General features: G+C 39.9%; 1 long non-coding RNA gene across 1 annotated transcript; it reads right to left on the bottom strand.

Annotated features, from left to right (window-relative positions):
* Positions 1–19,640: 19,640 nt before the first annotated feature.
* LOC127789226 (uncharacterized) lies at positions 19,641–51,212 on the bottom strand. Its single transcript, XR_008020514.1, has 2 exons — positions 50,991–51,212; positions 19,641–20,263 (listed from the first exon to the last, which is right to left on the bottom strand). It is a non-coding gene; the product is annotated as an uncharacterized LOC127789226 (long non-coding RNA).
* Positions 51,213–72,089: the final 20,877 nt, after the last annotated feature.

Raw genomic sequence — 72,089 nt, 5'->3', positions numbered from 1 at the left:
GCCACGCTCGTAGCCACTATCCTTACCAGGCTTCTGATCGGGGCTGTCGAACACCGATGGATTAGATGAATGATGATTCGGATTTGCAATAGGGGTGCAACCCAAAGTCGTCTCCCAACGAACCTCTAACGGATCTGTCAAAACAAGGCTAAACGGGGGGGGAGTTTTTGATGAAAAACAGAAAACAAGATATGCAAGAACACAATGAATCAAGATGCAATCAGTTGCAAACCAACCTTCTATCCCAGTTTTCATCGCCTTCTCAATAAACAATTTGTTTAGTTTTAATCCTCAAATTGAAAATCAGAAAAATCCTTTAACAACCGCCAAAGATTGGAAAGAAAACCAATAAAAAGATTTCAGAAACCTCTTAGTTCAATCTATCAGTTTTGATTCCCCTTTTTGCACAGATTCGAGACTAATTGAAATACCATCCAAACAGGTTGTTCTTGCTTCTAGTTAAAGCCTCAACCGAGCACAAAAACTTTGGATTCTCAAACAAAGACAATGCATGCATTCATCCAACCGGTATCAACACATACACAGATTTAAGAGAGAACAGAAATAAGAGAACAATAAAGTTAAAACTAAAAAATAGATTTCCATTAAAACCAAAGACTCAAACCGGGAACAAGGATGGTATTGCAACTGATTACAGAATCCTTAGCCCTCCATCTTGACAAGAACAATGGGGAGAAGGAAAGCTGGCTACTGTTCACGCCCTTCAAAAGAATGCTCCTTTTTTTTAATGGCCTCTTAAGGTGCTTAAGTAGAGCTTAAGGAGGAAACCCTAGGTTACTTCCACTTCACAGCCGATTTCGGATAGGTTAACGTGCGTTCTGGGCTTCGGCCTCTTCATAAGAATTGTAGATCAGGAAGATTAGATAAATTTGGGCTTTTAAATCACTTGATTTGGATATCGGACGCTCAAGATATGGCCTTTTAAAGAATCAGCATCTGTGCAGCTTTCCTAATTTGACCCAACTTCCTAGCCCCGACTTTGAAGTGCTGTTTGAAGGCCCAAACGAACTCGGATTTGGACAAACCATACCATTCCAGAAAGCCCAAGAAGTCCTCTACAGTATCTCTGAAGACATCATCTTCATTCTGGAATTTTATCTTGGCCAAAATACTGAAGGAAGTGCAGGAGGTTAAATCTGCTAAAATTGCCCTTACTTCTCTATCTCCAATTTCCAAGATATCTCATTGCCATCAAGATGTCTCATGCCCCATCTCATGCTCCCATAGCCCTAAACCTGGAAAAATAAAGTAAAATAGTGTGAAGCCCAATTCCTATAAAATAAAATGAAATAAAATCAAGATGAATAAAATGACACAACTAATGTACAAAAAGACTAAATATGAGGGCTAAATAATATGAAAATATGTGCTCTATCAGCTTCCTACTCGGCAAAAATCTATCGGATCATTACCGCATTCCGCGATTCTTCCTTAGGACTATTCTAGATGTCCTATCCTTTACAGAAGATTCTCAGTCTAACTTGACCAAATTTCCTAAGGTGCTACTCCAGATCTTCCGCATCTGACCGTCATTTGCAGTTCACTAAATTGCTCAGGCCCATGGGCCACTTACCCTCAACGCGAGCCAACTCATTAGACTTCTACCACACGGTCCATAGCATCAGATCCGTTACACCAAGCCTTGCACCCTTAGCGTCAAAGCTACTTAAAGCCTCCCGAGCTACGATGGTTTCGCCACCATCCTACCAAAACCACCTTACTTGGTTATCCTTGCCTTGATAACCTCAAGCTCATACCATGAGTCCGCTCCTCAGGACTCTACATCTCTTACCGCTTAAGAGACTCTCAAACCACAACAAACATGCTGAGCCTATCTCAAGCTTTGGTACCCATAACCATCGAGCACCTACCATTACCCTCCAGGTAAACAGAGACCTCTCATCTCTCCTTACACACCCACAGTGCATTTAGTCATGATGCCCAGCTTGGCTTTCCAGCAGGCCTCTCTCAGGCTTTCATGACTTGGAATTTAAATTCGGGGCCTCCACATTACTCGCCATACCCCTGCCCACTTGGCATCCGAAGTTGGCATTTCCATTGCGCGCATAGCCTATGGATGTCCTGTTGCCACAAACCCATCGCCCTCGGGCCACACACCGCTCATACCCTTCATTGGGTGACCTCCGCATCTCCCATCCACTTGCCACACACCTATCATTCCCAAGGATAGACCTCGTCTCATCATGAAACCAACTAGGGTCTACTCATACCCTAGGTACATCCCTACTGGGATCATAATAACAATACGATCACATCGCCTGATGTCAACTCTTTTTCCTTGAGCCTCGAGCTAACACCCACTTTAGCTCATTTTATCTCAAGCGCACAAGCCTTACTGCACCACTTTTGAGGGACAACTCTATTCCCTCGAACATGCTCGGCAATCCTGGCATAAGAACGCTCTACTAATCCCCTCCCGAATTAGTCACGCTTCGGCTTCGTGTCCCCACACGAGCCTCAACACTTCAATTTCAAGGAATTCCCATCCTTAATACTCTTCATAACCCCGAAATGCCACATTCGGGTTTTCTTGACACCAACACCCACACTCGAGTTTTCGGTTCCTCATTGCTCAACTCGTATACCTCTCACAGGTATATCTTCTCAATCCAGGGTATTTTCTCATCCCAAGAACAGGAATATCCAAACATGCCGTTGCAGGCCTCAATGACTTGACCCAATCCCTTAGGGTCCTCAGTCCACCTGTCCAACATTCAAGGTTACCGGACCAACCTTACATTGAAATCTCAAAATTTCAAATCAATTGTTCTCGACCCCAACTCAGCAGTTAAGACATTTCGACTTACATTCGAATTCATACTAGACATCATCGACTCACTACTCTGGAAATCGCTCACATCAATCACTTAACCGACCATACTTAATACCCAAGCACGCTAGCCTTCCTTACTCATATAGCTAGCCATGCTCTGATACCAACTGTAACGACCCGCTCCCACTTACGGGCGCCACCGGTAAATAATCGACTGAATTACTCACCTGACAAACCACAACTTAAGGGTTGGACTATGTTTCAACAGGAAACGCCCTAGGTGGAAACTAGGCTTCGTTCTTCCATTCGCTCCACTCAGGAATTGGTCCCAACTCAAATAAGAAAAATCCAACGGACCAAGACCCGAAACTCGAGTGAGCTTCACCTCTCTTCAGCTCACCCCATAGCAAGCCAAAGGTGACCCAGGCACAAAGCTAGCATACAAACACTTCGCTGAGTATTGGGGATTTATGAGAACATACCTTGCTGATCTTGACTCGGTCTGAAACTTGGCTTTACCGACTATGCCACATTCAACAAGCAATCTCACAATCATCGGTCACACTATGATGATTACAACAATTAAATACATTTAAGCTCAATAACACAGACACTTACTCGCAAGGGTATACATACACCACGCCCCCTGACTACATACAAGCAATATTAAAAGTACATAACTCGGGCAACTCAGCTAGTTGCCACAACGGCCTCCCAGCGCCATCCCTGCTTGCATCCGAACTTGCATCATCTACACATGAGGTGAAACCTCATGAGTCATAAAGACTCAGTAAGGGTGCAATGCATGTAAATATGAATATAATCATGTTTATGTATGCCAAATGCATGCAAATGAGGCTAGGTCTGCTCATCCTCACCACCCACTAAGGTTTGAGGCATCAACCTATCAGCCACCACCACACTAGTCCCCCATATGGCCATAGGTCCACTAGGTCTTGCATCACACAAGATATAACCACTACATGCCAATGCAACATAAAAACATTATCATGCATATTTACCGACTTGCAAAGCTACCTCCACATGGGGTCATCCCTCACCTGGCTCGAAGCTTCATCTCTGCCTCGGCACGAATTCCAACCTGAATCTCAAGCTCTTCTAGGATCACCGTCTCCCCGGTCGAACCTAGATGCAACCACGCACAAAATCCCAACTCCATTAACCTCCGGCATTAAACCAATGCCCTCAACTACGCCACACATCACCAAAATCATTCATTAACAAATTTCAAATAACCCTAACATAGGGTTTAATCCAACTAATACTACCTAATTCATTATCTCACATAATGAGAATAATTAAATTAATTTACTTCAATTAATTCAAAAGAATTAATTAATTACCTCATTCAATTGGAAGGAAGAATCGGCCAATCGCCCACGCCGATGTTGCTTCCCGAGCTGCCATCTCTTGCCCGAAATCCCATTCTCGAGCTTCCGGTATGCTCTATGAGCCTCAATATAATTTCCAGGAGTTTTCCCCAATTTTCTGGAATTTTTTCGGGATTTTTCCCAATTTTCCAGATTTTCTTATATTTCCTTTTCTTTTCTTTTTTTTTCCTTTTTCTTCTTTCTTCTTCACTTTTCTTCTCCCGCGCGGCCACTGTTCACCTTCTTCTTCGCTGGCCTGCGCGCACAACTCGCTTACGCGGCTGCCACCGCCGCCCGGCCTCTCCAGCCGCCACCCGTGGCCGACATCGCCTCTTCCCATCTCCCTCGGTCGCCACCAGCTGCCCAGGTCGCTGCTTGCAGCTGCTGTGCACAACCATGGACGCCATTGGTGCTACAACGGAAGCTTAACAGCTGCCATGGTTGCGCCCTCGGCCATCCCCATCGCTTCCAAGCACCTCCTTACGCTCCTGCTGGCCACCTCGCGCTTGCTGCCATCCACCATTGCAGGCGTGAGCCATCGCGAGCCATTGTCAGCACGCACAGCCGCACCAGCGAGCTGCCATGGCCGATCGTCTGCCTCCTTCGTCGCAGCTGCAGCCTTCGGCAACCCCGTCGTCATCACCGCGAGCTACTGCAACTCACACCTGAGCCATCGACGGCCGCCTCAGGGTATCCCCGCGCCAACGCCTCAGCCTCAGCCATGACCGACTGCCATTGCTGCTACCTTCCGCATCCTCCATGGCCGCTCCAGCCCCCTCTCTTTCTCGATCACTCTCGGTCCAAGCTCTCTATCTTTCAGCTTCTATGCTCTCACTCTCTCGCCATGCTCTCCCTCTCAATCTCATCCCTCTCTCGGCTCTGATCTTTTCGGCCATTTCAAATGGCAGAGACAATACAGAGGAAGCTTCCTCTCACGCGAGAAACACACGTGCGTATAAATATATATATATATATATACCATTAACCCTCTAATTTCTCCTAAATTACACTTGAGGGATTTATTAATTGCACTTAGAAATGTAAATAATTGCATTTTGACCCTCCATGCCTTAATTAATTACTCTTAAGCCAATTAAAATCTCTATTTATTCGAAATTAATAACCGATCGCTACTCGGAAATACCGACCTCGTCCCTACTCCTGCACGAGACCTTTATTCGACCCGAAAACACTTAAGGGTTGCCTTATTCATAAAACCGAACCACCCCTAGGGTCCCCTCAGCTTCTAGGAGGTTCCCTCCGACTATTCAGTATTGGCACCCACTCGGCTTATACAGAATTTATTTCAAAAATCATACCCGGTCAGACTGCTTCCAGCGTCACTATCCTCATCTCGAGACGCTCACCAATCCCTTGCCCTCTCCCCTGGACATCCAAGTCCCGAGACACTCCCAGCCGCCAATTTGGGGAGTTTTATTAATTAATTTATCGGGATTGACCCTTGGGCTTTCCAGACCACCCGAGGCCTGACAAAATAAATCCAAAAATTTTTTATTTTCAATACCATGTAATACCGGGTATTACATAAACCGAACACTTTCTTCCTTACTTAGAACTATTGTTAATAAGAATTTGAAAATTTGGGATGAGTGCTTGGCTTTTGTTGAATTTGCATATAATAGAAGTGTGCACAGTGCAACTAAGCATTCTCCATTTGAAGTGGTCTATGGATTTAACCCCATTACGCCACTTGATCTAGCACCACTTCCATTCAAAGAGAGAGCATGTTTGGATGGGGAAAAGAAGGCTGAGTTAATTAAAAAGTTACATAAATATGTGAAACAACAAATAGAGAAGCGAAATGCAGCCTATGGGAGATTGGCAAATAAAGGGAGGAAGCAAGTTCAGTTTAATCCTGGAGATCTTGTATGGATTCATCTTCGAAAGGAGCGATTTCCAAACAAAAGGAAGTCCAAACTTATACCACGAGCAGATGGTCCATTCAAGGTATTGGAAAGGGTGAATGACGATGCATACAAGATTGATTTGCTTGGAGATTACCAAGTGTCAGCTACATTCAATGTAAGGGATTTAACACCTTATTTAGAGGACATCGAAGATCTAGATTTGAGGGCAAATCCCATTCAACCAGGGGATGATGAGGGAGTTAAGGCAAAGGCTGACCAAGGACATGAAATTACAAGTGATGGGCCAATTACACGTTCAAAGGCTAAGCAATTACAAAAGGAATTTGAGTTATTCATTGGAAAGAGTCCAGCCCACTTGGAGGAATTAAAGCCCAAATTAATCACTTTGCTTACTTGCTTGGAAGATCAGCCACGAAATTAATCAGAAATGAATCTTGGAACCTTCATATCTCTTTGATGGCTTGGAGTTAAGAGGCGTGCCATATGTCATTGGAAAACTCACGATCTTAGTAGCAATTTCTTGTATTCATGAACACAATTCCGAAATTCCAGCTATGATTTATGACTGATTTAAGTTTGCTTGGCAGAACATTATGAAGAAGCGGGAATTCAAATTTATGGGGAATCAAAGCGCATTTATGGCTTTGTCTCCCACTTTGGCTTTAATCTCTTCCATTTCCTAAGCTTCAGATTTATGGAGAATTGAAGCATTTAAAGGCTTTGTTTATTATATCTCCCACTTAGTTTTAATGTTTCTGTTTCCCATGCTTGGAGGGATGTTCCAAGAGTTATTTTTTTTATGTTTCCCATGCTTGGAGGGATGTTCCAAGACTAGTATTTATATGGTTCCTCTTATGTACGTTTTTTGTTAATGAACATTTTCATCTAAATGCAGAAAGCATTTTTATAAATTCTTATCTAAGCTTTCTTTTGCTTAGTGGCGAATTTCCTTGGATTCTTATCACTCTTCCTTCTTCTTTCTAAGAGTGTGGCGAATCAACCCTAGTGTTTTCTTGTTGTGGCGAGTTTTCTTATCAATAGGAAGGTGCTGGGTTTTCTTTTTTTCTCTTTGGCATTTTGGGCACATCATCTCATCTTACTATTTTACCTTCTAGGATCCTCAAAACAACCATATAATCTATCATGTCACCAAGGAACCCTAAAGTTAGTACCATAAGGTGTATCTCTTGAATCCCAAAATTTATGTAGAAAATAAAATAATCTTCCAAAGAAACCCCCAAAATCCTCAAATTGACATAGTGTCTTCATGACCTTGACTCCATACACTCCTCAAGTTTCAAGAATTCTCATAAATAATTTGTCTTACAAAATAACCTCTCGAAATCCTTGAGACCTAAGTCCACCAGGTTTTCGCAAAAAAATTTCTCATCTCCCAAAATGATCAAACGATCTCCTTAGCACCCAATAGACCTCAAATAAACTCCCATATAAAGGGTTCTATCTTCCTTCAATAATTTAATTAGTCCTTCCCAAGATTTTCCAAATAACCAAATGCTTACTCGTGTCTTGTCCAATTTACATACTCACCGGATCCTACTGTCCTTAACAGGGATAACCTCAAATAATGAGTAGCTTATCCTGTCATCAAAACTCAAAGATCAGTAACAGGAGAACATCATACAATGCTATTTACATTTACCCGCATTTATACACATATATAGACTCCTCATTTCACTTTTTCTCCATCCAGGTACATCTACATACAATCCTTTATCTCGGAAACCAAAAATTATTATTCCTTGGTTTCGAATTCTATTCCTGCCATAGATCAAAACATCCTCAAAGTTAGTCAACTCAAATCTAAATCAAAATCACAAAGTCACCACAACTTAAATATCCTCAGAATTAATCAATCACACTTAAATAAGAACCATATATTCTAGCTCTGATACCAACTGTAACGCCCTACTTTTCCAAATACATAACATCGTGAAGAGTAAGAAAACATCTCCCACGGGCGTTATGGAAACCCTTACCAACGGAAGCGTTGGATCGAACTTGAAAGCTGAACTAAAGCTAAATAAAAGGGGTTTCCACTAGATTCCTTTATATGAACAGGAAACACATACAACTTTCAATAAACCCAAAACACACAACTCACTACTTGAAGTTATAACTGCAACACATGCCCAAGCTAGCGAATAAACTCATCATGGCAACTTCCCCATACAACATTTGAAATGCGTCATAACCACCACAACAGTACCGCATATCCCGTATACCCACTAATCTATGGTATTACAAAGGTACATCTTACTATACATATACATAAGAGCAACCGTAGGACACCCACACACACCTTTTACGAAATCCCACATGGTTAATTGTATTTTCCACATTTCTCATCATTACACTTCAAATCCTATCTCCAAGTGGCCAATGAATGCTTGCCACATGTCCTTAGGGATAAGGTTTGGAGACTTTTTGCAAACTTGGAAGCTAAGTAAGCTTTTCCTTAGCCAATCACGCAATGCCACCTCAAAGGGTCATTATGAGCCATCATGTGACCTTATCTTATCTTTCAAGTGGCCAATGGTTGATTGCCATGTGTCATTGAAGATAAGGCTTCATCATTTCTCCCATGTGCATCCAACCCAAATGCACCACTCGTCTCTTAATTGAATTTAATAGAGTTTGGAACCCAAAGCTCCATTTGATTTGAATTTGAAATCCATAATACCTTGAAGAGATATTTTTAAGGTTTCAAGAACTACACCCTGGCCCAAACTTTTCGGATAATTTGCACTTAGACCCTTGCAACTTGGTCCCCGAGCCATTTTTAATTGCATTTTTTGGTCCCTAAAAAATGGATAAATTACACTTAGCACCCCAAGATTTTAGGTAAATTACACTTTTACCCGAACTTTAGTATTTACGATTTTGCCGCTGGTTCAGAAACTGAACCTTTGCCTCAAGGCTTCTATAATCCATTGAAACAACCTATTTCCTCAAGTATTAGAACCTAATAACCTCAGGTATTACATCATATTTGAGTTGAAAATCTGGGATGTTACAGAAGATGTCCTTCACGAACTAGCATCTCAATCTGATTTCTTAACTCCCGGCAATGGTCAGTGCAATGACTAAAGGATCATGAACGAGGAAACAAAGCATGCAACGGAAGCGTTTTAAAATCAAAAACGTTCCTCGTATTGATAAGAATCTAGGAGACTTACTTTTGCGGCGGATTACTGGACGGAATGGAGCGATGGGAGCTTCTTCGTGTGGTGGAGACGACGGCTGTCCTGCTAGTCTTCGGCTCCGTCGCATCAGAACTCAAACGCACCCTTTCGATCTTCCGGAGTATGACTCGAACTCGTGGCCTCTCTTCGGTGAAGAAGAATGAAAAACGACTTAGATGAAAAAACAACTAAAGAGAGATATATATAGGGAGAACCCTAGGGTTAAAACCCTAGTGGGCCAAACCCTAATGGGCCAAGATCTTTTAATTAATTTTCTAATTGGGTTAGCCCAATTAATTAATTAAAAACCCTAATGAACTATTATTTTATTCTAGCCCAATGGACCATTCTGAATAAAATAATTCTCTCTCAATGTAATTCATCCAACAAGCCAAATGTATTAAAAAATACATGAGTTACATCGAGCTACCCCGGGGACCAAAAGACAAATTATTCACGGCTACTAAAATGACCAAAATATCCCTGCTACCTAGTAGCTATATTTTGTCATTCTAAGTGTTCCAACTATCACCATATGGTAACACTGACCCCACGAATAATTTTGCATATGCCATGTCTTTGACCTACTAGTGTAATGACGAAAATACCCCTCTGTGTAACACCCATCATTTAGAAAGGAATAATGTACTAACACCTTTCTAAATGATTTCTACCATCCTTAGATCACTAGTCCAATAATCCGTGACTACTCGAATGTACTTGCTTATCACTGGGAGCTACCCAGAAGCACACACTCTTAAGTCACGTTCCCAGGGCCCTGGATTATTCGATTATTCTTGGACAATCACAAGGGGGTAAATCACAGAAACTATCTTGTATTAGTCTGTCTTAGCTAATTAGAAACCATACTCCCAACTCAAAAGGATATTGATCTTTGATAGACCTCACCTACAATGAATCTAAGAATATAGATCTAGGTTCACTAGACCACCAACTAATACTCAAGTATTAGAGTACTCGTCCACGTAGTAGCAGTGATAGACTAGCTCCATGATAATTAGTACTTTGTCATTAGCTTCTATCACAGGTCCACTCTACGCATTCCAAATGCGCTTGTACAATTAGAGTAAACGGACTGTTTACTGGCTAAGGCAAGCCATCCTCCATTAGGATCTATTGCACAATGATCTTATCATGATAGAATGCCCAGTTCTATCAAAAGATCAAGAGTTATATTTTCTTGCTTATTAAGTACCCATGATTCATGTCTAACTGTGAAGAACGACCCATCACATGAATCACTTACTCAATAGCATGGACACCTTTCCAACAATTAAATGCAAACAATATATGTGCCATAAACTGAATAAAAGAAACATCATTACCATAAATTAAACAAAACGTGTCTTTAGGGCATACATTTCCAACAATGACCACGGGTTTTGTGATATCTACAATATTCTTCTCTATTCTTCCCCATGGGGTGGTCAACCTTTTTCGAGAGTCTAATAAGACCTGACCTTTCGATGGCTACAAGTATGGTTGACCGAGGTTGGAGAAGTTTGGTGTAATAGTGGAACTGGGGCTGAGGTATATCTGATCCCCTAACCCGCCTGGAGTCCTCTTCAACATTGCTTTCCTTCCTTTTTCGCTCTCTACCTTCATTCCCACCTACAGTTCTCAAAACTTCTGTATGGAGCACGTATTTATTTGCTCTAGTAAACAAATCTGCTAGGGATGTTGGTGAGTCCAAAGATAATGATTCTTGTAGGGGAGTTAGTCATGTTGGGGAGTTAGTCGTGTTCTGTGTAACATAACAGACACTGCCATTGCAATTGGTAAATCATGAACTTCAAGGGTGGCATTCCGAAATCTATCCACATACTGACGCAGAGTTTCTTTGTTCCCCTGTCGAATACTGAGCAAGTATGTGGCGTCCTTTTTTCTTTGACTATTAATCATAAATGCCTTAACAAATTCCATTCTAAGCTGACTGAATGAAGAGATAAAGGCCTCAGGTAAACTGTTGAACCATGTTCGGGCATGCCTTGACAGAGTTAAGGGGAAAGCTCAGCACATTATGTCATCGTCCCATCCGTGCAATATCATCAATGACTCATAGCTTTGAATGTGATCATAAGGATCATCATTACCGGAATAGGGGGTGATTTGAGGCATCTTGAATTTTCTAGGCAGTGGCTTCTCCAATAAATTTGAAGTAAACGGACATTTTCTGCGTTGTTGCTCCTCCGTGGCTGGGATCAATTTCTTTCATTCAAGTACTTCTTCAACTACCCTTTTCATATCATCTCGTATACTTGCTGCTGTTTGGTTATCATGTCTTGTTGGCGTGCCAGCCCCAGTTTCATGGTATCTCCGCCTTTGGGCACTTCTAGCCCTATTTTCCTTTCGTGTGCTCTCCTTTCTTCGGGGCATGGCGCGAGGATTCTTCCTTGGTGGTGGTGATCTATCCTCCCGACGAGGAGTGGATCGGGAATGAGAATCAGGAGTGGCCTCTTGATAGGAATCAGCTCCTACCTTGGGCTGAGGCTCAAGTGGTGGCATAAACTTTTTCAAGGTATCGGGCAACGTCCCTCTAGGCATCATACCTTGGAGTATACCAACCATGTCTCGAAGTGCCTGCATGCCCTCAACGTGTTGTTGTCTCAATGCTTCATACTCTTCCCACGGGACGGTACGTAGTGGCTGTCGTGAAGTCCCTGCTTGATCAGTAGGAAGTGGCCCTGAGTTGATGTTAAGTGGAGGTGGGACTAATTGGTTCCCCACCTACTGGCTCGGGGAAACGGAGTGATCACCTCCTTGGGGTTGAGCATTATGAGGGGGCAGAGGTGCTCCTTGTGGGTGAGAATCGGGAATAATGGGAGGCACTCCCTGTTGTTGAGAGCTCCGCGGTGGTAGGCGTGTTTCTATGCCTTGAGAAAGAGTTCGTCAGTGTCCACGGGTGTTTGCCATTCTTAAATTGACTTTTTGTCTTGCGGTTCCCACAGACGGTGCCAATTGTTGTTGCCAAAATACAACAATCTATTTTTAATTGCTGACAGACGCAAGAGTCTCGAGAATCGTGCCTTCACTTATAAGAATCTTGACGAGCAACTGGATTTCGTAGAGGTTCAGATCTGGTAATCGAATAGAGCTGATGGTCTGATTGGGCCGATGATCTGGTGGGCTAATGATCTGGTGGCCTAATGATATGGTGGCCCAAGATGACCGAGTGACCTGAGGGCGACGAGTGGCCTTGATGACCGAGTGACCTGAGGGCGAGAAGTGGCCTTGGTGACCGAGTGACCTGAGGATGACGAGTGGCCTTGGTGACGAAGTGACCTGAGGGTGACGCGTGGCCTTGGTGACCGAGTGACCTGAGGGCGACGAGTGGCCTTGGTAACCGAGTGACCTGAGGGCGACAGGTAGCTTACAAAACGAGAGCACCGTTAGGATGCGAGTGGGAGGTCCCCGCGTAAACCCTCTGATGCTTAAGTCAGATCTCGAGAAAATACGAAATGATGCTTTAATCACTCAAAATTGCGTACCTTGTGATGAAGGCATGGTCTCATATTTATAGCGGAGGAGAGAGAGAAGACGTGCGAGAATCGGGGCGAGAATCTCACAGCCAATTTCAATGATTTTGCGGCCCATCCGAGAGGGAAAAGATGAGAGATTGGCCCAAGCCCACTTGACTATGACTAAGTGGGGGGTCACTCGGTCATGACCGAGTGGGGGGCCACCCGATCATGCCTTCTTTTACCCTTTTCCTTTGCTCGATTTTGAGTGGTTCCCGTACCTCAACTTCATGCCCCTTTTTCACATTTATTGAGATCGAATATCTCAAAACTCAAAACATAAAAGTTGTAGATAATTCTCTTATCTTTTCATAGGAATCTGAATTAGCTCAATCAAAGTTCATATGAAAAAGTTATGTCCAAAAAATAAAAGAATTGTCGTACCCACTCAGCATAACCGAGTGGGGTCATGAAAAGTTGTGGAAAATTGGTCTCCCCATGACCGAGTGGGGGGCCACTCGTTCATGCCTTCTTTTTGGCTTTTGTCTCGGTTCAGATCCATCTTCCTTCAATACTTGACTCTGAGCCTTGATAGTGCAGGTGTATCAACTTCATGCCCGATTTACACCTTGATTCAGCTTGAATCTCTTAAGACTCAAAACACGAAAGTTGTAGACAATTCTCTTATCTTTCCATAGGACTTTGAATCATCTCAATCAGAGCTCATATTAGAAAGTTATGCCTAAAAAACCAAAATAGTGTCATACCCACTTAGCATAACCGAGTGGGCCCTCCCCACTTGGTCTCGGCTCGACCTCTTGCTCCTTCGGCTTATTTGCTTGATCTCCTACAACCCGCTGGGCCTTTGGGCTTCATGTCCATGTCTCACGATTTTTTTAGGTCTTGTAATTCTCCAAGTTTGCAGGACATATCAAGACCCACCTGATCACTAGACCCACTCATTCATCAGACTCTCAGCACACAGTGACGAGACTCCCAGTGCATTGGTGACCAAACTCTCAAAACGCTCACGAGGCCTAAGACCGCGATCAACCACACAAAAATTGTATTTTCCCACAAAAAAATATAGATTGTTATATTTGGGAAACAACAATTGGCGCCGTATATGGAAAGAAAGACAAAAAGTCAACTTAAGATATGGCAAATACCCGTGGACATCGGCGAACTCTCTCCCAAGGCGTAAAAACACACCCACCTCCACGAAACTCTCAACAATAGGGAGCGCACCCGCCTTCTCGGGACTCTTACCCACAGGGAGCACATCCACCTCTTCTAGGCTCTTAGCCATAGGGAGGCAATCGCTTTGTTTCCCCGAATCGGTAAGTGGGGTACCAGCTGGCCGCACCTCCACTTAATATCAGCTCACAAACACACCCCACTGATCAAGCTGGGACTTCGTGCCACCCACTACGTATGGTCCTGTGGGATGAATATGAAGCATTAAGACAACAACATATCGAGGGAATGCAGGCACTTTGATACATGGCGGGGATATTCGAAAGCATGATGCCTGGAGGTATACTACCTGATACCTTGAGAAGGTTTACGCTAGAGCTTATACCACCTCATGAACCTCCGCCTGATGTGGGAGCTGATTCCTATCAAAAAGCCACTCTCGATTCTCATTCTCAATCCTCTCATCGCCGGGAGGTGCGCCTAAAAGAAATGGAAACCTACGAATGGAAAATAAGGTTAGGAGCCCATCAAGACGGAGATACCATGAAATTGTGGCCGGTACACCAACAAGATAGGATAACCAAACAACAGCAAGCATACGGGATGACATGAAAAGGGTAGTCGAAGAAGTTCTTGAGAGGAAAAAACTTATCCCCGCCGCAGAGGAACACCAGCGCAGAAAATGTCCATTTACTGCAGATATATTGGAAAAGTTGCTGCCTAGAAAATTCAAAATGCCCCAAATCACCCCTATTCTGGCAAGGATAATTCTTATGATCACATTCAAAACTATGAGTCGTTGATGATATTGCATGGATGGGACGACAACATAATGTGCCGGGCCTTCTCCCTAACTCTATCGGGACATGCCCGAACATGGTTCAACAGTTTACCTGAGCCTTCTATCTCTTCATTTGGGAAGCTTAGAATAGAGTTCATTAAGGCCTTTGTAATTAACAGTCGGAGGAAGAAGGACGCTACATACTTACTCAGTATTCGATAGGGGAACAAAGAAACTCTGCATCATTATGTGGATAGATTTTGGAATGACACTCTTGAAGTTCTCAATTTGCCGACCCAGGTGGCAATGTCTGCCATGCTCCAAGGGACATAACTCATCTCACTTTAGGAGTTACTCTCCCTGGATCCTCCAGCATCCCTAGTAGACTTGTTTGTCAAAGCAAATAGATATATCCTTCACACTGAGATCATGAGAAATGTGGGGGGAAATGAAAACAGGGAGCGAAAGAGAAAGTAATTCAAAGGAGAAGAAAACTCTATCCAATGACAGGAGAGGGCTAGGAGAGTAGATGCATGTAGACCCTAGTTTAATCACTACACCAGGCTTCTATAGCCTTGATCAGCAATACTCGCAGCAATAGAGGGGGTGGGTCTCCTCAAGCTGCCTCGAAGAGTTGATATACCCATGGAAAAAAATCAAGAAGAGTATTTTAGGTACATACTTGCATAACTCACTTGCAAAAAGGAAAACCAAGTTAACGCAAGTACGTTATCCCACTTATAGCCCAACAACGAGGGAAAAACATATTGAGTTCTAACCTAGTCAAGAGGGGGGGTGAATTGACACCTTTTAAAAACTTTAATGCAAAACTTATGCACGTATATATATGAGAAAACAAATTTAATATAAACCAAAATTGTAGTTGAGAGTACGGGAGCACTTAAATACTAGATGGATAATATGATATCCGCCAGCTGTGCTAGTACGTGCTTAGATCCAATATACTCTTCAAATTACAACTTGGTGAAAACATGTGATTTGAATGCACACAATAACAAGACTTTAAATGAACCAAATGGAATATTGAATGAGTACAAAGAATGATCAATTAAAGCAAATCAGAATATAATAGCCAGCAAGAATGTAGGCCTTAGGATTTGGCCACACAAAAACAAAAACAAACAAGTATAATCAAACAAGAATAAGTAAAGAGTGAAGAGAAGAAGGACACAGCGATTTATAGTGGTTCGGCCCTTATGGCTTACATCCACTACCTAAGGATTCCCTTCCTTAGGATTTTCAATCAAATCCACTATATGAAACTTTTCTTACAACCACCAAAGCCTTCACTTGGCTTCATCACCAACAAACTATTTCTGGAGTCTCACACTCACTAGTTTGGATTTTGTACGCTCTTTACAAGATAGTAGAGATTGAGAAATAGGGTTCTCTCAAAAATAATACAATGAAGTGTAGAGAACTCTCTTAGTTTTCTCTCAAGAAGATAGAGGAAAAGAAAGACTTAGAGAGAATGAAAATCTTGGCCAATAATGTAGAGAATAATAGGGCTTCCAAAAGTTGTTCCAAAGCCTTCAAGAGACCCTTTTATATAGTGTTAGAGTAGACTTTCCCTTGATCAATCTCAGCCCTCCATGTGTCAAGTCTTCAAGCCAATCTTAGCCCTTTATTTGAATTCTTGATTTACCTTCCATAATCAGCTAACTTGATTGATCATCAATACCTTTGACTTTTGTTAATCTTCAATCAGCCTTGGATGAGTAAATCAATTCCAATAATGCATGGCTGATTTTAAAGATTAAAATATCATCAAAATCCTTCATAATTCTTGCAAAATCAACCATAAATAAGAAATGATCAATTCTGACTTTCTAGTTGATCTTCAATCACCTTTGATTGTGCAATTGGCCCCTTAGCTTCCATAACAAGCATAGCTAATTTGAAATTTGAATTTAAACCTTCAAATGGTGTAAAATCCTTCCAAATATTCTCAAATAATGAAGCAAATTTGTCCAATAATGAAGATATCAATTATAACTTCAAAAGCCCTTAATTGATCAAGTTCCCATACTAAAAAATGTTGACAACAAGAAGAGAATCAATTTGTGTAGCTGAATATATGCAAGATATCCTTTGAATATTCACCCATAATGAAGATATCAATTAGCTATAACAAGGATATCAATTAGTCATAATGAGTAGGATAATTGATTCCATGATTTGAGTAGAGGATCCTTTTAATGAGATAGAATCAGCAATAAAGGAAAGTAATATCAATCAAGGTTTAACTTTCAAACCTTAATTTCCTCCATTAATGTTGAACAATAATGCTGAATCTTTAACTTCTCCATTTGAATGCCATTCAAAAATTCTTCCATATTTAACTGAGTAAGGAAGCTTCTAAGAACCTTTAAATTTACTCCATGATTCTCTTACCATATTTAGACCAACGAGATGATGTAACCTTGATGAGTGTGCTCCACGTGGCTGCCATGTCAACAAAATGCCACATTAACAATGCCATGTCGCCAAGTTACATATATGGCAACTCCATATAGTGGACTACTCCAATCTCCTCAAAAACTTCCATATATATCTTTTGAACTTCCCATATATGAATAAGGATTCAATATATCTTCTAGACTTTCCATTCTAAGAAGAACTTTCCATTCATAGCTCAAATACTCAAATTTCTAGAAAGCTCTCTAAAAACTTGTTCCCATATATAATGAAATCTCTATATAAGTATAAGAAGTTTCCATATATAACCTGTGTCATGAAATCAATAAGGAATAGCTTTGTAAGCCTTATGAAGGCTTCATGCTTTGTTAGTACATAAAATATAAATTCACATTCACACATGCCAATCATCAATCATCAAAATCTACACTCAACAAAACAAACTTAAGCCCGTTGTCCCGCTTCAAGCCCGACAACAAGGAAAAAATAGATTCAAACCCGTTGCCCCTCTCACGGCCCGGCAACGAGGGAAAAATACAATGGAGCCAGTTGCCACGCTCACGGCTCGGCAACGAGGTAAAAATACATTCAAACTTGTTGCCCCGCTCACAGCCCGGCAACGAGGTAAAAATACATTCAAACCTGTTACCCCGCTCACAGCCCAGTAATGAGGTAAAAATACATTCAAACTCGTTGCCCCGCTCATGGCCCAGCAACGAGGTAAAAATACATTCAAACCCGTTGCCCCGCTCACGATCCAGCAATGAGGTAAAAATACATTCAAACTCTTTGCCCCGCTCATGGCCCGGCAGCGAGGTGAAACTACATTCAAACACGTTGCCCCGCTCACAGCCCGGCAACAAGGTAAAAATAAATTCAAGCCCGTTGCCCCGCTTACAGCCAGGGAAGGAGGGAAAAATCCAACCTAACCCCGTTGTCCTGCTTATGGCCCGACAACAGGGAAAAAAAATAGATTCAAGCCTGTTGCCCAGCTTATAGCCCGGCAACGAGGGAAATATAAACTCAAGCCCGTTGCCTAGCTTATAGCCCGGCAATGAGGGAAAAAAAATTCAACCTCGTTGCCCTGCTCACGACCTGGTAACGAGGTAAAAACACATTCAAACCCGTTGTCTCGCTCACAGCCTGGCAACGAGGTAAAAATACACTCAAGCCCGTTACCCCGCTTATAGCCCGGCAACGAGGGAAAAACAAATTCATGCCCGTTGCCCCGCTCACAGCCCGTCAACGAGGTAAAAATACATTCAAACCCATTGCCTTTCTCACGGCCCGAGAATGAGGTAAAAATAAATTCAAGCTCGTTGCCCTACTTACAGCTCGGCAAGGAGGGAAAAATAAATTCAAATCCGTTGCCTCGTTAACGGCCAGACAATGAGGTAAAAAAACATTCAAACCCATTGGCCCGCTCACGGCTCGGCAACGAGGAAAAAAAAATTCAAGTATGTTGCCCCGCTTATGGCCTGGAATGAGGGAAAACTAAATTCAAACCTATTGCCTCGCTCACAGCCCGGCAACGAAGGAAAAATAAACTCAAGCCCGTTGCCCCGCATACATCCTGGTAATGAAGAAAAAATAAATTCTAACCTATTACCCCGCTCACAGCCCGACAACAAGGGAAAAATGAACTCAAGCCCATTGTCTTGCTCACAGCCTGGCAGCATGGAAAAAGCAAGTGCAAACCTATTGTCTTGCGCATAACGCAATAACTGGGAACAGAATCAAACTCATTGTTCGATGCATAGTTCGACATTTATGAAAAGTGAACTTACCAGTATATCATACTTCTACAAATGAATTGAAAAGCACTAGAGCCCAGAAATTTAAAGGCACGGTGTGCAAACAAACTTGAGAGGATGTGTAGAAAATGAAGCGGCTAAAAGAGATATAATATTCAAAAGTAACCACCATAAACCGAAATGGATATAGTACACTTAAGCTTGGGGATGAATGATGATATTTTCAGGTTAGGTAACTCACATACATGGCATGAGGGTTCTGGATTAGGCATATATCTCAATCCAAACTCAAGTGTTTTTGTAAAAATTTAAAAATTAATTTAAACGCCTCAACTTTTAATGAAGTTCAGCTAACTTGGGAAATTTTGATTTTGAACACTATCCTTGTCTTATCCGAGAATTTATTAGCCACACATCTTCATTTAAAAACTAATTGACAGAATTTAAATAACATAAATGTAAATTATTGAAATTAAATAATAGAAATTAAAGTACTGAAATTAATTTGCAGAAATTAAAAGACAAAATTGAAATTTTGCAGAATTAAAGTAGACATAAATTAAATGGACAGAATAAGCTACTGAGTCTAAATACTAAAAATTAAACACAGAACAAAACATAATAACACGAGATGGCAGAAGAAATTAAACACAGAACAAAACATAATAACAGAAATTAAAGAAGAACAGTGCTAGAAATTTAACAGAAATCACATAGAAGGACAGAAATTAAAAGTGTTGTGCGTGAAATAAAAACAAAGCGTCAACAATAAAGAAAGGACATGAGAGTTCCCCTCACTGTGCTGCTCTCTGCCCCTTATTCTATTACAAAAATGGCGGATGGGGCTCCGTCCAGCGCTCGTCGCTCTCTCTCGTGCACTGCTGTGCGTTTATTCCCCTTATTCTGGTTGCAATTGCGAATGGGGGCTTAGGGTTTCTTCTGCACGTCCTCTTCAATACATATATCACGGAAGATGCTCTCCAGTGCTGCCCGTCTCTTTGGATTAAGTTACATCAAAGGGGCCGTATTCTGCTCTGCGCCTTATGTTCACGCTGACGCTGCTGGGCTTTAATCAATCAGTGGGCTGGGCTTTTAAATGAGGCATGCGACAGGCTTTTTAATTGATCATGCGCTGGGCCTTCAAATTACGGGCTTCCAATTTGGACATGATTTGGGCTTGCGGCTTTCAATTCTGCTTCTCTAATGTGGGCCCACAAATGGTGCATGCAGCTGGGCCTCCAATGGCTGGGCTTTAATTAACATTCGTCAAACTTCAATTGCCCATGATTTGTACTTCATGCATGGCTGCTTCACGCTGCAAGCATGAAATTCAATATATGTAATATTAAATTATATATTATGTATATATTTATATGATATATTATATGGTATATTATATAGATGCTCCACACATGCACTCCATTGAATATATATATTATGTTATAATATATATTATATTTATATGTGTATTATAATATATTATATAATATATATTTATATATATATTACAAATAACTATTCAATTAAATCAATTTAAAATCAAAACAGAGCTTATAATTATAACAAAATTTTGCAAAATTGACCGCTAATCAATGGTTGCTGACCTCCGCTTGCCCATTAGCCTATGGATACGCCACTGAAGCGAATCGTAGTTGAATCGCTAAGTTGTCACAGAATTTTCTGAACGAGTCACAATCAAACTGTTTTCCATGATCCGTGACGATAATTCTCGGGACCCCGAACCGACACACGATGTCTTTCCATATCATTACTTATACTTTTCTTGTCGTAACGGTGGCCAATGCCTCGGCCTCAATCCATTTGGTGAAATACTCAGTGGCTACCAGTAAGAATTGTTAGGTTTATATAGCAATGGTACTAATACCCAAGAGGGGGTGAATTGGGTTGTTTTAAAAAATTGATTGAACTTGAAAATGCTTTTGATGAAAAACGAGATTTTAGTGCAAGTGAGGATTATTGAAATGCTTGGAATAATAAATGAAAGAAGTAGTACAAGCAAAGAAGAGACACAACGATATATAGTGGTTCGAATTAAACCAAACCTAATACACTACCTTAGCTCCTCACTAAAGATTTTTCAATCAATCTACTAAAAATCTCATATATCTCCAGATAGACCCTCTAACAACAAGCTAGAAAGATACAACCTCTTGCTTAACCAAGCAAGCCCTTTAGTACTAAGTTAGGTATTTCAACCCATTGCTTCAATAAGCAAGTCTTCTAGCACAACAAGTTAGGAATTTTACAAAGTAGTACAAGATAAGAGAGGATCTAAGAGTTATCACTCTTAATTACAAATTCCCTCAATAATACAAAAGACTTGAAAATAAATTTACAAAGATAAGCACAAAGCCTTTTTGGAGAGAAATAATGTAACATCCTAAGATTTTGGAGACAAATAATAATTATTAATTCTTGTATTTGAGGTCGTTGTGGAATATTCGGAGATTTAAGGAAAATAATAATTGATGTTATTTTGAGGGAATAGGTAATTAGAATAATTAATTATTTTACTTGGGAGTAATTATGAAATTATCAAGTTGGGCGAAATTGGGATTTTTTAGAATTGTCGGGGTCCAAATGAAATAAGAGGAAATTGGAGTTTCGGGTGTATGTGCTGAATTCCTAAAGTTGTGGGGTGTTACTATGATTCTAGGAAGTGGGTCGCGAGTACCTTATATATATTTAGGTGTTTATATATTGCAGGTGATGGCTGGCGCCAACGGTCGCGGGTTCGATCTCGCGGGAGGCTCACGCATTGTGAAGAAAAATTGGCTGATTTTTAATCAGCCTTAAGGCGCTAAAATGGCATCGTTTTACTAAGGCAGTGGGAGCGACGCGGTAGCCGCAGGCCGCGCCACGTGGCAACTCCTGGGCCACCCATTTTTCCTTGCGTGCAAAGCAGCGTTCTGCTGCATTTTAAAAGGCCAATTTTGACCATTTTTGGGTGAAAATAGAGAGGAAAAAAGAGAGAGAAGGAAAAGAAGAATTGGAGAAGATGGGGCTCGACAGCAGCAGCGGACACAAGAAGAAAAGTGGGAAGAATTGGAAGAAAAATGGAGAAATTAGGTGTTAAAAATATCTAGTAAGTGATTAAAATTAGTATAAATATTATATGTTTAAGAAATAGAATTTATGCGAATAAATTAGGTATTCTATGCGGTTGGGTTTAATTAATTTAAGCCATGATTTTATTAATTGTTAGGAAATGTTTTACTTCGCAATGGGAGTACAAAAGAGGTAGGAATCAGTCAATTACAAGCAAGCTCCTAACCCTCTCCTCATGTTCTTTAATTCCCGTGAAAGTCTTTGTGGTTTCTTATATTATAAACCCCCCTCACCGTGACTCGGTTCCACGCATTAATAATAATAATCTGCGTGGTAACCACCCTATAACTTATATTTTATTAATGAGTTTATTGTTAATGGAATGAGCTAAGTAGTGATGCCTTGGTGTCGTTCATTTCGACCGTCACGAAACTTTGTATCGCTCCGCTTTTCTTGGGAATGATGCCGAACTCGTTGGGGCTAGGTTCTTAGAAAGTAGCTATAGTCAAGATTATGGAGTTATATTAATAATTTATTATGAATGTCGAGATGGTTTCCTATGTATGAGAAGAGATGCGAACGTGAATGTCATAATGGTGTCTATGTTGTCATGAATAAAGTGTACGGAATGATAAGCATAAGTAACTGAGTTTAATGCTAACCATGTGTGTCTTAAGGGTATGGGGTACAAAGTCACTAATTGTCGACCGTGGGTCGTGGCAGTTGATGGATGGATGTATGGGTGCCAGTCATTAGCTGTTACATAAGCGTTAGACGGGCCAGAAGAGCTGGTACTGCCAAATTCCCGACTTGGTTTCTGCATATCATGATGTGTGTGTTGCATAGGGACTGGGTTGCATTTGCTAGTGAGACATGCTTTGTGTGTGATGGGATGTGTGAGCATTTGCATGACTTGGTTGGTCTAAGAGCCAATTTGGGTTCTCTAGGTGAGCTGGTGCATTTAGAGCATATCGCATGTGTGAATTCTTATGTGGGGGTAGCATGGCCTGATGCTTGGTTTATGGGGGCCTTGTCATCATGTTTATGCTACATAAGCCATTACATTTCATATTTGTTGCATTTCATGGTGAGGATGTGTGGCTTTGAGTGATTATGGGAAGTGGGGTACGGCCCATAGTGTGAGTGATTGTTGGGAAGTAGGGTACGACCCATAGTGTGTGTGATTATTGGAAAGTGGGATACAACCCACAGTGTGAGCAGTGATAAAGTAGCCTATATTGGGCTACTAATAGGTTTGTATATGGACTTAGGCTCCAGTATGTGTCGTACGTGGGCCCCAAGGACCGTTTCTGTGCAGTTTACTTTATCGTTATGCTTTTGGGTTTAAGGCATGTAGTGAGCATGGCATAGTGTGTTATTGCTCTAGCATGAATTGCATAGGATGTTGGGAAAGAGTTTGTCGTTAACTTGCAGCCTTTCTTTCTAGAGCTTACTGAGCCTTGTGACTCACGTTTTCTTTCCATCATTCCAGGTAAGAGTATCCTAAAATCACAGGTACATCCGGCAGAGTTGGGTTTAGATCGTCGAGTCATGATAGCAGGTGTAGAGTTCTCCCGAAACTAGATCTTTGGTGTCGTGTGTCTGGGTTAGAGTAATGCTTTTACATTTTTGAGCCAAGTGTATGTTATGTAAGCCCAGGTGGCCCACGTGGTGAATGGTTATGTAAAGATGATTATGAGGTGTTATATGATAAAAAGATTATGATTTTAGTAAGGGTTGTGTGTGAGTTGTAGTTGTGTTATTGTTCGGTATCATTTAAGTAATGACCCTCTCACGGATCCTCTTTGTGCGCGGGGGCTTCGGGAGGCAGGCCGTTACAAATAAAATCACCAATGAAGCACACAATAGAGTAAGCACTTGGAAGCTTGAAATGTAATCTCTTGGTTGAGTTGATTCATCCCTTTGATCTTTATTTATAGTGTATTTTGAGCCCATTCAAAAATATAGCCGTTTGAGACTTGAATAAAGGAGAATCTAGCTGTTGGAAGCTGTCTGCGACATAAACTGTCGACATTTGATGAAGAACTATTGACATTTTATGAAGAACTATCGACAGTATTGAAGAACTGTTGACATTTTTTATGCAGGAGCTATCGACATTTGGATACAGAGAACAAGGTTTGAAATTGTCAACAGTTTTATAAAACCGTCGACATCTTGAAACAAACTATTAACAATTTACCAAGATAAAAATTCACTGATGCTATTAACTTTGCATTGATGATACAATCCACAACATATTTACATTTTCTTTTATTTATATTTTACCTTCCATTTAGTTTAATACATAAATGTAAATAAGAAAGTACCCCCTATTTGGATTCAATAAAAATATTCAAAAAATCAAAATCCATAACAATAAGAAAGTAGAATATTGGTTTTAGTACAAACTCGGTATTTGACAATTTTACCACTCCCAAAATACATACCTTCTATTTCTTGAAAAATTCATTAAAAATCATTTTACTACCAATAAATATTAGATATCAAAATATCGGGAGATAGTTTTTTAAAATAAAAACATTTTCATATATGTCTCCTTATAATATACTAATCTTCCAGACTTAGAAAAAATTATAGATCATTTGGTTTTCATTTTCACATAGGTACTTGAAATTGATTTTTGTTGAAAACCATAAACTTGACTCATAATTTGGGGATCAAAACCAAATATTATTTTTCATCATCAAAACTAATCATAAGAATGTAAAATATCAAGAATTTCCTTTGACCCGGTGCTTGTAGGAATGAACCCAAAATGTCTAAACCCCAAAGCGAATGGTATAGGCTAGAATACAGGCTGTAATTGAGATATCGGGGCAGACTAGATTGGAGCGTGTTGTTGACATTTGTTACACAATTTAACTTTCTTTAACGCTTCTGATCGTAACGTGGGCTAAAAGAAACCTGCCCATAAAACCTTAGCTGCTAGGGCTCTTGCTCCCAAATGCTCACAACACACCCCACTATGGATTTCTCCCAGAGTATATTCGGCTTCCTGAGGGCCCAAACACTTGAGAAGTGGTATAGTGAAAGCCCGCTTGTACAATACCCCATCTATAATGGTAAACCTTGCAGCCCGTATTCTAAGTTTTCTTGCTTCCTGTGGATCGTTAGGTAGTTCACTACTGGTCAGATATCGATAGAGGGGTGTTCTCCAATCCATTCATATTTCAACACATGTAGCTTCCTTCTCTTCAATTCTCGGTTGATGAAGCACCTCAACAAATACTGTTCGCCTAATAGTTTCTTTAGTCAACGCCAGCTTAGATAAAGCATCAACGTACCCGTTGAGTGATCGATTTATTTGTACTAACTGAAAATTCTGAAATGTCTGTGCCATGTCTTTTACCTTGCGCAAGTACTGTGCCATCACCTGTTCTCTGGTCTCGTATTGCCCATGGAACTATTGAACAATCAACTGGGAATCACTATGGGCAATCAACTGTGTTATTTTCAATTTTCGTGCAAACCTCATTCTAGCGATTAGTGCCTCATATTCTACCACATTGTTGGAGCTTGGGAAAGTGAACTCCAGAGAGTATTTTAACGTTTCCCCCTGAGGGGTATAAGTACTATCCTGGCTTCATTTCCTAGTGAGCTGGACGCCCCATCCACAAACAGTAGCCATTCTTTCTACTTATCTCCCCTCGTCTCACTAGAGTGTGTACACTCTATAATAAAGTTTGTCAAAGCTTATCCCTTTATAGCTTGTCGGGGCTAGAACTGTATATTGTACTCGCTCAATTCAATGGACCATTTGGTGAGACAACCGGAACATTCAGGCTTCTGCAAGATACTCCGTAGTGATTGGTCTGTCAGTACAATGATAGAATGAGATTGGAAGTATGGCCTCAATTTTCTAGAAACATTCAGTAGAGCTAGTGCCACATTTTCAGTGAAGGGATAACGTGTCTCTAGACCCTTTAAAACCTTGCTGACATAGTATATAGGTCGATCCAACTACCCCTCTTTTCTAATTAACACCGCACTTACTACTTTGTATCTTATGCCCAAGTACAAAAATAACGTCACAATCATGTCATCAACATATGCTTCCATTGTATCACCTAGAAACTCCTTAAAGACTTTATTCACCATGCGTTAATAAGTGGCCTCAGCATTCTTGAGCCCAAAGGGCATGACTTGGTAACAATATATCCCCTTCTCAATGATAGACGATGTTTTCTCCTGGTCTGGAGGATACATCATTATTTGATGATACCCTGAGAAAGTGTCCAAACTGCTCAGTATTGATACCCAGATGTTTCATCTACCAGACGTTCAATTCGAGGTAGTGGGTAAGAATCTTTGGGACACGCCTTGTTGAGGTTGGTGAAGTCCACACACACGTGTCATTTTCCATTGGGCTTCTTAACCATGACAACATTGGCCAGCCATTCTGGATACAACACTTCTCAAATGAATCCCACCCTTAGTAGTTTGTCAATTTCCTCTTCTAGTTCTGGCAGCTTATCTGGGGCGATGTTTCGCTTTTTCTTCCGGACAGGCTTGACCTAGGGATCGACATTCAGATGGTGACATATCACATCTAGACTGATCTTGGGCATGTTATTTGGTGTCCAAGCAAAGACGTTTAAACTTTCTCGAAGACACTTCACAATCTCTTCTTTTACAAGTTCTGGAAGCTATGACCCAAAATATGCCAATTTATCGGAATCAGTTTCGCTCAAGTATACTGTTTCTAGCTTTTCAACGGGTTGAGGCTGGCGGGCTGTCCCTTCTGCCAAGGATTTATGTATGGCCTTCTCAGCAATATATAAGGTCTCCTCAATCCTTTTTTTCTTTGTAGATGACACATAACAGGTCTGCACCTTCCTTTAATCCCCTCGAACCTGTCCCACTCCTGCGAGCGTGGGTAACTTCATCAATATGTAGTAGGAGGATACTACAGCCCTCATATCATTGAGTAGTGGGTAACCCAAAATCATGTTGTATGCTGCTGACGGGGCTTTGACCACCATAAAATTCGCCTGTCGAGTCACACTTTGGGGGTCTATACCCAACGTGATTAGTAACTAAATTGACCCTGCCACTGGGATAGTCTATCCAGTGAAGCTGTATAGGGAGGAGGACAGTTTCCTTAATCGATAATGAGATATATGCATTTGCTCAAAGCAGTTCCAGTAAATCATATTAACAGAATTGTCGCTATCCACCAAGATTCTATTGATGGGGTGTTTGGCAACAACTACAAAAATTACCATTAGATCATCATACGGGAGTATTATATCACCTCTATCAATAGGAGTGAATGTAATTGGCTCCTCGTCATCTCTAACCTCCATCATTGAATTAACCTAGTAAGCCTGACAGGCATGCGCATTTCGTATGGCTAAAGTGTCTCCAGCCAGGGTTTCACCTCCTGAAATAACATGGATGGCTTGGTGGGTTGGTTCGTTATCTAGAGGGGGGTCTTATCTGCGATCCCTTCCCCTCTTCTGTTGCCTTTGGTTTTGCCTTTCGTACCCCTCGCGCCTGTTTTCCCTTCGTCGGGGTTCTTGACCTTCTTCTTTTTCATTCCGCACATATCTTTGCAGATGTCCTTCCTGAATGAGCATTTCAATCTAATTTTTCAATTTTGTGCAATGATCTGTATGATGACCCTGGGTCTGGTGGTACCTGCAGTACTCTTGATTTTTTCCCATGGGTCTATCAACTCTTCAAGGCAGTTTGAGGAGACCCTCTCCTTCTACTACTGCTAATATGGTTGATCAAGTTTGTAGAAGCCTGACATAATGATTAAACTGAGGTCTAGGTGCATCTGCTCTCCTAACCCTCTCCTATCGTCGTATAGAATCTTCTTCTCCTTTACATTCTTTTCTCTTTCGTTCCCTGTCTTTATTTCCTCCTCGTTTCTCATGATCTCGGTGTGGAGGATATATATGTTTGCTCTGACAAACAATTCTACCAAGGATGTTGGAGGATCAAGGGAAAGTGACTCTTGAAGTGAGGCGAGTCGTGTCCCTTGAAGCATGGCGGACACTGCCACCTGAACTGGCAAGTCGGGAACTTCGAGAGTGGCGTTGCGAAATCTATCTACAAATTAACGTAGAGTTTCTTTATTCCCTACTAGATACTGAGCAAGTATGTTGCGTCCTTTTTCTTTGACTATTAATCACAAAAGCCTTGACAAATTATGTTCTAAGCTACCCAAACAAATAAATAGAGGTTTCAGGTAAACTGTTAAACTATGTTCGAGCATGCCTCGATAGTGCTAGGGAGAAGGCCCGACACATTATGTCGTCGTCCCATCCATGCAATATCATCAGCGACTCATAGTTTTGAATGTGATCATAAGGATCATCCTTGCCAGAATAGGGGGTGATTTTGGGCATTTTGAATTTTCTAGGCCACTTTTTCAATTATCTGCAGTAAAGGGACATTTTCTACGTTGGTATTCCTATGCAACAGGGATCAATTTTTTTTGCTCAAGCACTTCTTTGACTACCCTTTTCATGTCATCCTATATGCTTGCTGCTGTTTGGTTATCCTGTCTTGTTGGTGTACTGGCCACAGTTTCAAGGTATCTTCGTCTTTGTGGGCTCTCAACCGTGTTTTCCATTCGTGGGTTTTCATTTCTTTTAGGCGCAATGTGAGGATTCTTTCTTGGCAGTGGTGATCTTGGCCTACCTTCCCAACGAGAAGAGGACCGAGAGTGAGAATTAGGAGTAGCTTCCTGATAGGAATCAGCTCCCACTTCAAGCTGAGGTTCATGAGGTGGCATACGTTTTGGCATAAACCTTCTCAAGGTATCAGGTAGTGTACCTCTAGGTATCATGCTTTGGAGTATCCCCGCCATGTCTCAAAGTGCTTGCATACCCTCAACATGTTGCTGTCTTAATACTTCATATTCATCCCACTGGACCATACGTGGTGGCTGCTGCGAAGTCCCAGCTTGATTGGTGGGGTGTGCTTGTGAGCCAATATTAAGTGAAGGTGGGGCTGGCTGGTACCCCACTTGCCGATTCGGGGAAGTAGAGAGGTCGCCTCCCTATGGCTGAGAGTTTGGAAGAGGCATGGGTGCTCCCTGTGGATGAGAGTCCTAGGAAGGTGGGTGCGCTCCCTGTTGCTGAGAATCCCGTGGGGGTGGGCATGTTTCTACGCCCTAAGAAAGAGTTCGTCGATGTCCACGAGTGTTTTTCATACTTTAAATTGACTTTTTATCCTTTTTCCCACAGACGGTGCCAATTATTGATGCCAAAATACAACAATCTATTTTTAATGCGAGAGAATGCAAGGTGTGCGATTAATCATGGGAGTCTTAAGTGTTCTGTGAGTCTTGTGAGCTCTGAGAGTCTTGCGGGTTCTGAGTGATGGAAGACTCTCGTGATCTTCTAAATGGGTGACTTGATGAATGAGAGAGTTCCGATGATCAAGTGGGTCTTGGTGATTAGGTGGGTCTTAATGATCAGGTGGGTCTTGGTGACCGAGTGAGCCCTGATGACCGAGTGAGCCTTGGTGACCGAGTAATCCTTAGTGATCGAGTGAGTTTGAAAAACGAGAGCATCGTTAGGGGCGCGAGTGGGTGTTCCCACGCAAACCCTTCGATACTTAAGTCAATTCTTGAGAGTGAGAGTGCGAAAACGTACTAAGAGTGCCCAAGAGTGCGTACCTTATGTCAGAGGCGTGGCCTCCTATTTATAGAGGAGGTGAGGGGAGACGCAAGGCGACTGCGTCGAGAGTCTCATGGCCCATTCTGTAGATTTCGCGACCCATCCTAGAGTCTCGGAGCCTATCCGTAGGGGCACAAGTGATACCCACTTGGTCATGAACGAGTGAGTCCTTCATGTCTGGGATTACTTTGCGAGGAAACGAGAAGGGAAGACCCACTCACCCACTCGGTCATGACCGAGTGAGTCTTCTTCCACTTGGCTTTGAGCCTCTTCTTTTATCCTTTTTCTTGGTTTCGTCTCATTTTTGCTCGAATGCTTGGACCCACCCTTAACTAGATACAAGTGCGATTTTGAGGGCACATCACATGCTTTCTCGACATGGGATGCCTATGATTCGTCTCAATCCTAAGAACAACAAGCACAAATGTGCTTCATGGCTATAAGAGAAGAAGAAAAAGAAGAAAAAGAAGATATGGAATTAGAAGAATTATAAAAAGCACATGAAGAACTTTATATAAAATATCAACATATTAAGAAAGAAGTAAAAACCATAAGAAGAATCACAAAGAAGAAATGAAAAATTAAAAGGTGAAATAATGTCTTGAGAAGAAAAATTACTAGAACTCAAGAAAGAAAATAAAAATAAATTAAAAGATCAATTAACTAATCTTTAAGAAGAAAATAAAATATTAAAAATTTAAAATAATAAACTATTAGTAGAAAAGAATGTAATAGAGAAAAGTTTAGCCACATTAATTTCAAAGAAAAATTCAAAATCCAAACCAAGGTACAAAACACCTAAGAGAGAATGAAAACAACTTAAATGGAGACTTCAATCTAAGCACTGCTAAGCCTGTCCTGTTAGGGAGAGCGAGAAAGCTCTGCACCTAGTGACCTCATTCCACCCATGTAACAGGACCGCTGCGACGAAGTGTTGTAGGTGCTTCTCTGGGTCCTCCTTTCCCAAATATACCAAAAGTTGCGGCAGTTTGAACCCTGGTTGCACTAGTTGCCTTTGGAGTTCCTCAGACAGAGGAAACCCATTCGGGGGTGTTTCCTTTAGCACCATCATTACCTACTTTTGCTCTAGCACCTTTTCTATGAGGCGTTCGATGTCAAACACCTTGAGTGTTTCTTATTCTACTTCATTTTCGCAAGGAGGTGGGACATAAGGAACTCTTGAGTAGGTGTTTTCCGATGTCTCTTTATGCTTGGGAGCTTTCCCTGCCCTCCTATCATGTTCCCTTCTCGAGTATGTCACTTTTGGGACTTGGTTATTCATCCTTGGAGTTTCGATTCTTATCCCTTGTTATGTGGTCCTTGGAGGGTGGTCTTGGGATCTCCGGTGTTCTCCTCTCATATCGGTTTGTCCCTTGTATAGAATGTGGATGTCCGGCATTAGCCTATGCAGCAAAGTAGTGATTCCTTGTAGTCTTCTCATATTCTCCTCATTATTCATCATGAGTTCATCATTCTGGTGTTTTAGCACCTCAAAATCCTTCTGCAATTGTTCATAATCTGAGAGTATGACTGTGGATGGAGTTATCCCCGTGGGTCCTGGAGATACTGAAGTCACCACGAGGTTTCTATTTAGAATTGAAGATCGACTAATGGAATGTTGTTCCTAACTAGTGGGCGCTGCATGTGGGACTTGCTTTCCTCACCCTGTTGCATGTCTCTTCAATCCAATTACGTGTACTTCTCCTTGTTCTAAACGCTCCACGCCTCCCAGTCAAGCGGTTTGGTTCCCTTCGAGCATAGGAAAGTTTCCCGAATATACTTTCTTGTCAGGGTGAACTTCTGAAAATTCAAGTACTGTAGGGTGCACTTGACTGGGGCCTCTTATGGTTCCCGTCCTGGTACGAGCACTCCTTGAGGTTGGGTTAGACGGGTTCTCCAAATCGGCTAATCTTGTCCCTCTCGGCATCTTATGTTAAGATTGGCTTTTTGTTGCATCTCCCATAGATGGCGCTAAATTATTGTTGCAAAAATTACAACAATTAAAATTTATGATGTCGGGTTTGCTTGAGCTCGGTGTCGGGTGAAGTGAGGTGCCGTGAGAGAAGTTGCCACAAGGGAGTTTGCCACAAGGATGCTCGCAGCAAAGGTGTTTACCATAAGGATTCATCTTCGCGGTAAACATTTACCTTCGCCACAAGGATTTACCTCCGCCACAAGGTCTCGCTACAAGGTTTTGACTTTGCCACAAGGTCTCACTGCAAGGATTTACCTCCGCCATAAGGTCTTGTCCCAAGGTTTTGACTTCACCAAAAGGTCTCGCCGCAAGGTTTTACCTCTCCCGCAAGGTCTCGCCACAAAGATTTACTTCAGCCACAAGGTCTCGCCACAAGGTTTGACTTTGACATAAGGTTTCACCTCTGCCACAAGGTCTCGCCGCAAGGTTTTGACTTCACCACAAGTATAATACCCCATATTTTCGTGAAGATGCCACGTATTTTAAGTGAGTTTAAAATACCAAAAAATATGTTTGAAATGCCAACGAGTGATCAAATCAGTCGCAGGGAGTGCCCCAGATCTTAGATACTTGAGGATAAAGGTATATTTTTGACGAGCGTCTCGAGGTGAGATTTATGACTCTGAAAGAAATTAAATCAGAGACGGTTTTTTGGTTAAGCTAAGTTGTAGCCTAAAATAGCCGAATGATGGTAAGGGGCTTCGAAAAATCGTACATATCGAATAATTTTGAGTTATTAATTTTGAGATTTTAGGTATCTCGATAAATTTGATGTTTGAGCGTGTAATTGTAATTAGAAAATTATCTAAACGAAATAAGGATAAAATTAAGAGCTTATGTGGTAAAATATTAAAGTTGAGGACTTGAAATAATGGTCAAAGTGTTATTTGGAAGAACTTTGGGGTATTAGCTTGGATTTCAAAAGTTCAATTCATTCTAGTTTTGGATTTGAAAAGCCACTCAATTATGGCTTTGAGTCTTTGGAGTCCATGGCTAAGATTTTGACAAGTGGCATAATGTGATTGGTTGGAAAAATCTATAAAAAGGCACCATGGGTTGTTCTCAAATCATTCCCAACAACTTTGAGAGTTGAGGCACTCTAAGAAGAGGAGTTTGCTCTAGAGAGAGAGTAGGAAGTTCAGCAAGAAGGCGGGAAGGAATCGAAGGAGAAGCCGGGGAGAACGAGCCTCGTCGGAGTGGCAAGCCTTTGCCGGAGTTCGCCAAAATCAGTCAGGAAAAAAGCGAGGTAAGTCCCTTTTTTTTATAATCCTGTAGAGGGGGAAGAGAGGGTCGCGTAGGTTTAAACGGGGGTTGAATCGAAGTTAAAATGAGGAAGTTATGGTCGAAATACGAAAGCGGGACGAAGCTGTCCGAATTCTGCTGGGAGGCGCGTGAGTTACACGCACCGGAAGTGGCTGCGCGTGAAGGCACGTGGCCTACCTTCTTGGGGCGCATGAGGGCCCGTGAGAGGTTCTTTTTTCTTGAAATTTTTCAGTTATGCCCCTAATTTAATACCCTTCAATCCTATGTAAAAATATTTAAGGTTAGGTTTACCGAAATGCATGTTTTATGCAGAAACCTAGGCCGTTTGCAGTGAAACCATACCGTTTAAGAGATAAACCTGCAAGGTGAGACTCCTATACTCCAAATCCTATTTTTTATTCTCTTATGAGAGACTTCTATTGCATGAGACGTGTTTTGTGAAGTTCCTGTACATAAACTCTTGTTATTCTCTTACGTGAAATCATGCTACATATATGAACTGTATTTTTCTGAAAAATATATACTGTTGGCTTTTTAACTGTTGCATTTATAAAATTCGTGTGGCCATACTGTTGTACCTATTTGTTGTTGGCCGAGGGCAAAAGTCGGATATCCCCCGAGAGGCACTATGCATACGCCATCGAGAAAACTCTCGTGGGGAAGACCGTGAGCCTAAAGAACAACGGATGTGGTGCTTGCATGAGTGCTATGAGGTCGAGCCGAAATGACATGGTTAGGGACCTCCCGAGAGGCGCTATGCGTGCGCCATTGAGAAAGCTCTCGTTGGAGGAGGCTAATATGTTCACGAGACACTTCAGAGTAGTTCTCATTGTCTTCTCATACATTTTATACCTGATCATGCATCGATATAAACTGTTTTTTTGGAGTTTCTCACTAAAAGATTCATCTTCTAATTGGACTATGTCCCTGAAATATTCAAACGTTCCAGGTTCGACGAGCAGCTCTAAGGGAAAGGAGGTAGCTGAAGAATAAGTTTAATTTCCTGTCTGTAGCATGACTAGCATATTTTTGTTTATGTGCGAACCTATGTAATTTTGGATATGTTTAAGATGTTCAGTTATCACTTGATGATGTCCATGTAATATATTTTGTAGACGTTTTGAATAATTTTATGATAAATAAAGTATTATGGTTGTGAACCATATCAGGTTCGATCTAGCTTCCGCATTTGAAATTTTAACGCCTGTCTTAGCTATTCGATTATTGGCTTTGTGAAGCTGAGAAGGTGAAAATTAGGGTTTTGGGGATATTGTGTGATGTATAACAGCTATTGTGATATGAAAAATTTTTATATTCCTGAAATCCTAAGTTATAACACGCTCAAGAAATTTGGGGTGTTACAACAAGGACTTGCCACAAAGGTTTTGACTTCGCCACAAGGTTTGACTTTGCCACAAGATTTTACCTCCGCCACAAGGTCTCGCCACAAAGGTTTTGACTTCACCATAAGGTGTCGCTGCAAGGTTTTACTTTAGTTTTACCTCTACCATAAGGTCTCGCAGCAAGGATTTTGTCCTGTTGACAATCGAAAATGGGTTAGAAGGCCCGCGAGAATCCTCGCCCGCAATGACCCTCTGATGCCTAAGTCAGTGTCCGATCAAGATAACTATTCACCAATATAGTAAAAACGCAGTCAATATGTCAAAAGTTTATCAAAATCGGGAGTCCTCTTCAATATCCTGTAGCTGGGTATTTATAGGGCATGATTCTCAAGGATGGCTTGTGCTCACATGTAGCGAATGCTGAATGGAGCTTAGGTTTCATCGAAAGGGGGCGCTTTCCATGAGGTTGGCCCTTACGGCCAGCCTCCAACCGCGAGGCAGGCCCTCACAGCTATCCCCTGCCGCGAGGCTAGCCCTCGTAGCCAGCCCCTACCAGGAGGTTGGTCCTTACGGTTAACCCTTACCGCGAGGCTAGGCCTCATGACCAGCCCCAGCCACAAGGCAGGTCACCGCAAGGCTGCCGCAAGATTGGCCCTTACGGCCAACCTCTTGCCACGAGGCCACTTCGCAGCAAGCTTTTTGTTACGAGCCTTTATTTTTTTATTTTTTATAAAAAATTCCTCATTTTTCTCCCCCCGATTTTTCATGGCCCAACACCAACTTTGTTCATGGTGAATGAGATATGAATTGAGTTTTGGAATGAAAATATCGAACTCTCAAATTGTGATCCAAATGTCGTGTGTTTGAGATATTATATTATTAGGGATAAGTGCACTTATTATTTTGCGCGGCGATGTGCCTGCATGGAGGAAATTAGACGAATATCCAAACCAAGCAGGTGACACTTGCCATTTGGGAGAGCTTAAGTTCTGTATGCTTGACTTGTTGTATCCAGGGGGGGTGGACGTAAGTCCACAAAAGGGGAAATGATGAGGGGTATTGCTAATTATACCACCTATGTGTGAGTGGGCAGATATATATACTAATATATGTCAATGGTCAGACGAGTTATCTTGACATTTCAAATACTCTTAACATTTCTAAATCATAAATGATGAGACATGATAAAATGAATGAAAAGCTTCAAACGAGATGTTATGAAATGCTTCAACAACATTATATTGATGCATTATTGATGCAAGAAGTATGGATCATGCATACTTTGTATCGTGATGTTGCAAGAAGTATGGATCATATTGTTGCATTATTGATCGTGTCCTTTGTAACGACCCGTTAGTGGGTCTAGGTGTTATTGGTATTTTAGTTTGCACATTAGAATTGTTGCCTTAATGAATTAATTGTTGAAAATATTATATGCATTAGTAATGGGGCAAATTAATGAAAATAATATTTTTGTGGGAAGATAAATGTAGGTGAATCAATGTCTTTGTGAGTATAAATAAAGTGTGTTAAAAAGTCTCAAAGTTGTGTGCTAAATGGGTTTGGGCCTTATTTGAATTAGGCCATTGATAAATAATTAAATTTTAAGTGTAAATGAATTAGGTTGAATCCAAACCTCAAGAAAAGTCCATTGGGCTTTAGTTGGATTGGGCCATATATTTTGACTTGGGCTTGGGCCATGGGCATAGATAATGGTATCTTAATTAAAAAGAAAAAATATTAAAAAAATGGCTAAATGACCAAAAGGGGTAATAGATATTTGAATTGTGTGTGTTAGTATGAGGGGCAAATTAGAGAAAACCAAAAGGGAGATGGATTGGAGGGAGTTGGGAGACAAGTCTTCCCCATTTCCCCCTTATTTTCTTCCTTCTTACTTTCTTGTTCCCTTCTCCTTCTCCCTCTCCCAATTGTCTCTTCTTCCTTCATTGTTTTTCTTCATTGGAGTTTCAAGTGGAGAATTTCCAATTTAAAGGGGTGTCTTCATCTCTTTGGATTTGCAACCATCTAAGGCAAGTTCCCTTCCTTTTTGTTTCATATGCAAGATCTTCTTCTTCTTCTCCTTATGTTTGTGTAAGTTCTTCTTCTCTTGTTTATCTTTTAATGCAAGTTCTTCAACCTTGTTTCCATCTTAGAAGGCTTGTTTCCATCTTAGAAGGCTTGTTTTCTTCATTTTTAAGTTGTTGCTCTTAAATTCTTATTCTCGGATTCACTGACCATGCTATGTTCTTTGATCTATAACTCCTTGTGTTTATATTCAACTTGAGATCCGTTTGTTAGATTGTAAACTAGACATCTTAAGCTTCATTTTAGACACAAGAATCGAATTTTTTGACTAAGATTTGATCCTGTGATAGCCTTGTAAATCCCTGCTAAAATCTGAAAATTTTACTGCTTTCGAGTAAACTGACCTTGTTGTACTCTTTAGGGTATAACTCTCAGTGGTTATATCTGATTCAAGATCTGTTTGTTTATGTATAAACTAGACTCAATAATATTCGTTTGGTAATTGTTTTAGAATTTTTAGCCGCGTTTTGAGCCTACAGTATCCTTGTTAATTCTTGCCCAGAATCTGGAAATTTTCTGCTCTGTTTTTGGATAATCTGTTCTTGCTTCGGTTTTTGGAGTATAACGCTTTGTGGTTATATCCGAATTGTGATCCGTTTATTTTTCTATAAACTAGATATCATAGACTTCGATTCGGTATAAGATTTGAAATTTTTGGTTATGATTTGTACCCATAACAACCTTGTTATATTCTATCTAGAATTCTGTAAATTATTGTTACGAATTCTACCTTGTTTCGGTTTTTGTGGAATATCTCCTTGTGGTTATTTCTGATTTCAAATCCAATTGTTGTTCCAGAAACTAGACTCATTAGGCTTTGATTTGGTATATCGTTTGTGGTATTTGACCAAATATTGAGCCCAGATCAGATTTTTGAAAATATGCTTGAAATCTGGAAATTTCTAAAAAATATTGTTATTCAATTCTTCCTATGTAGTCTATTCTTCCTATGTTTAAAATTATGATTTTTGTATAGTTCTTCCATTTTTTGAATTATTCTTGATAACCCTCATTTTGAATAAAAGGGATTTATTCTCCTTATTTCGATAAATCTTGCAATATTAATTGGTTTTCTTGATGAACATTGCTAAAATATAAATAGGGTTTTGTGTCACCCTACATTTCTTAAGGAATGACATTTCTTGATTAAGGTCTAGTGTCATGCAAGATTTGGTGTTTCTTGCATGTATAAATTTTGATTCCTTGTGGTTATTATTGGGGTAAAAATATACCGTAAATATTAGTTGGGCATTTCTATAAGTATGAGTAAATAAATGCATTAAAATTTACCATGTGATCATAAGATAGTGCACACCTTAATTTATGTAATTGTGCATGATAAGCATGATTTTGAGATTTTTCTTAATCATTGAGGATTGCTATGAAATTGGGATATGCATATGTGATGCATGATAATACTGATTTGCGCACCTATTATTTTGCGCGGTGACTATGTCCGTGGGTGAGAAAGGATATCCTATGAGTGCTTGACACGGGTGAGGTGGCCATCAACCTGATAGGCGTGGCTCAAATTGTTATTGCTTGTTGATATATTTTCGTGATGCATATATATTCATGTATGGATATCTTGGCCGTGGGAGCCTTGGGAATTATGTGGAAAATTCCTTACTATTAGTGCATGTGCATGAGCATGGAAATGACTACATAGTATGTATAATAATCACAGCATGGGTAATTGATGTAAATGAAAAACTTATGAGTCGTGTTATACGAATATCTTCTCATAGAGTTGTTTACTCTATCTTAATTATCCATGCCTTTGATTCTATATCTCCATGCTTTATAAATATACTTGCTGAGCCTTGTGGCTCAACTTGTTTACTCTCATGTCATTCCAGGTAAGGGTAAAGCAGTGGTTGAGGGTGAGTCTAGTGGGACTAGAGCACAGGGTTAGTGGCGTACAAAGACCTCTCAGATTAGATGGTCCATGTTAGTGTTTGTGAAGAGGGCATGTGTGAGGAAATTTTATGTTGTAAAATTTGTTAGTGCCTTTATATTTCATTTTTGTATAAGCCATGGTGCCAAGATGTTGTAAACCTTTATGTTTGCTTCCGCTGAATTTATCTAAGGGTATTAATATGGTGTTATATGTTATTGTTCTATATCATCCTTGTGATGACCTCCTTTCGGATATTTTATGCTAGCGGGACTATCCGGGAGTGGGCCACTACATCCTTGTTCTTTGATTGTTCATGTTATTCATTTCATTATTACTTGCTGAGCCTTGTGTATCACCTAGTACTCTTTGTCATTTCAGATAAGGGTAAAGCAAAGGAAAACAGTGGGTCTAGCTGCGAGTGATTCAGGGGAGTCTAACGTGTACAGAGCCATCCCGGACGTATGAGCTTGGGTGTAGATTTTGAAATTTTATTTTGATGCCCTATTTTTTGACGAGAATGCAAAATATCATATTTTACTCCCTTAATGTTTAGTTTTTTTATATTTATTCGATTCCTAAATGTACTCATTATTCTTATATTTTGATTTAGGAAGTAAAATGAGGTATTAAATGAAAAATGAAGTTAATTACATTATTTTCTGTAATTTGGAAATAACTCTCTCATTCGAACTTCGATTGAGATAATTCAAGATCATACGGAAAGTCACGAAAAAAAATCTACAACTTTCATGTTTTGTATTTTTAGAGATTCTAACTGCATCAAGGATAAAATCTGACTTGAAGTTGCTACAATTCCATAATTAGAAAAAAAATTCGTGAATAATGAACCATGCGCATGCTTTATATATTAATTATGAAAGTCCAATCGAAAAGCAGCATCCGTGAGAGCTTAAGTCCAAGAGGCAAATTGGGATCACTTATATATTATATTATAAAGTGAAAAGGTTAATTGGAAGCAACAAATTGGAAGCCCAAAAGGAAGCTGCGTGCAGTCTAATTGCAATTGACGTGGGGCCCATGGAGCAAGTAGAGATGAGCTAGGGTGTATGTGCTGTGCTTGCAATATATATATATATATATATTATATATGAGAACTTGAAGGAGCACGAGGCAGCAAACAGAAGGCTGGAACGAAATTAATTGGAGGCAGCTCACGGAGGAAAGCAAAGGCGCACGGAACAGCGCACAAGAGGGCAGCGGCCGATTGGATTTCTCCTCCCTTTTGTTCATTATTCTCTTCTGAGTTTTTATGATGGCCCTTCAAGGATAATTTTTTATATTTAGTTTAAGTAAATGGAAGTCTTAGAATCAATACAATTGTGATATCTAATTGATATTTATTTCTCAATTTATGCTTTGAGTATTGAATGTTCTTCTACACTTATTTTCATGATTGTCTCGTTTAATTACTAGGAGGCTTACTTGTTTATTATTTGTTGCAATCTACTGCTAGGTTAGATATCAAATCTATAATTGTTTGATCCCTCTAATTTATGAAGCAACTAAGATTTAATAATTTGTTGTGTCAGAAATTATTAGATCTTAAGAAAAACGCTCGACTAAATTAAATGAAATCGCTTGTGCTTGTGTTGTTTAGTTTCATCGATCTCTCTAACTCTTAAGGCGGCTACTAGATTAAATCTTTGGCATTTGTCTTGGGTTATTTAGTAATTAGGGTTGATTAGATTGCTTGTTTTCTAATTAACTATAACTAAGGATAGATAGAAAATTAATTCTAACGGTGAATATTCAGAGTGTGAATTGATATATATTTGTATTTCGATGGTGAATGTTGACTTAGACCACGATTTGTACTTTTGATTGGTTTTGATATTTTAATTTGAATAGTTCCTTAGTTGTTTTTTCTTAAAATTATTTTTGATATACTCAAAACCCCATCATTGTTCACAATTGTAATATTTAGAAAATGGGGCGTTACACAAGGACAGGTATTGGAATGGACAAGATGCTAGTTCGAGGAGCAGATTGGTGAATTGGTACACAATGGGATCACGGGAGCTCAATCGGGAGATTAAGCTCGAGTCAGATGCACAACAGAAGCAACCGGCATGCTCTTTGAGCTTGAGGTATCATTTACTATTTAATACATTTCCATTATGAATGGTTATGTTTTTATATATGCATATGGCTGCTATCACTGTGTTGTGTAAGAAGCGATCTGTTTTTGCTGTTTATTTGTATGTTCTTTTAAAAAGTTTTCAAAATCGGTTTGTCTTCTTGCATTTGCCGCTATGCGTTTGCACACGCCCCATGTAACACCCTGATTTTCCAAGGTGTAATACCCGGGAATCTTTTGAGGCTACAAATGGTATTTCATGAAGGGTATAAAAGGAATTGTTGAGATAATAAGGCTTTAGGGTACACTATCGCAGTTTTAAGAGACCAAATTGACTAGAGGGAGTACCTCGAACCCGAGATAGTTAAGGAAAATGTAATAGCATTGATGAGTAATACGAGTTATGATTTTTAGCATCAAATAAATGGAATCAGGAACAGTTTTCGGTACAACAGTCGATCGGGCTGAGAAAATCGAATTGACATAAGGAATATCCAAATAATCAACGGAGTGTCTTGAGGACTTAGATTTTGTATATGAAACAACCCTTGAGCGATTTCGGGTTGAAACAAATGGATTTAAGGTCAAAACGATCAATCGGGACAAAATGTAATTTTCTAAATTTGCCCGAGGGAGATCAAAATGGTAATTTTTCAGAAATTTCATGGGTGAAATGAGAAGTACAAAAATTATGGGCCTTAATGGTGGTATTGGAAAGATCAGGGGTGCTTTGAAAAGGGCAAAATCGAGATTGAAAGAAATAAGGAGGCCTAAGTGTAATAAACCAAACTTTAAGTGTGAACATAGCAACTAGAATTCCTCTACATGTGGCCGTCGTTTCCGGTGATGGGACGGTCAAGGGAGACCTGGGGGAGGTAGTATACGGCGTGGGGTTTCGTAGGGGCCAAGTTTTAGATCGGGAGGTGCTATGGCACACACCAAAAGGGGGGGTGAATTGGTTATCTTAAAAACTTAATTGACTTGGAAAACTTTTTAATACGAATTGAGGTTTTAGGATTTAAAACGTGAAGCATATAAAATGACATATGTAAGTTTACAAAGATAAATATGTGAACCAAGTGAGGAATAATGAAATACTTAGAAAGATAAATAGATCAAATGGCACAAGCACAAGAAACATAAGAATTTATAGTGGTTCGGCTTAATCCAAACCTAATCCACTACCTTAGCTCCTTACTAAGGATTTTGCAAACAATCCACTAAAACCCCCTACTTAAACCAAGTAGGTCCTCTAGTCCAAGATTAGGAATTACAACCTCTTACTTGTACAAGTAAGCCCTCTAGCACCTAGCTAGGAATTACAGCCCCTTGCTTTAATGAGCAAGTCCTCTAGCACAAAACTAGAAAAATAAGAGTGATACTAATGTAAACGAGATGCTAAGAGTTGGCACTCTTAGTTACAAGTTCTCTCACAATAAAAACAAGGCTTGAATGAATTAATACAAGTTAAAATCAAAGCCTTGAAGAGAGAAAAAATTAAAGCACAATCACTATAAATACAAACGAGAGTAATAGTAAGCTCAAATTATTTCATTCTCGTCCATTAGCCCTCTCTTGATCATCCTTGAGTTGTATTTATAGGCTTCCCAAAAGCTTTGCTCAAAATTAACCGTTTGTGATCGTTGGGATTTGAAAAACTAGCCGTTGGAAGCTTTCTGATAAAAGAGATAGTCGACAGAAGACAATGGATAGTCGACAGATTCATAAATAAAACAAGGCATAGTCGATAGAGAAGAAGGCATAGTCGACTATTGTTTAACCAAAACTACTCATAGTCGATAAATCCTTTTACATAGTCGACAGAAAAAAAATACAAAGAAAATTTTATAACATCATATACATACATAGTCGACAGAAGAAAAACCATAGTTAACTATCCTTTCATAATAGTTGACAGAAGCCATACATAGTCGACAGAACATCAAGCATAGATAGTTGACTATCTTTAAGCACATAGTTGACTATTTACAGGCATAGTCAACTGTATTAACACATATAATCGACTATTCACATAGAAAAACAGAACACTTAGCTGATAACATGTAGAAGAACACTTGATAGATACAAAAATGTATATTTTGTTTAATTTATATTTTACCTTCCATTTACTTTAATACATAAATGTAAATAAGAAAGTACCCCCTATTTGGATTCAATAAAAATATCCAAAAAATCAAAATCCATAAGAATAAGAAAGTAGAATTTGGGTTTTAGTACAAATTAGGGATTTAGCAATTTTACCACTCCCAAAATACATACCTTCTATTTATTGAAAAATTTATTAAAAATCGTTTTAACACTAATGAATACTAATTATCAAAATACCGGGAGATGATTTTCTAAAAAGAAAACATTTTCATATATGTCTCCTTATAAGATGCTAACATTCCAGACTTAGAAAAATATGACTTCAAAATCTCGATACTTGAAATTCATTTGGTTTTTATTTTCACAAAATAATACTTGATATTGAAATTGATTTATGTTGAAAACCACAACCTTGATTCATGACTTAAGGATTAAATAAAATATTATTTTTCATCATCAAAACAAAGCATGCAACAATAAAACAACACAAGTTCTGGTTGGTGATTGGCCAAGAAGTGGCCGGATTTTGCTATAAAAGGGGTGAGGGTTTGGCCAAAATTTAGCAAGCAAATCAGCCTCATTTTGGTGTGATTTTGAGAGATTTGGTATAGGGCTTTTGGTCTCGAGCGTTCAAGGATCATTTCTGGAGCATTTAGAGGAGTTTGGGGTGCGTTTTGTGGCCATTTGAAGCTCGGCCGGAGACGGGTAGTGACTCCGCCAACCTGCAACTGCCGCTTTGGAGGCTTTTTCGGCGTCCTTTCAGCCGGCAACCAGTGCCATTGTGATTGACTGGATGAGGGCTTCAAGGGGGTACTTTCAGATCGGCCATCGGAGACGTCGACGGCGGGCGGAATATTGAGGAAGAAGATGGCGCGTGGCTGCACGCGCCTCACTCCACGTGCAGCCACGCATAGAGTGCATGAGGGCGCGTGGATAGGGGTAATTTCGAGATTTTTCTTGTAGTATATTCCTTGAATTATTTTAATATTTATTGTGTTAAAAAATTTGGAAAAATGTTTGAGGAGATAATTATTTTGGAATTATTGAGGTAAAAATTGGGGGAAAAATAGAGAAAATTATGAAAAAATTGAGGAAAATGGATTTTGATGCTTCCTTAATTAAATATGATGTTTAGGGAGTGTCTTGTCTCGAGATTGAGTATAAGTACGAGTATTTGTGGTTTGGCATGCAAAACGATGTCGTGCATGAGAATCCAGGCGATCCGAACACATTTGAGGTGAGTAGTTTGATTCTAATCTTACCTTGTCTTGGAGGTGTCTTGGTATGCATATAGTGAGTTCAGGTGAGCAATTTTATCCTCCCAAGCTTAGGTTGCATGTGATTGGACCGGTTCCGGTGAGCGGTTATACCCTCCAAAACTTGGGGTTTTATACATAAGGCATTTTACTTGTGTACTTGTGGCATCGTATGCATATTGAACATGTGGTTTATTGTATCAACTTTTTTTACTTATAAAAGAGTCGGTGCATGGCATGTGATTTTCATATCATCGGGGTATTAGTTTTCGTATCATGGTTATGTCCTTGGGGGACGGGATGGAGTCTTCTTGAGAATGGGACAAGGTTAATCCAGGTGAACGGGTGACACAGTAGGGCACTCGAGGATTGAGTATGTCGCGACAAGGTCAACCCTAATAGGGTGTGGAATGGATTTTTCACAGGAGGTTGAGTATGTTAGTGAGATTTCTCAAGATAGACGTGTTGTTATCATTGTTGTATGTATATGTCATGCTCGTATGTCTTTCATGCATTCCGTAAACTGTTTAATGCCATCACTTAGATGTTTTATCATCTAACCTAGATTATGCCCCTAGAACATTCTACGTTCTAGCCAGGGACTACTGTAAGGGCGAGGACATGGCCAGTTGAGGGCCAACGGTGTTTAGTTTGATAGTCGTTGTATCTTTTTGGAGGCTTTAGTATGTATTTCGGTTATGTATGAAAACGTTGTTATCATTTGGTGGTCTGTATTACGTATTTTGTTGTGGAAATACTATGTAAGAACCACAGTATTTTGATGTTAATGTATCCACTGCATTGTACTATGTCTCGTTTAGTTGTGAGATTATTGATCTTGTTAGTTAAATGGGGAAAACTGTGGTTTTCGGGATCTTATCTGCATGTGGCGATTGTCCTTGAAATCACCGCGGACGTCGGCCATGGTATGTGTCGGGCATGTTTTTTGCATGCGAAGATTGTTCTTGATACACCGCGCGTGATGGACTTAAAAAAAAAAGATTCCCGGGGATTCCCTTAAGTGACGCGCCCGTGCGAGGCGGGGTGCTACACAAGGCGTGTCACTATAATATACTTTATATATAATATACTTTCTGCAACAATTCTTGGCCATCACGCACACTACACACATGCTCATATATATATATTATATATACCTATCATATTATGAATTTAATAAGAAGAATTAAACATTAAACTCACAAATTTCTTCCTCATGTCACTTGGGTAATTCTTGAATTGCAATTACTACCTTAAACATTGAATCAATAATTATTGAGATATTTAAAATCCAAGATTAATAACTCCATTTACTCGATAAGTGCCCTAGTTGTAATACCCAGTATTACATGGTAATGAAAATAAATAATTTTCGATTATTTTGAAAGGATCTCGAGTGGTCCGGAAAGCCTAATGGTCGATTTCGAGTAATTAATTAATAAAAATTGTCGAATTGGCAGCAGGGAGTACCCCGGGACTTGGATGTCCAGGAAAGAGGGTAAGAGATTGGTGAGTGTCTCAAGGTGAGACTAATAACGCTGAAAGCAATCCGATCGAGAATAATTTTCGAAATAAATTTTGTATAAGCCTGAATGGTTGCGAGTACCGAATGTTCTTAGGGGACCTCCAGGAAGTTGAGGGGACCCTAGGGGTGGTCCGATTTTGCAAGTAAGGTAACCCTGAAGCGTTTTGGGATCGAATAGAGGTCCCATGTAAGCGCAGAGATGAAATCGATATTCCTGAGTAAGTGTAGGTAAATAATTTTTGAGAAAAATCAATAATCTAAGTGGTTTGATGATAATTAATTAAAACTTGGAGGGTCCAAGTGTAATTATAAAATCCCCAAGTGCAAATATTAATTCCTCAAGTGGAATTATAAGATATATGGGGGTTTAATGTGAAATATATATATATGTATGTATAGAGGCGTGAGCTTCCTAGAAGCTTCCTCTTCTCTGATAAATTGAATACAGAGAATGAGAGAGAGAGAGAGAGAGAGAGGGAGAAGGCGATCGTGAGAGCCATGGCCGAGAGAGTTCATGAGCGAGAGATAGAGAAAGAGAGAGAAAGAGTAGTGCAAGATCGAGAGAGAGAGAGGCGGAGGGCAGTTGCTGGCTGGTTCTAGCAGCGAAGGCAATAGCGGCCATGGCCGCTGCAATGGGGGGTCGATCAAGCAAGAGTTGTGGCAGGCATTGAAGTTGAGTGAAGCGAGCGGTGGTGTGGCGTCATGTAGGGCAACCAATGGTGGTTGCTGGTGGCCGGTATGGGTGGTTGGTTGCATCGGCTAGCAGTGGAGGCGGCTATGGCGGTTGCGACTGCTGCGAGCGGAGGCTGAGCCGACGTGGCTCACGTCGGAGGTGGTCGAAGGCGGCTGATGCAGGGCTGGTGATGGCAGTGTGGCCAGCAGCGGCGGCAAGCGGTGCGCACGCGGGAAATAGATGAGGAAGAAGAACAGTAGAAGAAGAAAGAAAAAGAAAAGAAAATAATGAAAAAAATTTGGAAAAATGGGGAAAATAGGAAGAAATTCTAGAAAATTCTAGAAATTATTTTGGGGCTTGAGGAGCATACTGGAAGCTCGAGAATGGGATTTCGGGCATAAGATGGCAGTTAATGAGGCAACGTCGACGTGGGCGATTGGCCAATTTTTCCTTTTAGATTAGATGAGGTAATTAATTATTATTTTTTGAATTATTTGTTTATGTGAGATGTTGTGGAATATTATAATGTGAAGAATTGGTTGGATTTAAACCCATGGTTGGGGTTGTTTGTAGTTGTTGGCGGGTGGTTATTTGCTTTGAATAACAAATGCGTAGGCCCTAAGGTGATGCTAATGGAGTTGGGGTTTTGTGTGTTTATCTCTAGGTTCGACCGGGAAGGCAGTGATTCTAGAGGAACTTGAGGTTCGAGTTAGCATTCTTGCCAAGGCAGAGATGAGGTTTCGAGCCAGGTAAGGGATGACCCCATGTGGAGGTGGCCTTGCAAGTTGGTAAATATGTTTGATAATGTTTTTATGTAGCATTTTCATGTAGTGGTTATCACTTGCGTGATGTGAGATCTAGTGGACCTATGGCCATATGGAGGACTAGTGTTATAGGGGCTGATAGGTTGATGCCTCAAATCTTAGTGAGTTGTGAGGATGAATGGGCCTAGCCTCATTTGCATGCATTTAGAATACATAAACATGTTTATATTCATATTTACATGCATTGCACCCTTACTGAGTCTTTGTGACTCATGAGGTTTACCTCATGTTGTAGATGATGCAAGACCAAATGCAAGCAAGGATGGTGCCGGGAGACTATTGTGGTAACTAACATTGTTGCCCGAGATGTGTGGATGTGAATTCTCCTGTATTTTCTTATATGTATTCATGTGTTTGAATGTAAACGTATTGAGCACTAGAGGTATCTAGTTGATGTAATCCTAATAGTGTGATAGATGACTATGGGTCTGCGTGAAGTATGTGTGGCTTTAGTTGTTGAAGCCAAGTTCGAATTGAGTAAAGATTAACAAGGTATGTTCTCATAAATTCCTAATATTCAGCGAAGTGTTTGTTATGCTAGTTTTGTGCTTGGGTCACCTTTGGTTTGCTATGAGACGAGCTGAAAAAAAGTGAAGCTCACTCGGGTTTCGGGTCTTGGTCCGCTGTGTTTTCTTGTTTGAGTTGGGATCGATTCCTGAGTGGAGCGAAGGGAAGGACGAAATCTAGTCCCCACCTAGGGCGTTTCATGTTGAAACATAGTCCAACCCTTCAGTTGTGGTTCGTCGAGTGAATAATCCGGTCAATTATTTACCGATGGCACCTGTAAGTAGGAGTGGGTTGTTACACTAGTGTCCTCGTATGACCTTTGTTTTATTCCAAAACCACTTCAGAGTTGATTCTTACATAAAACTGGAGCTCCCTCAATGTTTCATTGACTTTTCAGAAGTTTGATTATTCAGTTTTTTAGGCTGAATCTTAATTGTACAAAAAATTGTCCCTATTTTTATTGTTTTTAGCGTTATAAATCTCGTCTCGAGACACTTGTCAATGTCATATTCTTTTTCTTTGATATCTATGTTCCAAGGAAATCCTTGCAGTTGATTCGGTCACTCACAACTCTAAGAAATTACATTTTAACCTTAAATGTAACACCCCATCTCACCGAGCGTGTGATCATCGGTTAATTTTATAAAATTTTGTTAATAATTATACTCCTATTTTAATCTTAAAATTGGGTTTATTCAAATATTTTGTGATTATATGTAAGTCTAAATGAAAAATGAAGATTAAATTAACATCAAGGCATATTTAAAGACTTAACCAAAATAATAATAATAATAATAATAAAAATATATAAAGACAGAAATATAATATAAACTACCATATACATGCGTGCATGCCATATATATATATACTAGGGAATGCCCGTGCCTAAAGTCACGGCACACTGTATTTATTAACATTGTATAACAAAAAAAAAGAAGTTAAATTAAAAAAGTTATTTTACAATTTAAACAAATTAAATTAAAAATTAAATATCAAATAATACATATCAGTATAAAAAAAAATTATAATTTGTGAATATAAATATCAAATATAAAAAAATTATATTGAAAATTTAATTCCAAAATTTATTGCTTTTGTGCATACATATAAAATTTAATTCCAAAATTTGTATATATATAAAAAGAGTGTGTGCATGTGAGAATGTGATGGTTTTGGGGGAAAACATAGCTTGATCTTAGCCATTGATGAAAAATCAAAACCCATCTCAATCATTGAAAAGATGTCCCCCCTTACATTTATGTTATACAATTCAAAAACCTTCTTACTTTATTATATAGATATAATATATATACAAACACACATGACTGCGATCATGACAATGAGTGGTCGAGAACCCTTGTGTTCTCTGACCCCTATGGGTTAGGAATTCTTGGTCGGAGAACACGTTTTTTTTTATGTTATTTTAATTAAAAAAGATTTTATTATAATAAAATAAACTTTGATAGTAAATTAAATATTAAATTTAGTAAATTAAACTTTGATAGTAAAAAAAAAAATTCTCTTATTATAAAGCAAGAAGATTTTTGACCAATTTCTATTAAACTTTAATATTTGACAAATTTCTATTAACTAATTTCTATTAAACTCAATAAATTAAATATTCTTTTTTAGTAAAATAGCAAATATTAAATTTATAAATATTATTTATAATTATTCATTATTATAAATATTATTATTAATATTCATAATATAATTATTATTAGTCATTTTATAAACAATTTATAAAATTTTAAATGACAAAAGAAATAAATATTTTAATTATTTAATATAAATATAAATAATAATATTTTAACAAATAACAAAGTCATCTACTGTTGGTGTCTTTTTCTATTTTAAAATTTTCAATTGTTGTAGAAAGCAACAATTTTTTACAGTAATTAATTTTTTTTTAAATAGAAAGCAAAGACTAAGTTTAGGTGTTGAACGAATTTATTGCATCATTTATAGTAGGGGTGTTAAAAAAATCGATAAACCGTGGAAACCGATCGAACCGAACCGCACCGCACCACACTGCGCGGTTTTTTGAGGGAAGCGGTCCGGCACGGTTTGAGAAATTCTCAAACCGTGCGGTTTGCGGTTTGAAGATTTCTCGGTTCGGTTTTAAACCGAATCGCCCAAGTATTTTGTAATAATAAAAAAATATGAAATAATTTATTCTCAAACCAAAAAAAACAAATTTGGTAAACAGATTATCTGTTTTGTTTATATATAAACAGATTGTGGACAATCTGAAACAATCTGTACAGATTATTTGTATAAACAATCTGTACAGATTGTTTATATATACAATATTTTTATAGAAAACAGATTGTATAAATATTAAATAGATTGTTTATATATAATTTTTTATTTATTTTGGTTTATGGGCTAAATGGTTGGTGAAATAATTTATTAAACCATGGAAATTGCACCACGAAAATTGATAGATTAATATTTTGGATGTTTTAAACAAATCGCGGAAACCGCACCGAATCGCACCGCAAAATGCACTACGGTTCGGTGCGATTTCGGTGCACCAAACCAGATCGCGCGGTCTGGCTTGACAGAAAAACCGCACAAGTGGTTTGGCGTACTGAAAATGTCAAAAACCGACTAAACCGAACCGTGAACACCCCTAATTTACAATAATAATTAATCCCCTCACTCAAGCTTAAAGTATAATTTTATTTACCTGTGATTTCTCTTTTTTAATTTTTATTTAATTAATTTGGTGCAATCAATCTATTTGAATGATTGACTTATTAAGTGGTAGGATTAATTAATCTGTTGAAAATTTTTAGCGGAATACTATTTTTTAGAAATGTTCTCATAATATTATGTGTATAATTAAATTATTATTAAATGTTCTCATAATTAATTAATGAAATTATTAAAAGGTTACTGGCAATTGAAGTGGGAGACAAAGTGAGTAGGGCTAGCATGAGGCACACTTACATGAGGCACACTTACATGGTGAGAATTGAAATTGAAATGAGTAATAACTTGCAGAATTGTTCTCCAGAGGCTGCCGAACATTTCCATTGAAGTGGGAGACAATAAAATTGTTAGATTTATTCTGGTTCAACTATATAAATGGGAGATAATTATTTTGTACACACATTGAAGTGGGAGACAATTAATTAATTATGTTATATTGTACACACATGCATATGAAAGTGGGAGACAATTCTCCAGAACAATTAGTTCAAGGCTGGCAGGAGGCACATTTGAAGTGGGAGACAAATGTGCCTGGAGAATTGTTCTCTAGAGGCTGCTGAGCACACATTGAATTATATACACAAATTAAAAAAATATATACACACAGTGACTATGCTTACAAACACACACATACAAACACAATGCAAACACAATCGCAACATTAAAACTATATACACACATTGGATATGCTCATAAACATAAAAACACTGACTACACACAGTGACTATTGGATATATACGCACACAGTGACTATTGGATATGCTCACAAACTAAAAAAATATATACGCACACAGTCACTGTGTGCTCACAAACACACAGTGACTATATACATACAAACACACAATGACTATATACATACAAACACACACAGTCGTAATGGAGTTTCAGCGATGGCGGGATATACATACACAGTGAGGAGAGAGAGATAAGGGATGAGAGATAAGAAATATACATACACAGTGATGGCAGATACACATAGTGAAATGGAGATAAGAAATATACACACACAGTAAAATGAAATGGAGATACACATATATACCTTTGAGCTGGAGGCGGAGCTTTAGGTGGCGTTGGCGGGAGCTGACAGCGGTGGCTGGGTAGGGGCGACGACGATGGGCGGCAGGGGCGACGACAGAGGGGGAGGATGGGATGGAGCGGGGCGTGATGGCGGTGGGCGGCAATGGCGACAATGCAGGGGCTTTGAGAGAGAGAGATGGGGGGAGGGAGAAGGGGGATGGGTCTGCAGAGAGGGAGTGAGTTGGGTGGGTAGAAAGGGAGGATGGGATGAGATGCATTTTGGGGGGAAAAACTATTGATCTCAGCCATCAAATCTCTTGAAAATTAATCTCAACCATTTAAAAAATATCCCCCTCACATTTGTCTTCAAATTTCAAAAATCATCCTCCCTTATTATATAGATATATATATAAGTCCAATTGCATATTCAAAGCCCAGCCTCCATGCGTGAAGCCCAAAATCTGAAATCCAATTTGAAGCCCAGCCGCAGGCCCCACTTGAGCAGCCCGTGGAAGAAGTTGAAGGTTTAAATTGTGGCCCATTGATGTGAATTTAAGCCCAGCAACATGAACGCAGCTTCTGGAATGGCTTGCGTAGTCCCTTATTCGTAATTACCTCATCACTTCAAGGGCAATCTGAGAGAGGCATGATATATATATACATTCTCGGTGCAAGCAGTGAAGGGGAGAGCCCCATCCGCCATTTCTGTAATAGAATAAGGGGTAGAGACCAGCACAGTGGGAACAGCAGGAACTCTCATTTCGTTTCTTTACTATTGATGCTTTTTTTTTTTTTTTTTTTTTTATTTCACGCACAACACTTTTAATTTCTGTCATTCCATTTGATTTCTATTAAATTTCTAGCAATGTTCTTTTAATTTTTGTTATTATGTTTTGTTCTGTGTTTAATTTCTTCTGACATTCCGTGTTATTTCAATTCAAGTACTTCAATTCTATTTAATTTTCAGTATTTAGATTCATTAGTTTATTCTGTCCATTTAATTTCTGTCTACTTTAATTCTGCAAAATTTCAATTCTTTCTTTTAATTTCTACAAATTAGTTTCGGCACTTTAATTTTTGCCATTTAATTTCGGTAGTTTATATTTTTTCTATTTAAATTCTGTCAATTAGTTTTTAAATGAAGATGTGTGGCTAATAAATTCTCGAGCCAAAACAAAGACAGTGTTCGATGTCAAAATTTCTCGATATAGCTGAACTTCATTGTAGTTGAGGTGTTTAAACTAATTTTAAGTATTTTTGCCAAAACATTTGAGTTTGGATTGAGATATATGCCTAATTCGGAACCCTCACGTCATGTATGTGGGTTGCCCAACTTGGAAATATCATCATTCATTCCAAAGCTTAAGTATACTATATCCATTTTGGTTTATAGTGGTTGCTTAAATTAGAGTCGGCATGTCATGTATATCGGTTACTATAATTAGAACCATCATCATCCCGAAATATAATCAATAGCAAAGATTTTAAAATTAACTTAACCCGATGATACCCTTTTTTTGAGTCTTGGGAAATATTTGAATTGACACTGAAATTGTCTTGATTCGAGACATTTGGTTTTCAGTCGCACATTCAATTTCCTTTTTCCTAAAATTAGTTGAATTGGTATGACAAACTCGTTCAACACATACAAATTTTCACTGCTTTTATTTTCGTCTTAATAAAGATCTCCCAGTGAATCGACCTGGAATCCCATCCTGTAACGACCCATTAGAGGGTTTAGATTTTTATTTAGAAATTATTGAATTTCTTAATTAGTTTTGTTTGGAGAATTTTTGCCAATTAATTGTTAATGTGGCAATTTAGAGATTTAATTGAGAAAATAGCATTTAATTATATTTAATTATTGTGAAAATTAAATGCAAGGACGTGTTGGTCATATTACGGATTGGATGTTAATATTCAATTAGTAAATAGAATTATTTTGATTAAGGGATTAATTAATCCCAGCCGTGAGGAGGATTTGGATTGAAAGACTCCTAGTTATATTAGGAGAGAGAGATGGCGTTAGGGTTTCTCTTAAGCATATGTATATATATAATAGTCATTAGCCATGTTGTCTTCGCCATGTGAAGAACAACAGAGGGAAGAAGAAGCTTCAACAGCGAATTAAAGGCTTTGCGTTGGAGGCTTCTGTTAGATCATTGGATCGATCAAAGAGTTTGAAAGGCAAGTTCTTCTCCGTATAAACCTTTCTTACAGGATCGTATTTAGCATTCGATCATCAGTTTCAGCAACTCTTTGTTTAAGTTTCAGATTTATGTTAAAGTCAGTGTATATATATATATAGGCACGAGCAGTGAGTTCAAGTCTTGCATAGGAGGCTCTCGTGAGATCATTAAGTCGATCAGGAAGATCATAAGGCAAGTATCCTTCCCCTGTAATCCTTTCTTACAGGTCTTGATTGAGTTGGATATCAGATCTCCATAATTGAATCAGTTTTAGTGCATGTATATTCATATATGTGCATTACAGTGAGTTATTTCAGTTCAGTGCATGTTTATATATGTATTTACATGCGTACAGTGAGTACCAGCCAGTTCATGTATATTCCTTGCAATGTTTACATTAGTTATGATCAATAAATCATCCCTCAAGTTGTTTATATATCAATTGGGATTGTTCTCCCAAGATTTCTTTTGGAATGGTGTAGTGAAGATAAGTTTTGATTCAAGTTATGATCTCTGTTATCGTAAGCTGTATATCTGATAAGATTCCAGTCATTCGAATAAATCTTGTGTCATTCGAATGAGTTTCAAAGCATCCGAATAAGTTTCAGTGCTATCGTAATGTTTTTCCCTTGTAATGTATCAGTCATTCGAATGAGTGCCTTGTCATTCGAATGAGTCCTGAGATATCGTATCATTTGTATGAATTTTTGAGGTTTTTGACTGTCATTCGAATGAGCCTCGTTGTCATTCGAATGAGCACTTGAAGATGTGAGTAAGTTGTTGCTTTGTATAGCTTAGCATTCGAATGAGCCTTCTTGTCATTCGAATGATCTTCAAATTGATTCGAATAAGGTTACTGTTGCATTCGAATGAGTCGAGTTTTTCCAGTTCAAAAGTTGAAAATTTTCAAAATTCATTCGAATGAATTTGAGAGTCATTCGAATGAGTCCCAGATCAGATCCGAATAGCCTTTGAATATCATCAGTTATTCGAATGAGCCTTCTGTCATTCGAATGAGTCTCTGTCATTCGAATGAGTTTTCTGCCATTCGAATGAGCTTGCTGAAATCCTTTTCTTTCATTCAAATGGCTGCCTTTTCATTCAAATTGCTTCCTTAGACCTTCTCAATCATCCAAATAGTATCAAATGGCATCCAAATAGCTTCCAATAAATTCTTGATTCAAGTATTAAATTTAATATAAATATTCAATTATTCAAATATTGAATTTTTATGCCAAGATATGACTAAATCCAATATGCCATGCCTATACTTAGAAATTTCAGAATATTTGAATCTCAATATTTCTAGTAAAAATCATATACCATGTTTAGCAGTTCATTATGACATGGTCAGCATTATTTTGTGAGATTATGTGCATACACATTGTATGAGCATTGAGCATGACTTATGTGGAGCACTACATATCGTGTGCTAGCATTTATATGAGCATTGCATTATGCGCGCCAGGCGGCTTGTCCGCGGGGATCCCACTAGTATCAGTACAATTATATCTCAGTTATGAGATGCTCGCCTGATGTCGACCAGGGAGCTAGGGGCATATTGCCCAAAGTATGTGCTTACAGTTTTTATGTTTGCAGGACTCAGATCAGTCAGGTATGTGTTACAGTTATGTGGGCCTATGGGCCAAAGTTGCATACCTGCATTTAGTTTACAGATTATGTGCATTTCATCTTATAAATGCCATCCAGTGATTATTATATCTCTCAGTACAAGTTCAGTAAGTATTTTTATCAGTATCGATATTCTTCGATTCAGCTTCAGTTATTCTTTCCAGTTTATTACTTGCTGAGCTTTATAGCTCACCTTGTACTCTTCACCATTCCAGGTCCTAGTGGGGGAGTACCAGACGTGGGGCCTAGCAGCAGTGTCCAGTAGTGTGTGTACGTGGAGCCGCTCAAGACCAAAGATGTCTGGGAGCTATTAGTTGTTAGTTAGTGCTTGATCAGTTTAGATTCATTTTAATTTCCAGTTTAGGGAATTTCCCTTAGATGCAATTATGATTTCAGTTTTTGTTGACTCAGAGTCTTATTACAATTAATTGATATATACAGTATTGGTATCAAGATTCAGTTATCAGTTGGTTTATTTTATTATCCCCAGTAACACCTCTTCTCGGGCAGTTCTAGGAGAGGGGGGTGTTACACATCCAGTAAATAAATTTGTGCTGCAACGTACACTTGTACGCTGGTGAGTATAAACGTCTTGTGCCTGCATGTTTGTTTGTTTTTTTTTAATTTATTTTTATGTGTTTGTTTGAATTAATGGCACAAGGTTAAGCGCAGTCATGACGATACCTAGACAAGTACATAAGTGACTAGTGTTAGAGAACGTGTCACTGGAGATGACTCGCCATGAAAATCCATTTTTGTTATATGTTGATGGAATTCTCATATGAGATGGGTGTAAATAATCCTTGGACTTGAGGTGATACGGTCATCTCATAAGAAGATCGATATGCTTTGACATCGTTTCAATGAGGCTAGGCAAAGGCTACACGTAGGCAATTGTTAAGCATATCGTGAGGCTTATAGAGATGGGTGCATAACCAATATGGGACTCGTCTATCATTGATAGAGGATGATGTATTTAAGGCTCCTTCGGTGGATATTCATTTTAAATCCACAGCCATGGCGAAAGAGATCAATAAGGAGTTATTGATATACTTTCTATTAAGTGAGGATATCCAAAAGACCGAAAAAAACTCATGTGATCGTAATCAAGTAACACATAGTTAGACTTGAGATCACAAAAGATACATTGACGAGAGAATCGAATTATATGATAACCATGTTAGAGTTATGCCCCACAAGCCAATTATATTTACATGTAATTGATCATATTTTTCCATTGTGACTCTTTATCTTCAATCAATTATTATTGTAAGGCATTATGTTTTATTTGTCATTGATGGTTGACTTTATTATTTCCACTCTTGACAAAGTCCATAGATCAAATAGGCTCATGGAATATGGTCGTGCATAGAGATGACAATCATGAAACATATTCCTTATAAGCCTTGATCTTAAATGTTCCTAGTCATAGAGTTATTAGGATTGGACACTAATAACTCGGATAGACTAGCATATATGATGCATGCTCAATTAGGAGAATGTCTTGTTTCATAGACATTGGTGTGTGGACACTAGTGCATATATGTGGGTGCTTATTATAAGAATAAGTACACTGAACTGACCCGCTACAGAATTCCTAATGGTAATTGTTGATTGTCGAATTGGAATTTCTGTGTTGCAGTAGTGCAGATTGGTCCTTAGACTTGAGACATCATGGTAGTCTTATATTTGACTGGTTACGCTTCGGTTCTTTTTTGGATTCCAATGGAGTCATTAACAAATTATCATTGGGCGTAACCTTATGACATATGAAGGCTTGTGAATGTCGAAATAGGATTCATCACTTATCGACAAGATGAGAAGATGTCCTATGTATTCCGATGATTTCATGACTAAGGAAATCCTTGGCCAAGGTGAGATGGACATTAAAAGGTGTTTTGATTTCATCGAACAAGTCATAAATCTGGAATGGATACATAGTTATTGAATGACTAGGGTTTCGTCATAAAACCATACCCTAAATTCAATCGGGACATAGTTGATGAAAGGATTTTACTGTACGGTAATTGCAATCGAAAAGGTCCGTGTTTTTTCATTATTGGCTAGGCGTTCATGACATGTTGCTAGACGTTAACCATGATATGTAGGGTTTTAGAATTAATATGATTAATTCTAAAACTATTAATTAAAGAGTTTAATTAAGAAGCCCATGAGATGAGTTAATTATGAAGCCCATAAGTTTAATTAAAAGAGTTTAATTATTCTAAGGAGTTGGGCCTTCATATAGCCCAATAGAATTGGCCCTACATCTAGCCCAATGGTGGACCTAAGGGTTCACACACTTGGGTCGAGTCCGTTCCACAAATTAAAAGAGAGATACGACCCAATATGATTATGGGCCAGACCTAAATCATTTAGGGTTTTTCCAAAGGCATAATTAGGGTTTTTACTCTATAAATAGGCCACTTAAGAAGCTGGAAAAACAAAGAAAAATTCGGATCTCTCATTGGAGGCGCCTAGGGTTTGCTAGCACTACTCGAGGCGTCGTGGAAAAGGGTCAATCGTGTGGACCGACTTGGAGGAGTTTGCGCTTGCAACTCTACGGATCAAAGAAGGCAGAATCGAAGCTACACGGTTGGCCGGTTCCTAACAAACCATGCTTGTGAAAGGTTGTTTATAGATTATGAATCATTCTGAATAATTGGATAGGCATGACGCCTTGCTAGAGGCCAATCTTATCTTATGTATTCATACAAACACATTGTCAACATATTCGGAATCCCAATGAGTTATACACAGTAGGTAAGGTCCTTAGCTTAAACCAAGAGAGTTGACTTATGGTTAAGTGGGACACTTTGGCAAAAGTTGTGTCATCATGGGTTCTCATGAAAAAAGAACAAATAGACGTAATGACGTCGATATGACGAGGGGTTATCATAAAGGAAAGAGTTTCCTAAAATGGCAATTGATTAAATTAGGAAGAAGTTTTTAATTAAATAATTTTCTATTTGTTGGAGTGACAAATAAGAAATAATATATATTTGGGCTAAATAAAGTATTTGGGCCAAATATTTTATTTAAACTTATAATTGGATTTGGCTTATTTAATTAAATTTCTAGTTGGACTAGAATAAACCTATTTAATTAAGTTCTTAGTTGGACTAGCATAAATGGGCCGACCCATATCCATTAGGGTTTAAAAGACCCTAGGAGGCTCCTCTATAAATACCCCTTTAAGGGTTACTCAAATTGACTAATGGTTGTGTGATTTTTGAAGAGTTGAAAAATAATTGTCATTCACTCTCTCCAATTTCTTTTGGCATTGATATGAAATGAGAGCGTTCTTTTCTGTCCATACACAAGCCGCAAAAAAGAGAAGGAGCTAACACACCCATTCCATTATCCTCGCCAAAGGACGCATGTCGCGTATCACGAGTTAGAGGCCAGACACTTGGACGGCTTGGATCCGTAAATGACTCAAAAATCTAAAGGTTATATTTATTTTATTTTGTATGTGAATGATTTGATTTCAACGTTGATCAAATCACTAGGATCAGGGTAAGGTTCAAAATTTTTGAACTACGCTTCTTGCCCCGTAGCGATCTTGTTTTACTTTTAGAAGAAGACTCTAGTCAGGTTAGGGGATCAGATTGTACCTCAGCCCCAATTCCACCATTACACCAAACTTCTACAACCTTGGTCAGCCATACTTGCATCCATCAAAGGATCAGGTCTCATTAAACTCCTAAAAAAGGTTGACCATCCCATGGAGGAGAATAAGGAAGAATATTGCATATATCACAGGACACATGGTCATTCCACTGACTAGTGCTGATAATTTAAAAATCAGATTGAAATGCTCATCTAGGAAGGACATTTACAAAGATATGTACATAATGAAGAAGAAGAAAAAGAAGGTAGGGAACCCTGACAAAGGGAAGACAGGCGTGAAGGACAAGAAAGGAAAAATCCAAGACAATAAGAGAAGGGGAGGGATCACAGACAAGACCCCCCTCCAGATAATGAACCAACCCACCAAGCTATCCATGTTATTTTTGGCGATGAAACTCTAACTAGAGACACTTCATCCTCACAAAAGGCATATGCCCATCAGGCTTACCAGGTTAATTCAGTGATGGAGGTTAGAGATGATGAGGAACCAATGACATTCACTCCTGCTAATAGAGGAGATATAATACTTCCACATGATGATCCGATGGTAATTTTCGTAGTTGTTGCAAAAAACCCTATCAGTAGAATCTTAGTGGATAGTGATAGCTCTGTTAACCTCATCTACTGGAATTGCTTTGAGCAAATGCATATATCCCACGATCGATTAAATAAAGTGTCATCCCCTCTGTACAACTTCACTGGGGAAGTTGTCCTAGTAGCAGGGTCCATTTAGTTACCAATCACGTTGGGCTTGGATCCCCAAACTGTGACTTGACAAGCAAACTTTATGGTGGTTAGAGCACCTTCAACGACATACAACATAATCCTAGTGTAACGACCCGCTCCCACTTTCGAGCGCCACCAGTGAGTAGTGACCCGAATTACTCACCCAACAAATCACAACTGAAGGGTTGTACTATGTTTCAACAGGAAACTCCCTAGGTGGGAACTAGGCTTTGACCTTCCCTTCGCTCTACTGGAGGAATCGGTCCCAAACACAGATAAGCAACACAGTGGAACGAGAACCAAAACCTGAGTGAGCTTCACCTTTCTCCAGCTTGCCTCACAATAAGCCAAAGGTGACCCAGGCACAAAGCTAATATAACAAACACTTCGTTGAGTATTGGGGATTTATGGGGACATACCTTATCATCTTTACCTGATCTGAGACTCGACTGCACCAACTAGAACCATATACATCAGACAATCTCACAAAACACCTATCACACTATGGCGATTACAGCAACTAGATACATCAAGCACGCAACAACATTTACCTTCACACACAAGGGTATATATACAAACCACCACATGAATACATACAAGATATAATAAAATACTCAACTCGGGCAACACTGCTAGTTGCCACAACAGCCTCCCAGCACCATCCCTGCTTGTATCTGGGCTTGCATCATCTATAACATGAGGTAAAACCTCATGAGTCATAAAGACTTAGTAAGGGTGCGATGCATGAGTAAATGAAACATGAGAGAACATGTAATGCAAAATGCAATGCAAATGGGTAGTCTTTGTAACACCCGGTGGAACCAGTGTTAAGAGAATAAGAAAGGAAGTGTGAAATTTTCAAAAATACCCTTGAGAAGGTGATGGATCCTTGAGAATAAGGGTGCCCTATGAGAGGGGTGTTTTGGTAATTTGGATAGTGAAATCCAATAAAGGGGTATTTTGGTAAATTGGAAATAATTCCTATGTGGAATTAGGTCTGTAAGTGAATTAAATCCCAATTTTTATTTATGTGGAGATATATGGGGTTAATAAATTCACAAAGGATATTTTGGGAATTTTGGAATTAATTCCATAAAGGAATTTAGTTATGGAATATTGGGAAAATGGTGGATATTTAATTATTTGTGAAAATAATTATTTCTCCCTAAATTAGTGAATAAATGTGGTAATGCCACATGGATGGATAAGATGAAAACTTGGAAACCAAGGTTAGTGTCTAGGGATGACACTTGGAAAAGCCTTGTTCAAGTATAAATGGAGAGATTAAATTAAATGCAAAAGAATTGAAATTAGTCTTTCAAGCATTTAATGGGAAGCATGACTATATGGATTAAAGAAAATCCAAAGGAAAATGGTAAATGGTCACCATTAATGCCTTGGAAAATATTAGATTTAATTAAATGTGAAAGGGAATGGAAATTCAAGATGATCCAAGGGTGGAGGATTATTCTTGAAAAATGAAGTGATCTAATGGATGAGATAAAATCCTTCAAGTTGGCATGGATTGCCAACTCAATTAAGGATTCTCCTTTTTTAAAAAATTGATTTTTTGAATGGTGGAGATTATGAGTTAAAAAGGGTGGAAGGCTAGGATTAAATCCTAGCCAAGCCCTTGGATTGTGCTTTAATTTGAAGGTTGAGATCTCCTCTTGAAAAGTGAAGAAAATCCAAAAAGAAATGAGAAATTGGGAGATGGTGGTTAATGACACATGGCATAATCTTATGAATCAAGAATAGACATTTAAATGAAATTCAAATTGGTGAATTAATGGTCTTTCAAGCATTAAATGCAAGCCATGATGTTGTTGCCTAAAAAGAAAATGGGAAATAAAAGAAATTAGTCATCCATTAATGGTGTGAAATTGGAGAGAATTTCTTTACTGGAAAAGAAAGTAATTATGTCTTTCAAGGCTTGTCTTGAAATTAGTCCAAATTAAATAAATAGAAAAGAAATCTATTTATGGGACTTGATCCAAGGGTGGTGGATGGTTCTTGAAAATCCAAAGGCTTGGATTTAAAAAGAAAAGAGCACATGGATTGTGCTTTCTTGTGTTTTCTCTAAGAGAAGGGATGGGTTTATTTGAAATGGATGGTTGAGATTAAGTCTCCCTTAAGCACAAGGATTGTTCTTTTAGTGAATGGCCTAGATTTATTCTTGAAATATGGAGGCCTAGTATAAAATGGAAAGTAAGGGAGTCTTGTCTTCCTTTGGCCATTTGGAGAAAGAAATGAAGAAGAAAGGAAATAATGAAGAGAAGAAGGAAAGGAAAGAGAAAGTGAAGAATGTAAGTATTCTTCCTTAGGCTTGTGTAAGTTTCTTCCATTTCTTTTAATGGTAGCTTAGCTTTTTAAAATTTTTGTTTTAAGGAGCTCTTAAGGAGAAGAGTGGGAAATGAAGCTAGGAGATTCTTGAAGCTTCAAAGAAAAGAATGAGGTAAGGGATAGCCCCATGGGATGGTGGCTTTGCAAGTTGTAAGTATGTATTTAAACTTTGAGTGTGTGCATTGGCATGTTGTTTGTGCTCAAGGACCTATGGCCATGAGGTTGTGTGGGGTAGGGTAGTTTAAAGCCTCAAACCAAGGTGGTTGTGAGGATGTGGAAGCCCTAACCATGTTGCATACATGCATTTGGCATCACATATTATGTTTTTGTTCATACTTATGTTCATTGCACCCTTATTGAGCTTTGTGGCTCATGAGGTTTTATCCTCCCCTTGTAGGTTGTTCTTATGTCAAAAGAAAAAGGAAAGTTGCAAGCTTGTGGTGGAGGCTCATGGTGCATTATTCTTTTGTTGTAAATTTATGGCTTAAAGAAGCCTAGGCATGTGATAATTTCATTTGTGACCTTATGGCTTAGGAAAGCCTATTTGTTGTATTTGATCATGTGTGGTATTTATATTTGGAGGTTGTTATGTGAGCAACAATAGGTTGTGTAAGGCTTATGTGTGAAATGGAAGGAAATTTTGATGTATGTTGTGTAATCATCAAAGAGGTGGTGTAAGCCTTATTTATGGAAAAAATGGAGGCAAATGGTATAATTGTGATTTGTATTTAGTGTATGTATATTTTTGGAAAATATGGGTTTAAAGGCCCAAAGGAAAATAAAAAAAACAAAAAAAAAAAGGGAAGCGATGTGGCAGCAGTCGGGGCCCGCGTGTGGCCCGCAGAGGGCCATAGTGGGTGGCAACAGGCACTGGGTCGCGCGGGCGTGGGGTGAGGGCTAGTGCGCGAGAAAAGGAAGAAGACGCGCGTGGGAGAAGGAAGAAGGAGGAGAAAAGAAAAAGAAAAAAAAGAAAAGAAAAGAAAAATAAAGAAAATATGGAAAATGGAGAAAAAATGGGAAAAAAATACTAGAAAATTCTAGAAAAGTCGAGGAAAGTTCTGGAAATTGATTTACGCCTCGAGGAGCGTGTCAGAGGCTCAAAAATGAGATTTTAGACACGAAATGGCAGCCAAAGAGGCAACGTTGGTGTAGGTAGTTGGTCGAATTTCTTCTCTAGATTGGCTGAAGTAAATTTATTAATTCTTTCCTAAGTTATTCTCGTTATGGGAGATAATGAATTGTGAAGTGATGGTTGGATTTAACCCTGGGTCGGGGTTGTTTGGAAATTTGTTGATGGCTGGTTTATGCTGTGGTTGGTTTAGATGTAGTGTTGATGAGTGGTTGTGCGGTGTGTGACAAAATCATAGGCTCTGGATTAATGCTTGATGTGAATGGGTTGGTGTGGCATCTAGGTTTGACCGAGAAGGCGGTGATCCTAGAAGAGTTCGAGGTTTAGGATGGAATTCGTGCCGAGGCAATTGAGGCTTCGAGCCAGGTAAAGAATGACCCCAAGGTAGTGGTCTTGCTTGCATTGTAAGTGTTTTATGAGTTGCATGTAGTGGTCAATATTTGCATGATATGTGTTCTAGTGTACCTATGGCCATATGGAGGACTAGTGGTAGGAAGGGTTGGTTGATGCCTTAACTTATGGAGGTTATGTGGGCATGGAAGACTGTGACGCCTCGTTCCCACTTACGGGTGCCACTCATGAACAATTACCTAAATTGTCCACCTGCCCGGCCTTAGGTGAAGGGCGGACCGTGTTTTAAGATGAAACGCCCTAGGTGGGAACTAGGCTGGTCATTCTCTTCTCTTAACCCCATGATTCACTAGCAAAATTGGGCTTTAACCACACCGCATTTGGTTAAAAAGAAATCTCATGAAGATGCCCAATCGCCATTTCTTATTTATATTTAATTCTTTTTCCATCCAAGAATTTTACCGGGCTCCATAAAATCACCACTACAATCAATCCATTGATTGATTAAATATTTTGGAGGAAAAACTCATAATTTTTAATTTTCCAAAAATTTGACATTATTCTCCAAAATGCCCGAAAAATCCCTTTAATTTGAAAATTCCTCCGGGGTCCAAAATTAATTAAGAAATGTCCCAAAAATCCCAAACATCCCTTTACCTGGCTCGAAGCCTCAATTGCCTCGGCACGAATTCCATCCTGAACCTCTAACTCTTCTAAGATCACCGCCTTCTCAGTCAAACCTAGATGCCACACCAACCCATTCACATCAAGCATTAATCTAGAGCCTATGATTTTGTCACACACCGCACAACCACTCATCAACACTACATCTAAACCAACCACAGCATAAACTAGCCATCAACAAATTTCCAAACAACCCCGACCCAGGGTTAAATCCAATCATCACTTCACAATTCATTATCTCCCATAACGAGAATAACTTAGGAAAGAATTAATAAATTTACCTCAGCCAATCTGGAGAAGAAATTCGACCAACTGCCTACACCAGCGTTGTCTCTTTGGCTGCCATTTCGTGTATAAAATCTCATTTTTGAGCCTCTAGCACGCTCCTCGAGGCATAAATCAATTTCCAGAACTTTCCTCAACTTTTCTAGAATTTTCTAGTATTGTTTTCCCATTTTTTCTCCATTTTCCATATTTTCTTTATTTTTCTTTTCTTTTCTTTTTTTTTTCTTTTTCTTTCCTCCTCCTTTTTCCTCTTCCCACGTACCAGCCCTCACCCGCGCACCAGTGCCGCCCACCACCTGGTCACTATTTCCTCTGTGTGCCTCCAACCGCCATGAGCCACGTTGGCTCAGCCTTCTACGCGCCACCAGCTCGCTGCAACCAGCTTCCTCGCGCTCACCTTTACGCGCTGCAACTCCAACACGCCGACTGCCATTGTTGCCACTGGTTCAGCCTTCACTAGGCGTCATTGTTGCCTGCACCGCCACCACTAGCTGTAATCACCGCGAGCTGCTCCGCCTTGAATTGCCTTCGGCCACAGCAACCATAGCCGCCTGCATCGCGGTTGCTGATGCTTCATCGTCAGCCATAGCAGCTGCTGCCATAGCTTATTGGCCCTCTCTCGCGATCTCACTCTCTCGCAATCTCTCAGCCCAACTTTGCCTCTCTCTCTCTCGCTCTTCTCCTCTCGGCCATTTCAAAATGGCAAAGACATAAACTAGGAAGCTTCCTTGAAGCTTCCTCACACACACGCGCCTATATATATATATATACATAATACACATTAACCCCAATAAATATATTAATTCCACTTAAGAATTTTAATTACACTCTGGGATTTTATTTATTGCACTTGGACCCTTCAAACTTTAATTTAAACCATCAAGCTTCACAATTCCTTAATTTTCTAAAAATTAATGATCGGTATTTACTCGAAAATGCGAATTTTGTCCCTGCGCCTACACGGGACCTTTATTCCTACCGAAAATACTTAAGGGTTGTCTTACTCGCAAAATCGAACCACTCCTAGGCTTTCCTCAGGTTTCTAGAGGCCCCCTATGACCATTCGGTACTGGCACCCATTCGGGCTGATACAAAATTTATTCAAAAAATTATTCCCGATCGGACTGCTTCCATCCTCAGTAGCCTCACCTCGAGATGCTCACCAATCTCATGCCCTCTTCCCTAGACATCCAAGTCCTGGGACATTCCCTACAGTTGATTCGGTAAATTTAATTAATTAATTTCTTGAAACCGACCTTCGGGCTTCCTGGACCACTCCAGGTCCTTTCAAAATCACTGGAAATTATTATTTTCCAATACCATACAATACGGGGTATTACACCTAGGCCGACCCTTGCTCAATGATATGTAGGTTGTTGTGTCCTCTTGTTACTGAGATAACCAAGTGGCCTACAAAATGATAGCACAATTAGGACGCGGGTGGGGGTCCCTGCATAAACCCTCCAATACTTAAGTTAGATCTCGAAGAAAATGCGAAATTATAATTTAATAACTCAAGAGTGCGTACCTTGTGATGAAGGCATGGTCTCCTATTTATAGAGGATGAGAGAGATAAGACGTGCGAGAATCGGGGCAAGAATCTCGCAGCCCATTTCGATGATTTCATAGCCCATCCGAGAGGGAAAAGCGTAGAAATTGGCCCAAGCCCACTCGACCATGATCGAGTGGGAGGCCACTCGGTCATGCCTTCTTTTGCCTTTTTCCTTGGTTTGGTTTTGAGTGGTTCCCGTACCTTAACTTCATTCCCAATTTTCATGAAAGTTGTAGATAATTTTCTTATCTTTCCATAGGACTTTGAATCAGCTCAATCGGAGCTCATATGGGAAAGTTATAGCCAAAAAACCAAAGTAGTGTTGTACCCACTCGACATAACCTAGTGGGTCATGAAAAATGAGGGGAAATCGGTCTCCCCATGACTGAGTGAGGGGCCACTCGGTCATGACTAAGTGGGGGGCCACTCATTCATGCCTTCTTTTTCCCCTTTGTCTTGGTTCGGATCCATCTTCCTTCAATACTTGACTCTAAGCCTTAATAGTGAGGTGCATCAACTTGAGTCCAATTTAAGCCTTGATGAATCCTGAATCTCTAAAAATTCAAAAAATGAAAGTTGTATATAATTCTCTTATATTTCCATAGGACTTTGAATCAGCTCAATCGGAACTCGTATGAGAGAGTTATGCGTGAAAAGTCAAAGCAATGTTGTATCCACTTTGCATAACCGAGTGGGTCATGAAAAGTGAGGGGAAATTGGTCTCCCCATGACCAAGTGAGGGGCAACTCGGTCATGACCGAGTGGGGGGACACTCGTTCATGCCTTATTTTTCCCTTTTGTCTTGGTTTGGATCCATCTTCCTTCAATACTTGACTCTAAGCCTTAATAGTTCAGGTACATCAAATTAGAGTCCAATTTAAGCTATGATGAAGAATGAATCTCTAAAAACTCAAAACATTAAAGTTGTAGATAATTCTCTTATCTTTCTATAGGACTTTGAATCAGCTCAATCAGAGCTTGTATGAGAGAGTTATGCTTGAAAATCCAAAGCAATGTCATATCCACTCGGCATAACCGAGTGGGTCCTCCCCACTTGGTCTCGGCTCGACCTCTTGCTCCTTCGGCTTGTTTCCTTGATCTCCTACAACCTGTTGGGCCTTTGGGCTTCATGTCCATGTCTCACAACTCTTTTAGGTCTTGTGATTCTCCAAGTTTGCAGGGCATATCAATTGCTCCCTACTCTTTTAGTCTGGAGGTTTGGGTGAAAGAGTATCTTGTACTGTAAACTTTTGAACATTACTTCTCTTTTAGCTGCTTTATCTTCTACACAACCTCTCGATCTTATTTGCACACTGTGCTTTTAAATTTTTGGGCTCCAATGATTTTCAATTCCTTTGCAGAAGTATGAGGTAGATATATTAGTAAGTTCGCTTTCCATAGATATCGAACTGTGCACCGAACAATGAGTTTAATTCTGCTCCCAGTTATGGTGTTGTGTGTATGATAATAAGTTTGTACTTTCTTTTCCCTTGTTGTCGGGCGGTGAGAAGGGCAACGGGTTTGAATTTATTTTTTTCCCCTATTATCGGGCTATAAGCAGGACAACGGGGTCACATTAGGTTTTTCCCTCATTGTCGGGCTATAAGTGGGACAACGGGATTGAATGTTCTTTTACCTCATTATCGGGCTGTGAGTGGGGTAATGGGCTTGATTGTACTTTTACCTCATTGCCGGGCCGTGAGCGGGGCAATGGGCTTGAATGTACTTTTACCTGGTTGCCGGGCTATAAGCAAGACAACTGGCTTGAATGTACTTTTACCTCATTATCAGGTCATGAGTGGGCCAATGGGCTTGATGTACTTTTACCTCGTTATCTGGCCATGAGCGGGGCAATGGGCTTGAATGTACTTTTTCCTCGTTACCGGGCTATGAGGGGACAACGGGCTTGAATGTACTTTTACCTCGTTGTCGGGCTATAAGCAGGACAATGGGCTTGCATTTATTTTTCCTCACATTGTCGGGCCATAAGCGGGACAATGGGGTTGCGTTGAGTTTTCCCCTTGTTGCCGGGCTATAAGCGGGGCGACGAGCTGGAGTTGGTTTTTCCCTCGTTGCCTGACCGTGAGCGGGACAACGAGCTTGAGTATATTTTTCCCTCATTGCTGGGCCATGAGCGGGGCGACGGGCTTGAGTTTGTTTTTATTTCCTGTAAGCAGAGCATAGCAAACAAACTTTCATAAAGCAATGTGTAATGAAAATGCTGACATTTTTTGAAATAAATGAGTACATCCACTGTTTCATTTTGGGTCTTATTGTTTCCTCTGAGCACGAAATACACAGGTCATGCACAGTTTCAAAAAGTTTAGTTTCTTGATCTTTAACATAGGCTCTCTTCAAAATGTCTGAATTTTGCTCCTAGTTTTCTTTTTGAGGGCTGACAGCCCTCTTCAAGGGCATGTCCTTTCGTGGCTTGTCTTGATGGAATAGGAGGAGTCCCCTACCATAGTTTCACTGCCCGAGATGACATGTATGAGCTCATGAACTGGTTCATTGTCTAGAGGTGGATTCTCTCCGTAATCCCTTCCTCTCTCTTGACTTCTCTGATTTGATCTGCCCCGCTCTTCCTGTCTATCTTCTCATCTTTGAGGCTCACTATCTTTGACCTGTACATACCTTTGAAGATGTCCTTCACGAACTAGCATCTCAATCTGATCTCTTAACTCCCAACACTGGTCAGTGCAATGACCACGAGTTCTGTGATATCAACAATATTCTTCTCTATTCATCCCCATGGGATGGTCAACCTTTTGCGGGAGTCTAATGAGACCTGACCCCTCGATGGCTGCAAGTATGGTCGATCGAGGTTAAAGAAGTTTGGTGTAATGGTGGAAGTGAGGCTGAGGTATATCTGATCCCCTAACCTGTCTGGAGTCCTCTTCAACATTGCTTTCCTTCATTTTTCGCTCTCTATCCTCATTCCCACCTACAGCTCTCATAACTTCCGTATGGTGCATATATTTATTTGCTCTAGCAAACAAATCTGCTAGGGATGTTGGTGGGTTCAAAGATAATGATTCTTGTAGGGAAGTTAACCGTGTTCCTTGTAACATAGCAGGCACTGCCATTGCAATTGGTAAATCATGAACTTCGAGGGTGGCATTCCGAAATTTATCTACATACTGATGCAGAATTTCTTTGTTCCCTTGTCGAATCCTGAGCAAGTATGTGGCGTCCTTTTTTCTTCGACTATTAATCATAAATGCCTTAACAAATTATGTTCTGAGCTGACGGAATGAAGAGATAGAGGCCTCAGGTAAACTGTTGAATCATGTTCGGGCATGACCTGATAGAGTTAAGGAGAAGGCTCGGCACATTATGTCATCGTCCAATCCGTGCAATATCATTAACGACTCATAGTTTTGAATGTGATCATAGGGATCATCCTTGCCGGAATAGGAAGTGATTTGAGGTATCTTGAATTTTCTAGGCAGTGGCTTCTCCAATAAATCTGTAGTAAACGAACATTTTATGCATTGTTGCTCTTCCGTGGCTAGGATCAATTTCTTTCGTTCAAGTACTTCTTTAACTACCCATTTCATCTCATCCTGTATACTTGTTGTTGTTTGGTTATCATGTCTTGTTGGCGTGCTGGCTCTAGTTTCATGGTACCTCCACCTTTGGGGGCTTCTAGCCCGATTTTCCTTTCGTGGGCTCTCATTTCTTCGAGGCGTGGCGTGAGGATTCTTCCTTGGTGGTGGTGATCTATCCTCTCGACGAGGAGTAGATCGGGAATGAGAATCGGGAGTGGCCTCTTGATAGGAATCAGCTCCCACCTCGGGCTGAGGCTTAGGTAGTGGCATAAACTTTTTCAAGGTATCGGGCAACGTCCCTCCAGGCATCATACCTTGGAGTATACCAGCCATGTCTCGAAGTGCCTGCATGTCCTCAACATGTTTCTGTCTCAATGCTTCATACTTTTCCCACGGGACCGTAAGTGGTGGTTGTCGTGAAGTCCCAGCTTGATTAGCGGGAAGTGGCCTTGAGCCGATGTTAAGTGGAGGTGGGACTGATTGGTTCCCCACCTACTGGCTCGGGGAAACGGAGCGATCGCCTCCTTGGGGTTGAGCATTATGAGGGAGTGGATTTGCTCCCTGTTGTTGAGAGTTCCATGGTGGTAGGCGTGTTTCTACGTTTTGAGAAAGAGTTCGTTGGTGTCCACGGTTGTTTGCCATTCTTAAGTTGACTTTCTGTCTTGCGTTTTCCATAGACGATGCCAATTGTTGTTGCCAAAATACAACAATCTATTTTTTTTATATTGGAGAATGTAAGGTGAGTGGTTGACCACGGGAGTTTCTAGAGAATTGCGAGTCTTGAGGGTTCTGAGAGTGTCCCTAGAGTCTTGTCGCTAAGATGCGATGAGAGTAGAATCTCATCTACAAAGTGCACGTGCGCTGAGGGTCTCGTAACCAAGGAGCACTGAGGGTCTTATGACCAAGGTGAGCTGAGGGTCTTGTGACCAAGGCGCTCTAAGGGTCTCGTCACCAAGGTGAGGTGAGGGTCTCGTGACCAAGGTGAGTTGAGGTCTCGTGACCAAGGCATGCTGAGGGTCTCATGACTAAGGTGAGCTGAGGGTCTCGTGACCAAGGTGCGCTGAGGGTCTCGTCACCAAGGTGAGCTGAGGTCTCGTGACCAAGGAGCGCTGAGGGTCTTGTGACCAAGGTGAGCTAAGGGTTTGATGATCAAGTGGCCCAAGATAACCGGGTGGCCTGGGATAACCGAGTGACCTGAGGCAACTGAGTGGCCTGAGGTAACTGAGTGGCCTTGGATAACTGAGTAACCTGAGGCAACCGGGTGACCTTGGATAACCAAGTGACGGCAACCGAGCGGTCTTGGATAACCGAGTGACCTGGGGCAATCGAGTGGCCTTGGATAACTGAGTGACCTGAGGCAACCGAGTGGCCTTAGGATAACAGAGTGACCTGAGACAACCGAGTGTCCTACAAAATGAGAGCACCGTTAGGACACGGGTAGGGGTCCCCGCGCAAACCCTTTGATGCTTAAGTTAGATCTTGTAACGACCCGCTCCCACTTACAAGCGCCATCGGTAAATAATCGACCGGATTACTCACCCGACGAACCACCACTGAAGGGTTGGACTATGTTTCAACAGGAAACGCCCTAGGTGGGAACTAGGCTTCGTCCTTCCCTTCGCTCCACTCAGGAATCGGTCCAAACTCAAACAAGAAAAACTCAGAGAACCAAGACCCGAAGCCTGAGTGAGCTTCACCTCTCTTCAGCTCGCCCTATAGCAAGCCAGAGGTGACCTAGGCACAAAGCTAGCATAACAACATTTCGCTGAGTATTGGGGATTTATGAGAACATACCTCGTTGGTCTTTACTCGGTCCGAACTCGGCTTCAACGACTCGAGCCACATGTAAATCACGCAGACTCACTATCATCTAACACACTGATGATTACAATAATTAGATACATTTAACTCTCATCAACACATACATTTACTCACAAGGGTATACATACACCACGCCCCCTGGCTACATACAAGCAATATTAAAAATACATAACTCGGGCAACACAGCTAGTTGCCACAACGGCCTCCCGGCGCCATCCCTGCTTGCATCCAGACTTGCATCATCTACACATGAGGTAAAACCTCACGAGTCATAAAGACTCAATAAGGGTGCAATGCATGTAAATATGAATATAATCATGTTTATGTATGCCAATGCATGCAAATGAGGCTAGGCCCACTTATTCTCACAACCCACTAAAGTTTGAGGCATCAACCTATCAGCCCCTACCGCACTAGTCGTCCATATGGCCACAGGTCCACTAGAATCTTGCATCACACAAGATATAACCACTACATGCCAATGTAACATAAAAACATTATCAAACATATTTACCAACTTGCAAGGCCACCTCCACATAGGGCCATCCCTTACCTGGCTCGAAGCCTCAACTCTGCCTTGGCACAAACTCCAGCCCGAACTTCGAGCTCTTCTAGGATCACCTTCTACCCGGCCGAACCTAGACACAACCACACACAAAATCCCAACTCCATTAACATCCGGCATTCAATCAATGCCCTCAACTACGCCGCACATCACCAAAATCATCCATTAACTAATTTCAAATAACCCCCACAGAGGGTTTAATCCAACTAATACTACATAATTCATTATCTCACATAATGAAAATAATTAAATTAATTTACCTCAATTAATTCAAAAGAAATAATTAATTACCTCATTCAATTGGAAGGAAAAATCAGCTAATCGCCCACGCCGATGTTGCTTCCCGAGCTACCATCACATGCCCGAAATCCCATTCTCGAGCTTCCGGTATGCTCTACGAGCCTCAATATAATTTCCAGGACTTTTCCCCAATTTTCTGAATTTTTTCGAGATTTTTCTCCATTATTTCTTTTATTATTATTTTTTTTTCTTTTTTCTCTTTAATTTCTTCTCCTTCCACTATTCTTCTTCCTCCTCCATTTCCTTTTCCCGCATGGCTTCTTCTTCCCTGCGCGCGGCTACCAGCTCACACACCAGCCATCATCGCTTGGCTCCGCTGCCTCTGCCGTGCACCACCGCCTTCGACTTCCTGCCGCTGCG

The sequence above is a fragment of the Diospyros lotus genome, chromosome 13, assembly GCF_014633365.1.
Source record: "Diospyros lotus cultivar Yz01 chromosome 13, ASM1463336v1, whole genome shotgun sequence".
Classification (NCBI taxonomy): Eukaryota; Viridiplantae; Streptophyta; class Magnoliopsida; order Ericales; family Ebenaceae; genus Diospyros; species Diospyros lotus.
This window is presented reverse-complemented; position numbering and strand designations above follow the sequence as displayed.